This window comes from Pituophis catenifer, unplaced genomic scaffold (assembly GCF_029215685.1).
Source record: "Pituophis catenifer annectens isolate HBS135680 unplaced genomic scaffold, rPitCat1.0.hap2 SCAF_5, whole genome shotgun sequence".
Lineage (NCBI taxonomy): Eukaryota > Metazoa > Chordata > Lepidosauria > Squamata > Colubridae > Pituophis > Pituophis catenifer.
The window spans coordinates 72,036,998-72,109,086 of record NW_027256885.1 but is presented as its reverse complement, the minus strand read 5'-3'; the positions used below and the strand labels follow the sequence as shown (position 1 = coordinate 72,109,086).

The 72,089-nt window shown below is 45.1% G+C and overlaps 1 protein-coding gene across 1 annotated transcript; it reads left to right on the top strand.

The window, feature by feature from the left end:
• Positions 1 to 12,834: 12,834 nt before the first annotated feature.
• LOC139317710 (synaptotagmin-1-like) lies at positions 12,835 to 69,547 on the top strand. The gene is made up of 11 exons (XM_070944786.1): positions 12,835 to 13,018; positions 17,113 to 17,271; positions 51,228 to 51,412; positions 53,535 to 53,629; positions 55,698 to 55,722; positions 58,602 to 58,769; positions 58,987 to 59,154; positions 62,838 to 62,843; positions 66,549 to 66,660; positions 67,772 to 67,905; positions 69,338 to 69,547. Exons 1-11 carry the CDS (start codon positions 12,835 to 12,837, stop codon positions 69,545 to 69,547), a joined length of 1,446 nt encoding a protein of 481 aa, XP_070800887.1.
• The last annotated feature ends 2,542 nt before the right edge of the window (positions 69,548 to 72,089 follow it).

Genomic DNA, 72,089 nt, shown 5'->3' with positions numbered 1-72,089 from the left:
CTCTTCTCTCATCCTTGTGTGCTGCTGTGTTCCCTTCGTTGGTTAGGTTTGCATTTATACATTGTTGGTCGCCCTTGTTTGATATAAAATATGACAGGCCACCGCTCACTAAGACTTCTCCGATGCTTTCCCCATTATTGGACATGAACACTTTTCCACAATCTCAACTTTGGTGTCCCAGCTTAGCTTTATGGTGGCCAGTACATTGTAGGGTATTTCAGGTATGAACAGTACCCTCTCTATTTCACCTATCCCTGGTATGAATACTTTCCCTTTGCCTACTACCCTGGCGTTGTTCTGGTTTGCTACCTTTATCATGAAATCCACTTCAGTAAAGGAAGTGAATAGTTTGGCATTGTATGCAGTATGATTGGTGGCTCCTGAATCTATGAGCCAGATGTTTTCTTTCTCCTCCTGGTTGAAAGTAGACTCCCTGTTCCTAAAGCCGTATAAAAAACCCATGTTACTATCTCGGGAGTTGTCCCTGCGTTCTCTTCCCCGTCTGGGGCTAGGGGACCCTCTACGTCCTTGTCTGCCTGTGGGTCTACGGTCTGGTGAATGTCTCCCTTGATACTTTTGTCTGGAATCAGATCTTTCCTTGTGTTGGTTGTACCCTCTATCTCTGATGTTTCTAGGGCAGTCCCTTCTGAAGTGGTTTCTAGAGCCACATAGGAAGCATTCGGGTATGCTGTTTACTCTATCCTGAAATTCCACTCTCTTGGCTGGCCTGTGGTCTTTACGGGACAGGCTGTGGTCCCTACTTAGGTTGTCCTCAGCGATCAACCGATTGGTGAGGCTATCTAGTGAGATATTCTCTAAGCTCAGGCTATCTAGTTGGGTGATAAAATTGTCCCAGCTGGGGTCTAGTGAGTTGATGATGATGCTCATCATACTCTCTTCTGTAATGGCCTCACCCCTCTGTAGCAGTTCAGCTCTAGTGGCATTTAGTTTTAGCAGATGTTCACTCATGGATATCCCAGGCCTAAGCCTGGCAGAGTGAAAATCCCTTGAGATCCTGGTGGTGGTGGCCCTGCTCTTACTGTAAAACAAACCATAAGTTTTTGCATTATCTCAAATACAGTCATGTGATTACCAATACTAGGATATATGGCAGGTGTGATACTTGCCAATAACAGACAGTAGGCTTTGTGATGTATGCAGTCAGTTTCAAAAGACCATGGTTTCTTTGGAGGTCTTGAGATCAGGAACAGTACATTCTCCCTCATGAATATGATCTGAAGTTGTTGGTTCCACTCTAGAAGGTTCCTCCCATCCAGTTGTAGCTTGGGAAAACCATTTGGTAAAGTCCCAGAATTATGAGAGCTGCTACTCACAAATGGCAGCTGTCCGTGGTCCTGAATGTGAGGAAATTCACAGTAAGGGACTGGTATGCTAGCAGTCAGGTTAAAAAAACCGGCTGCTATTTTTTTTTCTTCACTCTCCATAGGAAGGTACTGCGCATGCGCGGAGCTCATTTTTCGTTGGAAGCCGTCGAGTGAGGAGCTCGCAGCCGCGGCTCCTGAATTTAGGCCCAGCCCTGCTAGGGGAAGGTTGGACTCACCCCTGGGGTCTCAGAACTGCGCGGTGGAGGTCTGGATTTGGGCCTGAGTCGCTGGATCATTGTTGTGCATTGGCAGGAGGCCCGGGAAGCTCGCAGTCGCCGGATGAGGCTGCCAGAAGGCCGGCTGGGCATTCAACATGATGGTTGGCTCTGAATCGGAGGCATCGGTCGTGGAGCGAGTCGTGAAGCTTGATGGAGGCTGCGGCGCCGGTAAGTAGCCTGCTTGGCTTCTGGGTCTCGGGGCTTGCAGCGGTAGTGAGGTAGGCGGGAGGTTTGATGAGCGTTGCGGGATTGGTGTCGGGGCTGCAGTCGGCGCTTCGGTGGTGGTAGGTGCTTGGATGTTTCCTCTGTCCTCGGATGTCTTTTGCACGTTCGGAAGGGGTGCTGGTGGCTTGAAATCAGGGCCGAACGCTGCTGTGAGAGTCTCTATGGCTCTCTTGATTTCGAGCTCGGTAGGCGAGCTCTTGGTGTCTTGGTTTTGTTTTTTGTTATTATTTTCGGGGAATCCCTCGTCTGTTTTTAGGTTAGGGCTAGTTCGCACCGAGGAATTTGAATCCAGGTCTCTCATTGGCTGTTGGTCGGCCATCTTTTGTGGCTGGTCATTTAAAGATGGCTGCCGGGAAAAAGGCGCGAAATTGGGTTCTGCTGCCTCTGGTGTGTTAGGGTAAGATGGCATCTCCCTTACCGGTCTGGTGTTCAAGTGGGTTGGTTCTTGCCCTTCTGTCACTGTTCCATGGCTTATGAGTAGGCTCTGGAGGTCTGCAATGAGGTCCTTGCTAGTGGCAGGCAATTCTAGTATTTTTAATACGGCTAGCCTGAGGTCATCGTTTTCTTGTGTTGTGGTTTTGGAGTTGTCCTTTTCTTCTTCCTGTTGTTCCTCATCTTTGGGTGGGGTGTATGGATCGGGTGTCCGCTTGCTTCCAGATGGAGTGGTTTTTGGAATGGCTCCGGTGGGTGATAGCTGCGCTGCCATCTGTCTTGTAAATGCTCTAGTATTCATTCTGGTTTTTTCTGCTGAGTGCTCAGTTGACTCAGACATGATTTGGAGTTATGGGCAACCGACCTCTGCTACCAATTTGTTAAATCGAAGGATCTAGCCCAATAACTCTCATTACAACAAATTGCTAATAAAACTTATTTATTGATAAGTGATGGCATGGTATAGGCCCAAGCATATATGTATCTGACCTTACATCTTTGCTTTACAGTTATTCAACTGGATCTGAGGGAGGTTCCCTTGGTGGATGGACTTTTATACCTGGAGGGAGGAGTCAAAGGTAAGGTGGGATTGTGGGGATGATGGGTGTAAGTGAGTTAACCCATGCTGAACCATAGTGTGGGGATCTGTACAAGAGTTAGACATTTTATTTGACAAAACCCCCTCTAAATGTCTAACTGATGGTAGACCTTGAGCATCTATATATATACACATATATATGTTTCACATGTACACACATAATTTTGACATTAGGTAGGTATGTTGTTTGTGTTGCAGTGGTTTGGTGAGAATGTCTGCTGTTTGTTCCTCGGTTTCACAGTGGATGGTCTTGATGAAACCAATTTCTGAAAGTTGCCTGACGTGTTTGTATTTAATGTCTATATGGCGTGACCTTTGGCCAACAGCGTCGGCCTTGGATATTTCGATGGCAGCTTTGTTATCTTTGTGGATGACAATGGGGTATGACGGTTCTGCCCAGATGTCATAGAGTAGGTCGTTGAACCAGGTTAGGTTGTTAGCGGCTTTGGACATGCTGATGGACATGGATGATGGGATGACATGCCAACAAGCTAAAACAAGAAATGATCCTAGCTTTGACTTCACATTGTCATGTGCTGCTCCTTCAGAACATAATCCTCATAAGCCTCCAGTAGCAGTCCACAAAACTAATGTGACTCCTCCAGATTCCCTTCACAGGTCTGCCAGCTCCTCTCACATAGAAACTGAGATCAGAGGCGACTTCCGGTTGGCGCCGCGGGGATCCAGACGGGGAAATAGCGGGCTCTTTGGAGCCCCGCGAAAACCCCGTCTGCTAAGCCCCCGCCAGCAGGTCTTTGGACCTCCCCTGTCCTGTAGGGACAGGGGGCATGGAGAGGGACCCCTTGGTTGACCGAGAGGAATGGGCAGGTTCCTCGGGGCCGGAGGCTTGCTCTCTGCGCTGGCGGCGGCAAAGCGGCAGCCATGGCGGCTGCCCTGAAACCGCAGCAACTGGGACACAAGAATGCGCAGAAGGAGAGGAGGAGAAGCGGAGAACAGAGCCAGGAGTTTATTCACCAGGTGAGTGACCATCAGCCCAGGTGGGAACTGCCCATGGACTCTGGATTAAGATGAGTCTTTGCCCCAGCCTTAACAGCAGCTGTGAACTATTGGGGCATAAAGGCAAAAGACCTGTTGGAGAACAACGTGAAATAATGATTTTTTGGAAATGGCTGCATTACAGTGTTGGATATGATTTTTTTTTCTTTGTATGGAAAAATGAGATTGGACTATGTTAGAGAGAGAGGAAGGAGAAGAGGAAATAACTATGCTTTTAAAAATAAAGAAAAAAAGAAGACAAATGGAAGCAGAGAAAATGGCTGCTAATTGGCAAGTGAAAGTGTGAACTTCAGACTGACTGCTTGTTACTGATTTACAGACTGCCTACTTGTTACATAAAGGGAGAAACTTTGTTACTTATTTCTTTAAACTTGACTAATTTGGGGAAAAACCATCATTTTAATAATAAGCCTCACCTCTAAGACTACCTATTAATGACTGTATCAGAAAAAAGACTAAGGGAGGGACCGGAAGTTGGCGCCGCAGCGAGACGCACAGGGTTTCTAGGGCTCTTGAAACTCCGCCGAGAAACTCCTCTGCTGGACGGTCCAAACTGGACCACACAGTCTTGCTTTGACTGTGGCAGTGGAGGGCATGTCCTGAGGCTCCCAGGGATATCGCTAAGTCCCTGGTTGAGCCGGGAAAGCCCTTTTTCCAGCAGCGGAGCAGCAGCCATTAGGCTGCGGAGGCTGTGGCAACTTCAGGAAGGAAGATCGGAACGACAGTAATTAGATCAGTGAGAAACTTTTACTTTCTTTTCTACTAAGAACACCCTTATTAATGCATGGGACTATGATGGGCAGTAAATGAAGAGGAGGGGCAAACCTATTTTGGATTGATTTTATTTTTCCCAAGTACATATTTTAAAAGACTTGAAATTACTTAATTGTCTTATTTCCGTTTTGGATAACTGGACTGGATTGAAAGCAGGAAAGCAGAATTGGGACACTCTTGAAATTTTTGGAACTTGTGGATCTTGGTTTATAATATCTCTTGAGTTGATGCATTTGGACTGTGACCATTTCTTTTATTTTTGGGCTATTTAAAAGAAAGTTTTTCTTTTCTCTTTTTCCTTTTTTTTCCTTCCCTTATAAGGATAGGAGAATTAGGGGAGTGTGTAGTGCTGCCACCCACTGGAAGAGAAATTTTGTTGCAGAAGAAAGGATATATTGTAGTCAAAACAAATACAGAGACTGAAGAGTTACTGAACGCTGTTTACACAGGTGCTCTTCTATTTAAGTTGTTAAAGCCTGGGAATATACTGGAAGGCCCTGAATTTGTTTTCTATTTTCTTTTTACTTCTTTGTTGAGTAACTATCTTAACTCCAGTGAGATGTGTGGCTTGGAAAGAGGCAAAAGGAAAAATCACTCCCTGTAGATTCTCTAGACATAAAGGATTTGAAGAACTATTTTTTTTTCCTCTTTGTTGCTATTGGTTTTTTTTCTTTTTTCCCTTTTTCTTGATTTATATACAAATATTGGATTAAGGCACTCAAGAGCCTGAAGAATTATTGTTAATTTTTAATTTTAATTTTGATTTTAATTTTTTTTTTGACTTTTTATTTGGAGGAGCATTTCAATTTTTTGTCTCTTCCTATACATGTGTGTATATATATATATATATACATATACATACATATATATATATATATATATATATATATATATATATATATATACACACACACACACACACACACATATGTGTGTGTGTGTGTGTGTGTGTGTGTGTTTTCTGAGGTTTTTGCGAGTGTTTGTATGTAGGGCTTTGGTTATTCGGGTTTTCTCCCACGTAAAATTGGAAGTGTCTTGGCGACGTTTTGACGAAGTTTCATTCGTCATCTTCAGGCTGGTGTTTTCGGCTTCGTGCTTCTGATCCGTTGCTGCTGCTGCTGCTGCTGCTGCCGCCACCACAGAGCCCAAGGACCCTCCATCCCTCCAGGGTCCCTTCTCCGCCCGGACTCTCTTCTCTTCCTCCTCTTCCTCCTCCTCCTCCACCGCCACACACCCGCTGCCCGCCAGACACTATGGTGGAGAAGGGACCCTGGAGGGACGGAGGGTCCTTGGGCTCCGCGGCGGAGAGAAATGGGAAAAATAGACAATACACTTTCTACTTGGACAGACATTTATCTTGGTCCAGACTGGACATGATATGGGCAACAATGGAATTGACTTTAAATATTGAACAAGTGAATATAGATACTAATACATGGGCGGATCACAATCCAGTGACTGCTATTTGGAAAGGATGAAAAGGCAGATCTAGATGGACATTGAACAATACAATATTAAAAGAGAAAGACTTTATACAGAAAATGAAACGAGAATTGGACTTTTTTTTCAAGGAGAATAAGAAAGAAACATCGATACAAAACCATTGGGATACAATGAAAGCCTTTGCCAGAGGATTAATTATTGATTATACAAGGAAAAGAAATGTGAAGAAAAGACAAACCCTTAAAGCTTTGAGAGATGATCATAAAAGACTTGAAAAAGAACTCCAGAAAGATCCATATAAGAAAGATGTAAAAATTAAAATGAATACTATAAAGCACAGAAGGGATCTACTGGAGAAGGAAGAATTAGCGCAAAAAATAAGAATTGCTAAACAGAACTATTTTGAAAATGCAAATAAACCTGGCAGATGGTTAGCTTATAAATTGAAAAAAGAAAGAGAATCAAGGAAAATAACGCAATTAATTGATCATCAAGGACAAAGTAGATTTGGAAACAAAGAGATGGGGGAAATAATACAGGAATACTATACACAGATATACAGATATACAGAGCCTGTAGTACAGTGGACTAAAGCACTGTGATTAACAACTGCTGCTTGCAATTACTGCAAGTTCAAATCTCACCAGGCTCAAGGTTGACTCAGCCTTCCATCCTTTCAAAGGTAGGTGAAATGAGGACCTAGATTGTGGGGGCAATAAGCTGACCTTGTATAAATATACAAAAGTATGAAGGCTATTGCTTAACGCATTGTAAGCCATCCTGAGTCTCCGGAGAAGGGCGGCATATAAATTAAAGCAAAAAAAAAAAAATACACAACTATACAAGAAAGATGTGATAGAAGAGGATAAAGTGGCAAGGTATTTACAAAAAGCTAAATTCCCAAAAATTCCCAAAGAGGTTGAGGAGTTATTGGATGGAAATATAACGATGATGGAGCTAACAGAGGCAATTAAGAAACAAAAGAATGGAAAAGCACCAGGCCCAGATGGACTGCCAGCCAAATATTATAGAACTCTACAAGATTCACTATTGATCCCAATGCTGGAGGTTATGAATAAAGTAATGATAAAAAAAGAAATACCCAAGATATGGACTGAGGCATACATTACTTTGATTCATAAGGAAGAGACAGACCCACAGCAAATCAAAAACTATAGGCCGATATCCCTGCTAAACGCAGATTATAAAATCCTTGCTATGATATTGGCAGAAAGACTTAAGAGATATTTGAATAATTTTATACACTCCGATCAAAATGGATTCTTACCTAAAAGACAAATCCGAGACAATATAAGAATAATCTTGGACACTTTAGAATACTACGAAGCGCACCCTGAAAAGCAGATGGCCTTGATATTCTTAGATGCACAAAAAGCCTTCGACAATGTCAATTGGCGGTTTATGATGTTACAGATGGAGGAGATGGGCTTTGGGAAAAAATTTATTCCGGTCTGGAACCGCGGCGCCACAGTCGGGGAATTAGCGGGCTCTAACGAGCCCGCAGAAATCCCAACTGACAAACCGCTGTCCGACCGGTCTTCGGACCGACCCCCATCTTGTAGGGATGGGGGGTGAAGAGGAGCACCTCGGAGGGCCAATGTCGAGCCCCAGCTGGGTCTCGCCACTCACGGGACTGGAGGGGAGGAGGTTACCAGCTGTTTGAAAGGTCCACATGAAAGGCGGCTTGTCACACGGTCTCGGGGCGTCGCAGCACAGCACAGAGGACAGCGTGGAGCAGAGACCGAGGACGCGGCGCTCTCCTATGACATCAGGGAAGCGCTGGCTTTTTCACCGCCGAACTGCTGTTGGGAGAGGTTTTGCCTTTAACTGCCGGATGGTGGTTAGAGTGGGGAAATATGTATAAATAGCGCCACACAGTGGCTGCATGTAGCGCTGACTTTACACTTATGATCCAGCTTGTTCTTTTCTGCTGGCTGTGTTGCTGAAACGACCAAAAGTAAAAAGCATTGCAAATCGCTCTTTCGTCTGGTTCTTTTGTTGCAATCCAGGCTGGCTGGGTGACGAGCCGAGAGAAAGTCAGCGCTACCCTCTTCTTTCTAACTTTTTGACTAACGGTTGGAGCATGGCTGAAGGGACGGTGCCAGGAGGGTTAGAGTCGGAGCTGGCGTTTGAGGCTACCGCAGAGGAGGTGCTTGCAGAGGCGGAGGCACCGCAGGAGACCATAGAGCAACCAGCTGTTAGACCCAAACTACGCATACCATGTGGGGATGACGGTCGTGGGACGGATGGCATGCAGGGTCAGGACCCTGGCCGCCTTGGACAGTCAACTGGTGGAGACTGGTGGCCTAGCTCTACCCTCGTAGGTCCCAAGATTCCGACCCCTCCCCCCAACATCAGCGGTGGAGAGGTTTCCTGTGGTGTCGGGAGACAGTGACGACGAGGAGCCAGAGGACCCAATGGTGAGTGACCCTGTTTATCCCTTTGTTATTCTGGTGGTATTGAGAAACCCACGTTGTCCTACTGGTCTCCAGTATGGGGCTTTGATCGATACTGGGTGTACCCGGTGCCTTATCCGTAAGGCTGTAGTGGATGCTCTAGGTCTGAGAGTGAGAAGACTAAGAGTCCCGGTCAGGTTCGAACAAATGGACGGCACATTGTTGGGAGGGGCGCCCGCCACCCATGTGACAGAGATGACATCATTGGAGATAGGAGGTCACCAAGAAACCATTCGTTTTATTGTGATTGAGACGATGATCGAACCGCTCATATTGGGGCTGACATGGTTAGACAAATGGCGGCCTAACATTTGGTGGGAGGGGGGTTTTCGGAAGCTCAGAATACCACTCGATTCAGAATCGACCACCCCGAGCCCTATCCCATCTACGCCCCTGGTAGCAGGGAACAAGAACAGTAGCAGTGTCTCAACAGAGTCTTCAAACACTAAAGGATTTCCTAGTGTGTACGAGGACCTGGCAGCCGTGTTTAGCGAGGAGGAGTGCGAGGTATTGCCTCCCCATCGGTCCACTGACTGTGCGATCGAGCTTGTACCTGGAGCCAAATTGCCAAAACCGCGAATGTATGCCATGACACAACCAGAATTAGCTGAGTTGAGATGGTACATAGATAAGAACTTGGCCAGAGGTTTCATCACCCCCAGTAGGTCCCGTATGGCAGCCCCTGTTCTCTTCTGGGAGAAGAAGGACGGCGGGTTGCATCTCTGCGTTGAGTTCCGGGGTTTGAACGGAGTGTGTGTGGAACATTTATATCCTTTCCCTTTGATGAAAGATCTTCTAGCCACATTATCAACTGGTCGCGTCTTTACAAAGCTCGATTTACGAGAAGCTTATTATCGTGTTCGCATTAAACTGGGGGATGAATGGAAGACCACTTTCAACTGTCCTCTGGGTAGTTATCAGTTCCGGGTTATGCCGTTCGGCCTCCAGGGCGCGCCGGCTGTGTTCATGCAGCTGATTAATGAGGTGCTGCATGACCATTTATACAGAGGGGTTTTGGTGTACTTGGATGATATCCTAATCTATACCCGCGACATGGAAGAACATACCGCTTTGATACGCGAGGTCTTGAAAAAACTACTGGCTGCTAAATTGTTCGTAAAACTCTCTAAGTGTGAGTTTCACAAAACAAAAATCGACTACTTAGGATATAGGATATCAGGCGACGGTGTAGAAATGGATCCGCGAAAAATACAAGTGATAGTGGATTGGCAAAGCCCTAAGACGAGAAAACAACTCCAAAGCTTCCTCGGGTTTGCAAATTTTTATCGTCAGTTTATCCCTGCCTTTGCCAGTATTGCTCTACCATTGACAGACCTTTTACGGACTAAACCAGCAACAGCAAAACCAAGGCCGAGTCAAGTGTTGAACTGGACCACGGAGTGTCAAGTCGCTTTCGACCAATTGAAACACCTGTTTACAAGGGAACCGATTTTTAAGCATCCCGACCCTGCGCGGGAGTACATCGTTCAGGTGGACGCTAGCGATGTCGCTGTGGGGTCGGTGCTACTGCAAAAGGATGAACAGGGCTGTGTACAACCATGTGCCTATACCTCCCACAAATTGAGTCCCACGGAGAGGAGGTGGGAAATTTGGGAGAAAGAGGCATTCGCTGTCCGATGGGCGCTGATGACGTGGCGTCATTTCCTCGAAGGGACAACTCTCCCATTCGAGGTGTGGACGGATCATAAAAATCTAGAAGCCTTGCAAACATCAAGACGATTATCCCCAAAACAGCTAAGATGGGCGCTATACTTCCGTCGGTTTTCGTTCCGACTGAAATACGTCCTGGCAGGAAGGAACTTCCTGGCGGATGCTCTGTCCCGTATGCCACAATACAATAGCAGGCGAGAAGATGTAGTAGAGGCTCTTATACCGCCCGGTCGCTTTGTTCAGACTCTATCAGCAGCAATTCGATCAGAACCATCTTTTCTAACTGAGCTGAAAACAGCCGTCCAACAAGATTCATGGTTAGCACAGAATCAGGCCTTGATAACCATGCGGGACGGCTTAGGGTGGAATGGAGACCGGTTATATGTTCCGGAAAGTCTTCGGGCGACTGTTCTTCGTCGATGTCACGATTCCAAACAAGCAGGACATTTCAGGTTTTTAAAAACGCTTCACTTAATCAGACGGCAATTTTGGTGGCCACGGATGCGAGGTGACATCGACCAATATGTAAAAGGATGTCCCATATGTGCAGCAGCCAAACCATGGTCTGGAAAACCGATTGGGTTATTACAACCAGTGGCTGACCCCAGCCGACCATGGGAGGAGGTCACTATGGATTTCATAGTAGACCTCCCTACCAGCAACGGTTACACTGTCATATGGATGGTAGTGGACTTATTTTCAAAGCAAGCCCATTTTGTACCTTGTCGTGGTTTGATCACGTGACCATGGGGATGCTGCAACAGTATAAGTGTGAAAAATGGTCATAATTCACTTTTTTCAGTGCCGCTGTAACTTTTTTCCCCAAGTTTTTTATTTTTTTATTTTTTTACAAACATATCAAATCAATGCGTGAACAGTGTGGCACCTAGGTGTCATACATTCTAATACAAATAAAACTAGTAGAGTTAATCATAGTTATTACATTCAATCAACTTATATATTTCTAATAATGATACATATTTATATTAATTTGCAATCTGTCATTATTCAGTTATTCCATGTTTTCTCTTGTTATTACTTTTATTTTATTATATAGAAGTATATACACTAATATTCCCCCTTCTCTTATTTTTATTACTTATTCTAACTTTTAATCATGTCACCCTTTATTAAAAGACTTTTTCTTTCTATCCTACCTAACTTCTAGTCATGTCACCTACCTACAAAAAAGAAAAGAAAGAGAGAACAAAGGAAAAGCAAATCAGTACAACAAAAAAAGAAATCATCTATCCATCGTCTCTTGCCCGCTTCAATACTTTAATTGCTATGCTTTTTTTGACTTGCCTCCCAAATTCTCTTGAATCTTTATCTCTGTCTGCATATGTTTATTGGTTTTTCAGTCTAGGTATTTCCCCCACCTCTACTCTCTTCCACTGCCTAGTTTCCAAAATTTCTGCCCAGGCCCCTGTCACCCTTTCAAACATATCTTCCAACTCTCTTAACATATTTTCCCCCTGGTTTGATTCATCAATCACTGTTATTTTCATTGTTGTCTCCTCTTTGTCTTCTTCCTTCATTTCTTCTGTTGACTCCTCCCTTTCCTGGGCGCCTTGGTCTTTACTCATCATCCCTTGTATGGTATTTTCCATTTTTTCTGTGATCTCCTTAAATCCTTTCTCCATGATGTCTTTTGTGTTATGAAAAAGTAACACCATCTCCTTCAAAATTCCACTCATTTCTTCCTTGTACAGCATCTTATTTTGTTTTTAAAAATTCAACTTTTGTCCAGCAATCCAAGAATTACTTATTCAGTCCTTAAGTTGCCCTTTAAGGAGTGTACTAGTCCCAGTTCTTTATATCCCATAGGTAAACAATCAGTTCCATTTAGATAATCCCAGAGGTTATCAAAAGCCTCTTTACATCCCCTTTACAGGTTCAATCTTCTAGCATAACATTCAGGTGTCTCTTTAATTAAATAGTTTCCTTATTTTCATATTTGGGTCTCCAGTAGTCATAGGGTAGCTAAAAATAATCCAATAGATATTTTCACAGTCCTTCAGATAGGTATTCCCAGAATTGTAATTTTTCCTTTTGTCAGCAGGTGGCACTCTCCACTTAAATTTCAGTATTGCCACTAGTCAATTGTCATTTTAGTTATAAAACAATTGTAAAAGCAGAATAGGTTTTGTAAGTAAATGATTCCAGCATTTTAAAATGCCTTCCCAGTACCATGTCTTCCCAGTTTAAGAATCCAATTTTCTGTATATTTCAAAATTTATTATTTTTCTCTCTTGCGCCTTTTATTTCCGGTCTAGTATTTTCTCAGAATGCTTAAACGTCGCTTTAACACCTATCTCAGGCGTCCATATGCCAGGTAATCAAACTCAGAAACAAGGTTATTTGCTGTAGGTTTTAATGCGGCAGCAGTCCGGCATGACTGAGTTGTAACAGATACAAAGTCAGCGCTGGGAGCTATTGCCTACCAGCACTGTAAATAGCTCTGAATTAACATAGGCACCCCCATGGCCCAGCCCACCCCCATAGCCAGCATCCGGCTGTGTTCATTCCTCCTTCCGGGTCTCCTGGGCTACCCCAGTGCAGCCGCAGCTGTTAGGAACTGCAGCAGCTAGGAAATGGCGGTTCACAGTCCTCTGCCCATCAGCTGTGCCACCATCAGCGCTGGTCAGCTGATGGAAATGGGCACGCTGGCCGAAGGAGCAGGAAGCCGTCGGGAGCACCTGGGACGCCAGCTGCTGAAGCCACGCCGCTCCCGCAGCCATCATGCCGTCCCCACAGCAGTTCCCCCCATCCCCCCTGGTATGGCAAGCTGGGACTTGACAACCTAGTTCTGAGCAAATAGTTCTAAATTGTTCCTTGGGGTTAAATTTAAAGCAAAAGGAAATCCTCTACCCCACTTCCAGCACAGTTCACCTAATTCTCTGCAGCACCAGTCTTAGTTGTTCTTCGGTTGTCCCAGCTTTGTGGCAGCCATCGTTAGGCTGCCTGTTCTTCCTGCCGTGACTGAGAGGGAAAAAGAACCCCGGGTCAGACAGGAGAGCTGCAACTCTCCTCAACCTCACAGGGTGCCCCTGTTTGCTTCACCGCCCCTACAGGGCGGCTTTGGCTCCTCTCGGAGCCCACAAACAGGGAGAAGTCAGCACAGGGAATGGAGCCCAGTTTCCTGTGTCTGATATTGCTGCAACATCAACCGGAAGAGTGCCGCTGTAACTTTGAACGGTTACTAAATGAACTGTTGTAAGTCGAGGACTGCCTGTATCTAAAGTCTGTTTCAGTACTTTAAAAACCATCTAGATTTTTTTTTTTTTAATTTTACAAGAAATAAAGCAGCCAGTTTAAATATAATGCCAGGAGATATTTCAGTGTTTGGGGTTTCAAACATACCTTGGTTTACTGGACCATTGATAGGAAATCATGAGAAGAGGACTTCCTGTCTGGCTTCCGGCGCCGCCAGACGGTCCTCCGTGACCGCCGCCCCATTGCCTGTAAAGAGCCGCCTTTACACCTGAAAGGCGGCTCGAAAAACTCCATTTCCTGACGGAAATGTGAGTCTGAGCAGGCGAGGGCAGGTAGAGCCCTCTGCGAAGTCCCCAGAGGTTTTTTTTTAACTCTTGGGGACGAGCAGGTTGAGGCTCCCTATTTCCCCTTGCCGTTGCTCCGGGCATCGGGCGCACTCTGCCTTTTTGCAGAGCTAGGCGCTGGAACTGGATTAATCAACGAATCTAACAGATGGATTTATTAAAAAAGATGAGACTTGGACTTGGGACCCTAAATTGCAAGTATCCTTAATGAATTTATAAGCATTTCAGAGTGAAAGAGAAAAAAAAAAAAATTAAATGGCGACCGCTGAGGCTTGGGAAGTAGAAGAAAGCCGAAAGTGAGAGTCCTTCCATAACAGATACAAAGTAGCGGAATATATAGTGCTGGCTACAATTTAGAAGAAAATTAGTTATTTTAAGTTCCTCTCTTCTTGGAGATTTGTACTTGATCTTGTTTGGGGGGAAAAAAAAAAGTTTGCTGGTAGGATGGCGTTACTAATAAAGCCTGATAGACAAGAAGGGGGGGGTGCTCCCCCACTCACAACTGGTTGAACAAGCTCTGAGCTTACAGACTCTGCAGAATGGTTTTAATTTAAAAGAATTTATTCAGGAGGAAATGGCAAAATATCATGAGACTGTGAACCAGAAATTTGAAAAATTAAGGCAGGAAATTAAAGAAATGATACAACTAAAGTATGATAACTTGCAACAAAAGATTGTAACAGTGACTAATGGTTTTTCAGAAATTGTTATAAAGTTGGATACAAATATTAAATTGCTAGAGTCTAAAATGGAGAAAATTGATGATAAGATTTATAATTTGGACAATAAAATATTAAGAATTGAAAAGGATTTAATAAATATTCAAGACAATAGTTTAGAAGTAAAGTCTAAAGAGGAAGCTGGTCATGAGACTTATAATGCAGAAGATATAAAGCAAGGAATTGAAAGAGAAGTTGTAATGATGCAATACAGGCTGACAGAATTTGCGATCAGAATCAGAGGTTTACAGGAAAATAACAGTGATGATCTAAGAAAAACATCTGCTCAAGTTCTGGCTGGGATCTTAAAGGTTCATCCTGAGGAGGTATTCTGTAAAATTGATAAGGCCTATAGAGTAAATTCTTGGATTGCAAAGCAAAGGCAACTGCCTAGAGATGTGGTGATTTATTTTATAGATAAAGAAATAAGAAATGATATTGTGCAAAAATCCTTTAATTCTATTCTACAATTGTATGGGAGAAAAATTTGGATATATAAAGAATTGCCGCCTAAGATGTTAAGAGATAGAAAGAAATTTGGACTTTTGGTGACTGAGCTAAGAAAACAAAATATTTCATTCAGGTGGGATGTCCCAGTGGGTATAATATTGAGATATCAAGGAGTAAGATATCAGTTAAATACTGTTGAAAAAGCGGAATAATTTTACTACAAGGTCCTTAAAAAGCAAAATCAACAAGAGACAGAAACTCAAGAAAAGCAGAAGGAGATGGAAGTAATGAAGAAACAACAAGTTATAGAGGTCTCCACAGATGAGCCGCTTTTGGATTCTCTCTCAGAGGTCTCAGCTGAATTATTTAATATAAGAGAGGTGGTTCCGGATCCTAACGCAATGATTTATCAAGCCACAAACCAGCATGGAAGTCAATCAGTTGATATACAATTTACAGAACCAGAAAGATTTCAGCCACAAAAACAAAACCAACAAGATCAAGTTATAGATCAGCATGAAAATCAAACAGTCGATACACAATCTACAGAAAGGAATTTAGGATGGAGATCCAACCCACAAAAAGTTAAGAAAAGAAGAAGTAGGTCTCACAAAAAGAAAAACTTCTAAAATAAACAACAGTGTAATGCCAATTACTTATGAGAGGACTGAATATACAAAAAGATAATGGGCAAAGTATTGGTTTATTTTATCCTGAGGAGAGTGACAGATCTCTGCAGTGCTGAATTTTTTTGGGATGTGAAAAAGGCCTTAAATCGAATGGTTGGAAATATCTTGTTTGTTTTTTGGATTTCTTGATAAATACAATACGTGTATGCTGAGTTACATGGCAAGAGATCTACTGGATTGGGGCACGCAGAAGATCTGGTTGTTACCCTATTATGGTGGTTGGAATTAATAATCTGGATAAAAGACACCTCTATAGACATTATATGGAATATAAATATAAAGTCACTCGGGTGGTTGTTGTGTTTGTTTTTTTTTCTTTTTGCAATATGAAGATATTTGTTACTGATGGGGGCAGATGGTAATTGAAGATACTGAAAATACTGTTGGAATTAGGATGCGATGTTACCCTAACATGGGCGATGGAGTTTATCATCCAGTTGAAAGACATTACAGAAGATATCATATGGATTACAAGCCTAAAGTTTTTTTCTTTTAGGATTTTATTTACATAAGGGAATTTTTTTCTAGTGGAGTGGGCAGAAGAATAAAGATATTAAGAACAATCATGGTAGTTAGTTTTGTAGGAAAGTGGGTGGAGATAGGTTAGGTTATTGATTGTTTAGTTTATAAAAAAAAGGGATATTATGTTTAGATGTGAATATATGTAAAAGATTTGAGCTAAGAGACATAATGATGGGGGGGAAGGAAATGGGTAGCTGAACTGAATAAATGTTAAATTAGGATTTATTGTATAGTCTTATAGTGGAAGTATGTTCTGAAATGTTATATCGTATGGGGGGTAGTAAAAGGGTAGATCATGAGTGGAAATCGTTAAATTGGGAGATATAATATTATTATGTTAAATTAGGAGTTATTAGACAATGTTATAATAGAATGTCACTTTGAAATGTATATTATAGTATAGTATAAGGGGGATATGATAATTTTATTAGAAAGAAAGGGTCAGCATATGGAGATGGAGTAAGTGGATGGTAAAGTATGATATAATCTGTTATGAATTTGGGTTTTACTATGAAGAAGTCAAAGGGGAAGGGGAGGGGGAGGGGGGTTAGGGAGGAGGGGGGGAAAAACGGGGGAAAAATTTGTATTTGAAAAACTTTTTCAATAAAAAAAAAAAAAGGAAATCATGAGAAGAAAATAGGGAACAGAACAACCTCCAGACCTCTTAGTCATGTAAAAAGATCCTGATAAACACTACCTCTTCTTGTTCTTTGTTTCCTCCTTCTATAGAAACAGGGGGAAATTAAAAACTTCATTTCAAGGAAAAAAAGGTTATGAGGAACAGGAAGAAGATGCCATTGTAAAGACACGTCCCTCTTAAGATTGCATTATTTAATTTTAAAAGAAGAAAAAATTCAAAGATTTAGATTAAACCTGTAGCAATTGTCTAAGAGAGTACATAAATTACCTGCCTTTTCATTCTCACTTTCCAGATTCCACAATGAATGCAGCTCGGAGGTCAGCCAGGATAGATTCAGAAGTGACAGAATCCCAGATGGAGCCCTCCATCAATGCCACTGAGATGCCCACCAAAGAAAACATTTTTTCAGACATGAAAGATAAATTCATGAACAAATTGGGGAAACTGCCAAGTAGGTGGAATTAGACTGTTTCTAATCTCAGATTTCAAACTGAAGGGTGGATCCAATTGAAACTACCAAGGCTGATTTATTTGAATCAAATGACCTGGAATTCTCAATACTTTATTATACATAGCCTTATTTTTAATACTGATTATTTGTAAGGCTATCTTTTGTAATTCCACAAAAGTTATTTCCTAGGCCACAAAAGCTAAGTAAACTACAGGCTGTGCAGTTGTTGCAATACCAGGTTTTTTTTCTTCCTTTCCTTTCCTTCTTTCCTTCCTTCTTCTCTGACCATCTGAGTCAATGATTCTGGGCAGCTTCCAATTCAAACACTGCACATTTTTCATGAAGCACGGCTAGAAAATGCACAGGTTATGACCAATTAAATGTTAAAGGTCAATAAACCAAGTGGTTTGCGTGCTGTGTTCAGACCCTTATGTGATACTTCTTAAATACTCCATTTCCACTGCACATAACATATGTTTATGTTTGTTTTAATATACCCCTCTTTTCCTTATAACAAATAAGGCAGAACTTCTTTTGTCAAAAGTTCATTCTTTGTGGGAGACCAACTACTATCCATTGACCTTCAGCCAACATTTTTACATCTTTTTACCATTTAATTATAACTTGCAATGGTTCACTCCATTTCCCTGTCAAGCAGAACGACCTTGGTCTTCTATACTTCTAGCTGCAGCATATAGCTAATATTTGCTATAGATTCATTTAATTTCTCAATCAACAAGAAGATATTACTGCATAAAATGTGGGATTCCACAAATGTCCCAAAGGTGCTTTTTTCAAGAGGCAACTGGACTTTCTGGTTTTTCTTTGAAGAAATTTCGCATTTCATCCAAGAAGCTTCTTCAGCTTTGACTGGATGGTGGGGAATGGAAGGATTTACATTCCTAATGTCAACTCGCAAACCATTCCTGACCTGCTCTCGAGTTGCCATAGGCAGGGGGATGGGAAAACTGAGCCTCGCAGCTGCATCAAGGAACTTGCATTTCAGTCAAAATAAAGCACATTCCAGTGGCAACGTCAAGGTCATCTCCAGGGGGACCCACAGTGGCTGGAGGGACTTCTACAATCCGTGAAATTGCTTCGTTGGGGAAAGTGACAGATGGCACACCTTGGGGGGAGGGGGAAACAGGTTCAAGGCGTGAATTAAGTGAGGTCAGAGTTGGCTTCACTTGGATTGTGCCGACATGAAGCTCCTAATAAATAACTGGATTTCTTTTGAAGTGCTATGGACATCTTTACCAGAGCCATGGTGAATACCATCGCCGGGGGGCTAGAGGGAGAAGCAAAGGAATGGCTAGCAGCCCTCCATAAGAGGAGAGCCCCCCAGCTGCAAGACGTTGACGACTTCCTACAAGAGCTAGAAGCCAGATTTGAGGAGGTGGAGGAGGATCAGTATCCGGAGGATGAGCTTCGAAACCTAAAGCAAACAGGGTGACCCATTAAGGAACACATCCGTGAATTCAGGAGATCTGTGGGGAAGCTACCCCCTTTGCTGGAGCGGCTATTAGTTCACTTTTTCAGAACGAGCCTAGACAAGCAAATTGCCCAAGTAACTACCTATCGGGACATCCCAAACCGACTCTCTGAGTGGTTCTTTTTTTTTTTTTTAATCAAGTTTTATTGATTTTTTTTCCTCCCCCCCCCCCCATTCACCCGCATATTTTATGAACAGAGTATTGGCCATATCATATCTTATACAACTTATCATATCCAAATACATTTTACTTAGTTACAATTTCTGCCAAAATCATCTTTTTCCATGTTTTTTAATCATATCTTAATATTTCTATGTTTATTTATATGAACAACATCTTCATTCGCCCTCAAATTCTAATTTCTCTATTTTTACTCATATTTATTCTTTTTTACTTTTTAATAATTCATTCTTTATCCTAATACATTTACACATGTTCAGGGTTACCTTTCTTCCATTTCATCTTTTTTATTGTACAGCAATCTTTCTTCTCATTCTCTTCCGTCTCCCTCGTTTTATCCTTCCTACTTTCTTCTTTCCTCCTCTCCTACTCCTTCCCTACTTCCCCTTCCTTTCTCCCCCTCCTCCTCTCTTTCTCCCTATCTAAACTTCTCTCCTACTCTTATTTCCCCTCCCTCCCTCCCTCCCCTCTTCCCTTTCTTCCATTCCTCTCTCTCCTTCTCCCTTCCTTCCATCCCTCTACTCCTTCTTTCGTCTCTCTCTATTGCTGTATTCATTTTTAATTTACTATTTTCCACTATGGTGTCCAGACAAACCTGACTTTTCCTCCATTTATTAAATATATTTCTCAAAATTCCCCTCCTTTTTTAATTATTAACAATATATTTCAACTTATTCCATTTTTACCTTAAAACCTTTGCTGAGTTGGCCTTCCAATCCTTAATCTATTTTACCTTTAACAATATCTTTCTTTTATTTTACTTCTTACTTATATTTCATTTCATTCTTACTTACATCATTTACTAACATTTCAATTTTGTTCAATTTTACATTTCAATTTTTCATCTTGATTTCAATTAATTCCTTTGTTCGTCTCCATCTTTAACACACTCTTCTTTACCATCCACTATTTTTTCTCTCCAATCTATACATCTTCAAACAACAAAACATATAACCCATTCTGTCTTTCATATTACATCTACTGTTCTATTTTACATTAAACAGCATCTTTCTTCTTTTTTACTTCTTGCCCACATTTCATTTCATCCTTACTTATATCCCTTTTACAATAATCTATATTTTTCTTCTAAATTACTTTTTACATACAGTTTCTACTACTAATATCCTTCTCTTAAATCAACATACTGATATTTTAATTTCCTTTCTGCTATCCCTTTTTTAACCATTTTCTTTTAATCTCTCCACAATTCCATTTCTTGATCATTTCCACCCTTTCTCCCATTCTCTTATCTTCTTCTTTTTCTTATATCTCCCTTTCTGCCTCCTTTCTCTAATTTTTACTCTTTTAATTTTCCCTCTCAATATTTCCCCATTTTCTTGTCTTCTCTTCTTTTTTGAGAGATATTCCCCTTATCCATTTTCATACGTTCACTGTCAATCCCAGTGTAATCATCTGTATCTTTATTTTCAATCGTTTCCTTTTCAATATTGTCTTCTTGGTTCTCTTGCTTCCCATTCATATTTTCTCTTTCATTTTTTTTACATTCTAACCAGTCCTCCACTTCTTTGCTTCCCTTAAACGCTTCTCTTATCTTTTGAAACATCTTCCTTAGTTTCTCATATTCATCCTCCCAATTCTCCATGTTATCAATTTAAAGGGCAAATATTTTTAAATTCATTATTTTCGTTTACATATAATTCAAATTCAAGTCCATATAGTGTCTCTTTCTTCTTTTTTCTTTCCAAATAGTATCCAATTCAAATATAGTCTTTGTTCTTTCCACTTCTTTTGAAATCGTGCTCCAGCTGTTTAAACAAACACTCCTCCAAAATCTTCTCACGATGGTCCAAATAAACTTAGTGCGATACTTTCTTTTCACCAGTAGATGTCTCTCTCCAATTCACAAATCCCCCGACAACAAAGTATCAATTGTAAATCCACAAAAATAATTACTTCCTCTTCTCCAAATTAAGTCCTTTTGTTGTTTAAAGAATACTTCTCTATTTTCTTTTTCTTATCTTATTTTTAATTTCTTCCAAGTCCAATTTTAAATCCAAGTGGAAGGTTCCTTTAGGGTTTTAGTTTTAAAGTTCCTTTTTTCCCCCCAACTGAGTTCCAATTAGCTTCTAATTATGCGTTAGGACTTCTTTCAAGCTTTAATTTTTTTTTTCTTCTTACCTGTGAGTTGGCCAATCACTCACCCGGTAACAATACTCTGTTCAATCTCCACTCCTGCTCTTCCTCTTCTTGTTTGTGGCCGCTCCTGATTTTGACAGCTCCATGGCTGCCTTCCCTCACCGCTGGGTCGGAGACTAATGCCAGCACTTCAGGGAACTTGCTCTTTCCCTATCTGTACCAGCCTGTGCCTCCTTTCTTCACTGTCGCTACAGGACAGCTATGATCCCTAGGGATCCCCAAAATCGGCTGGGATATCGGTGTTCTCCCAGAGGTCCAGAATCCACACCGTACCGCCCGACGCTGGCCACGCCCTCTCTGAGTGGTTCTGAGTAGCCATAAAAGTTAACTGTGGGACTTCCGGCTGATGTCGCTGCAAAATCAGAAGCAGGGAACGGGTCTCCGCGTTCCCTGTGCTGAGTTCTCCCTGTTTATGGGCTCCAAGAAGAGCCAAAGCCACCTTGTAGAGGCGGCAAAGCTAAGGAGGGGCACCCTGAGAGGTCGCAGGAGAGATCGCAACTCTCCTGCTGAACCCTGGGCTTTTTTCCCTCTATGCCAAGGTGAGGAGAAGAGGCAGCCTAAAGATGGCTGCCATGAAGCTGGGACAGCTGAGAAACATCTAAGAACTGTACTGGAGCTGAGTTGGTGAACAGTGTCTGGAACTGTGTGACAAGAATCCTTTTTATTTAAAACTCAACCCCAAAAGAATATCCAGGAAAAGAGAGGCTCACTGCTATTTTTAAAAACAGCATTTTAACATTTTGAGAAGAATTTCAAAATTGAAGAAAGGCAAAAACCTTTAAAAATACAAAAAATTGGATTTTTAAATTGGACAGGCATTGTTTTGGATAGGCATTTTAAAATGCTGGAAAAACTAATACTTAAAAAACTAATATCATCTTTATATTTTGGATTGTTACCATTAAAATTGGATAAAACTGGTTAATATTGAAATATGACCTAAGAGTGCCACCTGCTGGCAAAAGGAAGGCATAACACATTCCCAAAATCTTGGAAATACTTGGCTATTATTTATTGGTTAATCTTTAGTGAGATTCACAGCCTTTGAGGCTGGTTAATAGCTCAGCAGCTCGAGTCCTAACCAAGGACCTGATCTGTCCCCGTCCCCACACACACACACACAGCCAGTCGAGGGTTAAGGAAACACTTTGGAACGCACCCAGTTCTTATCTCCGACTTGGCAGCGATAGACACACCGTCTGCCAAGGGTCTTTATTTTCACAAACAGACAGATAAGATACGAACGTTCAAGAAAGTCCAAACAGAAATAATATTCCTCCCAGCAGTTCCGGACGAGGCTTTAGTGACTGTCCAAGGTTTTGCTTTGTTCGTCACAAAAGATCCTTGACCACCACTCTCTATTATATAGTCTCTGGGGTGTGGTCTCTGGGGTGTGGTCCAGTGACTCAGTTCTAATCCCTAGCACGCCTCCCAAGCTGCTGCAAACGTTTATCACGCCTTCGGAGGCGTGCGTCCAGGAATGATGTGTCATTATCACTCTGATCCGAAGCAGCTGTTTCCTCTCCCTCGGCCGGCACTTGAAACAATGCCAGAGGGGAGGGGCCTGGAGAGGGAGGCCTGGCTGACTCCTCTTCCTCATGCTCGGAGCTTTCTTCCTCCGATGGGACAGGCTCAGAGGGCGGGGCCACAACAGGACCTAGGAACTGTTAAGGTATCGTCGGAGGATGTAAGCTGTTCCGAGTAAGGTGGTTTTTTGTAGAGTCAAAATGTTCAAGTCCGGCAAATTTAGAATTTCTAAATAGCGGGGTAGCCCTTTGGGTATTGCTCCGAGGGCTCCAATTACAATCGGGACAACACACAATTTCTTTTTCCACAGTCGCTCAACTTCAATTTGTAAGTCCCGGTACTTTGTGATTTTTTCTTGCTGCTTATCTTCAATTCGTGCATCACCAGGTATTGCAATGTCAATGAACCATACTTTTTTCTTTTCAACTATTGTTATGTCAGGTGTGTTGTGGATCAAGTGCCTGTCAGTCTGAATCCTAAAGTCCCACAAGATCTTGAGTTTCTCATTCTCTAAAACTTTCTCAACCTGATGTTCCCAGTGGTTTTTGCTGTATTCAAATCCAAACTTCTGGCACAATTTCCAGTGAATGATTTTAGCAACACGGTCATGACGTTGTAGGTAGTCAGTTTGTGAAATTTTGCTGCACCCACTGATCAGGTGGTCAACTGTCTCTTCTTTTTCATTGCAGAGGCGGCATTTGCTGTTGGTGGTAACATGTTGAATTTTTGCCTTCATACAGTTTGTGGCTAGGGCTTGTTCTTGAGCTGCCAAAATAAAGCTTTCTGTTTCTTTTTTCAGTACTCCTGATCTTAACCAGTTCCAAGTTAGTTTCTGGTCAGCTTTGCCTTCAATACTTTTCAAGTATTGGCCATGCAGAGCTTTGTGTTTCCAATTTTCAGCTCGCTGCTCAATTACTTCTTTCTTATATTCTGCTTTTGTTTTAGTTGTCTTTAAAAGGCCTCCTTTATTTACTTCCTTAATCATTGGTTCTTCACTTTTCTGGATGTAACCATTCAAGCTGCATTTTTCTTCTTCCACAGTCTGCTTTACTTGTAGGAGTCCTCGACCACCCTCTGCTCTTGGTAAATATAATCGGTCAACATCACTTTTAGGGTGCAAGGCATGATTCATTGTCATAAGCTTCCTTGTTTTTCTGTCCAAATTGTCTAACTCCATCTGGGTCCAGTCAATTATTCCTGCAGAGTATCTAATGACAGGTATAGCCCAGGTATTTATGGCTTTTATGATGTTTCCTCCACTCAATTTGGACATTAATATCTTACGAATTCGTCAAATGTACTTGGCTGAAGTTAATTCCTTGACTTTATTATGCATTAAGTCAGAGGCTTCTAAAATCCCCATTAAGTTACCATTAAAATTGGATAAAACTGGTTAATATTGAAATATGACCTAAGAGTGCCACCTGCTGGCAAAAGGAAGGCATAACACATTCCCAAAATCTTGGAAATACTTGGTTATTATTATTATTATTATTATTATTATTATTATTATTATTATTATTATTATTATTATTATTATTATTATTATTATTATTATTATTATTATTCCAGCCTGCTGGAATAGGAATGTTTTGAGGGCACGGCGGAAAGTGCGCAGATCCAGGATCCTCCATATCTCCGGGAGGAGCTCGTTCCAGACGGCAGGTGCCCCCACAGAGAAGGCTCTCCCCCTGGGGGCCACCAGTCGACACTGTTTGACCGACGGCAACCTGAGAAGCCCCTCTCTATGGGAGCGTACTGGTCGGTGAGAGGCTACTGGTGGCAGAAGGCGGTCTCGTAGATACCCCGGTCCTAAGCCATGGAGCGCTCTAAAGGTGGTAACCAAAACCTGGAAGCACACCCGGAAGACCACCGGGAGCCAGTGCAGCTCGCGCAGGAGGGGAGTCACATGGGAGTGCCACGTCGCTCCCATAACCACCCACGCGGCCGCATTCTGGACCAGCTGGACCCTCCGGGTGCTCCTCAAGGGGAGCCCCATGTAGACAGCATTACAGTAGTCCAGGCGGGAAGTGATGAGGGCATGAGTGACTGTACTTAACGAGTCCTGATCCAGAAAGGGACGCAACTGGTGGATCAGGCGGACCTGATAAAAAGTCCTCCTGGCCACAGCCGTCAAATGCTCTTCTAAAGACAGCCGTGAGTCCAGGAGGACACTCAAGTTGCGAGCCCTCTCTGTGGGGGCCAACGACTTGCCCCCAATAGTCAGAGATGGCACCAACTGACTATATCGGGATGCCGGAAACCACAGCCACTCGGTCTTGGATGGGTTGAGCCTGAGTCTGTTTCTCCCCATCCAGATCTGTACAGCCTCCAGGCACGGGACATCACTTCAAGGGCATCATTGGGGTGATCCAGTGTGGAGATGTACAGCTCAATGTCATCAGCGTACTGATGACTTCACCCCAAAACCACGGATGATCTCACCCAGCGGCTTCACATAAATGTTGAACAGAAGGGGCGAGAAGACCGACCCCTGTGTCACCCCACATACAAGGGGCCTCCAAGGTCGACCTCTGCCCCCCTGCCAACACAGACTGCAACTGGTCAGAGAGAAAGGAGGAGAACCACCGCAGCACGGTGCCCCCCACCCCTAACTCTTCCAACCGGTGCAGCATGATACCATGGTCGATGGTATCAAAAGCTGCTGAGAGGTCTAATAGGACCAGGACAGAGGAGCAACCCCTGTCCCGAGCCCTCCAGAGATCATCAACCAATGCCGTTTCTGTGCTGTACCCAGGCCTGAAGCCTGACTGGAACAGATCTAGATAAGCCGATTCATCCAGGTACTGAGGAAGCTGTCGCACTACCACACTCTCAACAACCTTTGCAACAAAGCGAAGGTTGGAGACTGGACGATAATTAGCCAACACTGCCGGGTCCAGGGAAGGCTTCTTGAGGAGAGGCCTCACCACCGCCTCTTTCAAGTCGGCAGGGAAGACACCCTCACTCAAGGAAGCATTTATAATCCCCTCGTGTAACCTCCCGAGAGGCCAGCACCAACCAGGAGGGACACGGGTCCAATAAACATGTGGCCGTGCTCAGTCTGCCCAGTATCCTGTCCACGTCTTCGGGAGTCACAGGATCAAACTCTTCCCAGATAATATTCTCAAGACCTGCCTCCATCATCCCCCCTGAATCTACCCAGTCAGAGTCCAGGTGTTCCCGAATCTGAGCAATTTTGTCATACAGATACTGTGCAAAATCCTCGGCCCTACCCTCCAAGGGGTCCTCCCGCGCTCCCTGGTGGAGCAGGGAGCGGGTCACCCTAAACAGGGCAGCCGGGCAATTATCTGATGATGCAATAAGAGCGGAAAAATAATTACATTTTGCCATTTTTATCGCCACCAGGTAGGTCTTAATATGAGACCTTACCAGTGTTCGGTCGGATTCAGAACGGCTAGCCCTCCAACTGCTCTCCAGGCGTCTTTTCTGGCACTTCATCTCCCTCAGCTCCTCGGTAAACCAAGGAGCCAGGCGAGACCGGCGCCAGGTCAGAGGCCATAAAGGCACGACCCGGTCCAAAGCTCCAGCGGCCGCCCTATCCCAGGCGGCCACTAGGTCTTCAGTTGACCCATGAGCCAGAGCATCAGGGAATGGCCCAAGCTCCATCTGGAACCTATCCGGATCCATCAGGCGCCTGGGGCGGAACCACCTCATCGGTTCCGCCTCCCTGCGGCGGGGTGCGGTGGTTCGAAGGTCAAGGCGAAGGAGGGAGTGATCCGACCATGACAAGGGCTTGATCGCTATATCCCCTATCTCAAGATCACTCAACCACTGACCAGAGACAAAAACCAAGTCCAGCGTGTTTCCCCCCGTGTGAGTAGGGCCATGAACTAACTGGGTCAGGTCCATGGCCGTCATGGAAGCCATGAACTCCCGGGCCACCTCAGATGCCTCACCGATGGATGGCAGGTTAAAATCCCCATGACCATAAGCGTGGGGGTATCAACCGCCAGCGCGGCTATAACGTTGAGCAGCTCGGGCAGGGCCGCTGACACGTGGCAGGGAGCCAGGTACGTAACCAGCAAGCCCATCTGCACCCCATGACCCCACTTCACAAGGAGGGACTCACATCCAGCCGTCTGAGGAACAGTGGCCTCCCTCGGGCCAAGACCTTCTTTAATGACAACCGCCACCCCCCGCCCCTCCCCTGTGACCTCGGCTGATGAAATGCGCGAAAACTGGGTGGGCACATTTCAACGAGGGGGACCCCCCTCCTGGCCCAACCAGGTCTCTGTAATATCCACCAGGTCCGCTCCCCCCTCCTGAACAAGATCGCAAATGAGGGGGGCTTTATTTACCACGGACCTGGCGTTGCATAGCATCAGCCGAAGGCCCAGGGCCTGAGGGTCTGTGCAACCTGGGGAATGAGAGGAGCATTGGAGGCCGGAGCGCGCCACCACTTGGAGACAGCGAGCGCACACTCCCACAACATGATATGGCCCCCTGCTCCGGCCATATCTGCCCCTCCCACCCACAGTACTGATATAATGTCCATCAACAACACAAGCTCTAACCCCCTCCTTGACCCCGAGTCCCACACCTCCCGTGCTGCGCTCCTCAGCCGGACCAGGCCCCCTCCCCCGCGGGTTCTCCCCCAAACCCACACAACCCACCCCCCTCCCAGAACCCTTGGCAATTTAAATGTGAGAATAAGAAAGACACTATTATTAAAGTGGACCCCTGAAGGCTACAACACAAGACTGAATTTATAGAAGGACTTATGAAGGTTCTGGAAAACGTCTTGGGACTATCCAGAGGAACAGGTCAATCAGCTTTGGGATATAAAGATTCATGAATATTAAACTTTTTGAGAAGTGACTTTAGGTTTGAATATATGGTTTTTGGACTATTGGTCAAAAGAGGGACAAAATAAAACTAAACAAGATGCTCCACCAGCAAGAAAGGAGTGGAATTTGGGGAGAAACGGCATCGTTAATTCAAAGTATTAAGGATACTTTGACAAGAAGCTACAAGGAGATTATGAATAAAATGCAGAGTATAGATTGAGAGCTGGAAAACATGATACAAAGGACAAGGAGTGACCATGACGCCCAGGAAGAGGAGGAGCCAATTGAAAGAGTAGATGAAAAAACAGAACAGATAAACCAACAAATAAAATGACATGACAAGAAGGAGATAACTACAAAAACAATAATGACTGATGAAATAAGATGAGGGGAGAGTATTTTAAGGGAATTAAAAAAAGAACTGGAGTTGCAGGAATATTTTTTTTGGAAGAGACATAGGGGCAAGAGTAGATATTTTGAAAATTAGAGAATGGAATAGGGCAGAGAAGGGAGAAATGTTTAAAATGATTGGTCAAGATAGAGACAAAGATTCAAGAGAGGAAAATGGGAGGCAAGCTAAGAAAAAAACAATTAAAGCTTTAAAGCGGGCAAGAGACAATGGATAGAAAGGGAAAATTTTTAAATATAATAGTGGCATAATTAAAAGTTAGAATAGGGATGCAAACTAGAGACAGGGGGATTAATGGAATAGACCCGTGATGGCAAACCTATGGCACGCGTGCCACAGGTGGCACGCGGAGCCACATTAGTGGGCAAGCCAGCTCAGTTCTGGGGCGCATGCGCACGCCGGCCAGCTGATTTTCGGGCGTTCTGGGCCCACCAGAAGTAGGGAAACAGTCTGTTTCCTGCCTCTGGAGGGCCTGGGGGGGGTGGAGAAGGCCCGTTTTTCTTTCTTACCTGGCTCCAGATCCTCTCTATGCATCTGGGAAGGGCGAAAACAGCCTTTCCCACTCCCTTGGAGGCCATACGGAGGCTGAAAGGGCCCATTTCCCGACTCCTGGTGGGACAGGAAGTGATGTTTTTTCCTGTCCCCAGCCTCCAGAGACTCCTAGAGAGGCTCCTAGAGACTCCTAGAGAGGTTCTGGAGGCTGGGGACAGCAAAAAAGTCGCTTCCTGTCCCACCGAGAGTTGGGAAATGGGCCCTTTCAGCCTCCATAGGGCCTCCAAGGGAGTGGGAAAGGCTGTTTTCGCCCTTCCCAGATGCATAGAGAGGATCTGGAGCCAGGTAAGAAAGAAAAACGGGCCTACCAGGCCATCATGTGCCAGGAGCAGGGGTGGGTGGGGTTGCGTATGCATGCGCGTGGGCACATGCGCGCGTGACCCTCCCCTGCCCCCCCCTCCTAGGACGCGATGGCAAAAAGGTTAGCCATCACTGGAATAGACATTTTGTCACGAGTGTTTCCAGGATTGCTGTGGCTATCTGCCTACTCACAAACAGTATGGTTTTAATCAAGCCATCTGCTGTTGGCAATTACCTGCAAGCCTTCCCCGCCCTAGTTAATTGCAGGTTAACTCCCTATATAAGCAAGGACCTTTTGCTTGCTACTCGGGCCTAGTCTTCTAGGCCTAAAAGCACAGCTCCTGCAGGAAGCTTGGTGCCATGCCGCAGATGGGAGAAGAATGCAGATAAGGACTCCAGATGTTACAGAGAGACTCCCACAGATGCTTGCCTTTTGCTGTTTTATAGCACGCAAGCTATCATCGGGACTGCTGTTGCTGGATCTTCTTCCTCCCACAAGCTTCAAGCAATGTTTGCTGTTTTGAACTGATTTTATTTCAGGTGACTTTCAGCTGTGAAGCTCGTGCTGCTCCCACCATGATGGCCTTGATGATGTATCGACGCTGAAGCTGCTTACCTTCATGCTAGCTTTATTCTTTTGTGAACTGTTTCGGTATTGTGGAGAGGGATCTAGGGAGATAGCCTTGCTTCACATACCCAGATAAGACTTTGTTTTTAATGTGTTTTCTTAAAGACATAGTGCTTTTTAAATGTTTTAAAGTAAATTATATTTTTTACACAAGACGCCTCTGTTAGAATCATTTCAGTCTCAGTGTGTTTACTCATGAGCTGGTTCACGGTCCGGGGTACCCCTCAACCCCATTTCGTCACAGTTGGTAGCAGAGGATGGTTTAACGAACTTACGCTCATGTGGTAACACGCTAGACTGGAATGTCTGCAGTTGAATAGATGTTGACTAGGGCAGCAGCAGCAGCAAAAAGTATGAAGTCACAAACTGGACTGTCTGGGGCTCAGGCCAAAAATGTTTTGGCTGAAAAACCCCAAACTCTAATTGACTTAGAGAATAGTGGAGCTATAAGTTTTGGAGCAGAGGCCTCAAATTCTGAAGGGCCTAAGATAGTGAATGAACCATCATCACCTAAAGAAGTAGAGACTGGAAGAACGCCACTTCAGGTCTTGAAAACAAATACAGAGGTGGATGATGAGTTTAGGAAGGCAATCCTTCAGTTTTTAGGTTTGCCCACAGTAAGTCAAAACCCGACTACTGATTCTAGCGGATTATTAAAGAATCCAGCCGTGAAAGAAAAGAAGATCGAAGTCCTAGAAAACACCAGATTGGTAAGAGACTTTCAATCTTTTCCTAAAACCCCCACCTCAGACCATAAGTGGAGAATGGGGGATAACAGACTGCCTGATTCAAATGTTCCTGCTTCTTTGTTAAACCAGCATGGCCAAGTTGATATTGCGCCACCTGCTGTTGAAGCCATCATAGATCAGGCTATAAAGACTTTAGCTCCCTTGATGACATCAGTGACTTCTGCTAAAAATTTAACAGACTCTCATGTTGAGCGTAAGGTTGCAAGTGTGATAGAAACTTTGGCAACCATTTTAGGCGATGGTTTGCAGGCACCATTGGCTCAGCAAACAGTAGCTGCACATACCAAAGTACCCCTGATGTCTGCGACTAATTCAGAGCACGCCATGAGTGGGATATATCCATCCGTGACGACATCGACATCCAGGATGGTTCCGGAGGCTACCTCAACAGAAGATAGGAATTTGGGAGCGCGTCCAAAAATTCCCAGAGATGTGCACCAGAGAGGACCCTCGAGTTTTTGTGATCAAGCCAGGATGAGTTTTGCATCCGCACAACCTGAAGTTTTAATCCCTCCCATTGGGGAGGAACGATCGTCAGAATGCCTGATGGAAGACACTGTGCTGTGTGCTTCCATTCCAATGCCTTATTGCCCATTCCAGGACGGACCACATTTTGAACATCAATTAATGTCTATTTCCATGTTTAATAATGTACAGGTCCTTCCTCCTAATTTTAAAAGTTTAAGTGTGGGTGGAGGAAATTTTAAGGAATGGGTTAAAAGTATTCAAGTAATTTTAATGAAAGAAAATGTTTTATCATTGCTGTTAAAACCCCCACCTAGACCATGGTCCTTAGAGGTTGATATTTTACACCATAAGGCCTTTTGTATTTTATTGATGTCCATTGACCCTGCACTATATCCCAGTTTACCTAGTAACCTGACTGTAACAGAAGTTTGGGTGAAACTCCATAAGCTATTTTGTTCAAAAAGCTCCCATGTTACAAACAGAGTTTATAGGGAGTTCTATTCCGCAAGGTTGAAGGCGGGAGTAGATATTAATGAACACTTATGTGAGTTAAACAGGTTAAGGCAGGAATTGATGTTGAGGGGGGAAACAGTGTCTGAACAAACCCTCATTACTGTTATACTCAATTCCCTTGATCCTAGCTGGGATAATTTTATATCGCAATTGGATAATGTTAGCTGTAATAACTTATCCTTAGAAGTGTTATCTGGCAGATTGATTGCAGAAGATAACTTGCGAAAATGCAGGGCGGCTTTTCATAAAAAGGAAAAACCTTTAAGAAGGCCCGATAGTTCAGATAGAGCATATACTATCGGAGAATGCTTCAATTGTGGTTCAAGAGAACATTATAGAAGGGATTGCCCACAAAATGTGAATGCTAGGGCATGTTCAAAGGCACCTTCTGATAATAAATGTAAAAGGAGGCCATTGCCTCCTGGTAGAAAGCCAAGTATAGATGTTCCTAACCACAGAAGGGGTAAAAAGCCAAATAGAGGCAACAAAGGGAACAATCCCAGGTTTAATGATAGCTCTGTAGGTATAGTGGAAACTACTGAGTCAGAGCTTACAAGGGAACAGCGAGAGCAACTATGGTTAATGGACAGTGGAGCCAGCAACCATGTTGTCAGTGACCGAAGGTTGTTTGTTAATATGAGAAGGCATCAATCCATGGTCAAAGTTGCAAACGGTAAAAAGGTGAATGTTGTTGGCATTGGAGATGTTTATATTCCTGGAATAGGAGAGATTCATGGAGCATTGTATGTACCAGAGATAGATCATAATTTGCTAAGCCTAATGAGGATATGTGAGAACCCTAGAATGGAGATTCTGTTCTCAGGAGGAACAGCTGTGATCAAAAACAACAAATGTGTGATTGGGGAGGTTTTGAAGATAGGTGGCTTGCCTTATTATTCCCCCAATACGAATGCTGAGTCCTGCAGTGATAGCAATTATGCTATCTCATTTGGTAGTAACAATGAATCACAGTTAGAACTAGGTGATGAGGATCAAGACTTTCACCAGAGGAAGCCTTGTAAAGACAAATGTAAAGTTAATAAAAAGTTTTTAAATTTTAACTTAGAGTTAGATAGTAGGAAACCTGAAAATGCTAATGCAATTGCTACAGGTGAGCCGTTGCACAATGAATGTGCTCACTTGATGCATCGTAGATTAGGTCATGTGAGTTTTCCTATAGTGAAGAAGGTAACCGAACACTCAAGGGGAACCAAGATCAATGACTGTAACACATTCCTAGACTGTTCAATTTGTAGGAGTGCAAAGTTGAAGGTGAAATCTGCGCCCAAGAAGTCTCAGAGGTACTCTGAACACCCATTTCAGCTCGTCCACATGGATTTGGTGGGTCCATTCGCACCTTCCGTGGGTAAGAGACGGTACTTTCTTACCATAGTAGACGACCATAGCAGATTTGGATTCGTTTTTCCCCTAATGTCCAAGAGTGAAACGTTGACTAAGTTTAAGGAATTTTGTAACTTAGTCCAGAACCAGCACAAGATCAGAGTTAAGAAGATCTTGACTGACAGAGGAACTGAATTTAATTTGAATCAGTTCTCCAGCTGGTTAAGGAGTAAGGGTATAGTCCACTTACGCACCGCGCCTTACTCTGCGTTTCAAAATGGCATCGCAGAACGACGCAATGGCGTGTTACAAACTATGATGCGGTGCGCCCTAGAAGATTCCGGATTAAACTTCGTGTATTGGGTATAAGCAGTTAGATACGCGAATTACACCCTGAACCGTGTGTGGTCTAGTGTGGTGCAGAAGACCCCATACGAGGTGCTATACGGCCATAAGCCTAGCTTGGCACACCTCCACGTTTTTGGAGCAATGGCCGATGTTCATGTCCCGAAGGAGCTCAGGAGAAAGGGAGACCCAATCTCTGTTAAACTGAGATTTGTTGGTTATGAGCAGGGCTCCAAGGCATTTAGGTTTGCCTACCCTAACGGGAAACTAATGATATCAAGGTCTGCCACCTTTCACGAAGGGGCCAATTGGAGTAAGATCCATGCCAATGAGATTCTTACTCAGAACCCTTCCCGTAGTTGTCATAGGCGAGCGGAGGATGTATCGGAAAACCTATCTGAGGATAGGGATACATCTGGTTCTGGGAAGCGTGCATCCCAGGCACCCTTGAAAGGGGTGTTGAAGCGTAAGATGGGGGTAGCCAGGAAGGATAGGCACCCAGCTTCTGAGACGCATAGTGATAGTCACGAGGTAGATGACTCATCGGACGACTCTGATGTGAGTGACTCTCCTAAAGGCAGACCAGTTAGGGTTACTAGGGGCAATAAGCCTAAGAGGTACAACGACTTTGTTACCTCAGTCGACCAGGTTTTGGCCACCCCTCAGAGATATGACGATGTGTTGGCCTTACCTGACCATGAACGGCAGAAGTGGCTGGCCGCTATGGATACAGAATTAGATAGCCTGAGAAGGCTCGATGTATTCATGCCAACAAGATTGCCCAAGGACAAGAGGGTGATCGGCACCAGGTGGCTTTTCAAGCAAAAGCCCATTGAAGGTGGGGGCTTTATCTATAAGGCGAGACTAGTGGCGCAGGGATTTTCGCAGAGATTCCCTGACGATTATGAGGACACCTTCTCGCCCACGGTGCGCCCTGAGAGCGTGAGAACAGCTCTCTCTATCGCTACCATGCGAGGCGAACATGTATATCAGTTCGATATTCAGACCGCGTACCTGCACGCCCAGTTAGACAAAGAGCTGTACGTGGGGATTCCTCAGGGAGTAAGCCATCGGGAAGACGATGTGTGGTTGTTGAACAAGAGCCTATATGGCTTAAAACCATCTGGTAAGCGATGGTACGAGTGTCTCACTAAAAGCCTGAGAGAGATGGGCTTTTTACCATCATCGGCTGACGAGTGTGTTTTTGTCAAGGAAGATCAGGGCATTAGGGAAACAGTACTGTTGTACGTCGATGACATACTATATATTTGCAGATCAGAGAACAGGCATAAGAAGTTCTCTGAGGACCTAAGTAAGAGTTTCGCCTTAAAACCATTAGGTCACATTAGCAAATTTTTAGGGGTGCAATTCGTAAAAACCGAGAAGGGGTTTCGGCTCTCTCAGGAAGATAAGATTCAGGAATTGCTTAAAAAGTGTAGCATGGTAGAGGCGAAGCCATGCGATACCCCTATGGCAACAGACTTCCTTAAGAATATGTACACTGAGAGCACGGAGTTTGAGGATAAGACCCTTTACAAGTCCGTGATTGGGTCGTTGTTGTACATTGCAAATTGGACTAGACCGGACATCAGTCTAAGTGTAAATGTGTTATCTAGACATTCTGAACATCCCACACAGTACCATTGGAGCGGAATTAAACGACTCCTGAGATACTTAAAGGGTACTGTGAACTATTCATTGTTATTGGAACCAGAAGCAACTAGAGAATTAAGATTGAGTTGTTTTTCGGATGCCGATTGGGCAGGGGATGTTAGATCTAGAAAAAGTACCTCGGGGTACATTGTATACCTAAATAATAGCCCCGTGTATTGGTACTCTGGGAAGCAGAAGTTAATTGCAACTTCCACAGCGGAAGCTGAGTATGTCAGTTTGTCCAAAGCTTCCAATAACCTAGTTTGGTTTGACGATCTTCTGGTAAGCTTATGGAGGCAGCCCATGCAACCTATAAAAGTTTATGAGGATAACATGGCTGCCATTAACATATCGGAAGCCGATGCTGTAGGCCAGAGATCGCGCCATATTGATATTAAAATCAAACATGTGAGGCAATTGGTGAAAACAGGTTTCATTAAGACTGTGTATTGTGAAACCAAGGAACAGGTAGCGGACGTGTTTACCAAACCGCTGCCCCGTGACCAACACCTCTATCTTCTGGGTAAAATGTCTATGGCTATGTGAACGTACTTACCATTGATGTATATATGTACCCAATGTAGAATGTATGTTTGTTAACCAGTCAAATAGCCGCAGAGAAGGGGATTGTCACGAGTGTTTCCAGGATTGCTGTGGCTATCTGCCTACTCACAAACAGTATGGTTTTAATCAAGCCATCTGCTGTTGGCAATTACCTGCAAGCCTTCCCCGCCCTAGTTAATTGCAGGTTAACTCCCTATATAAGCAAGGACCTTTTGCTTGCTACTCGGGCCTAGTCTTCTAGGCCTAAAAGCACAGCTCCTGCAGGAAGCTTGGTGCCATGCCGCAGATGGGAGAAGAATGCAGATAAGGACTCCAGATGTTACAGAGAGACTCCCACGGATGCTTGCCTTTTGCTGTTTTATAGCACGCAAGCTATCATCGGGACTGCTGTTGCTGGATCTTCTTCCTCCCACAAGCTTCAAGCAATGTTTGCTGTTTTGAACTGATTTTATTTCAGGTGACTTTCAGCTGTGAAGCTCGTGCTGCTCCCACCATGATGGCCTTGATGATGTATCGACGCCGAAGCTGCTTACCTTCATGCTAGCTTTATTCTTTTGTGAACTGTTTCGGTATTGTGGAGAGGGATCTAGGGAGATAGCCTTGCTTCACATACCCAGATAAGACTTTGTTTTTAATGTGTTTTCTTAAAGACATAGTGCTTTTTAAATGTTTTAAAGTAAATTATATTTTTTACACAAGACGCCTCTGTTAGAATCATTTCAGTCTCAGTGTGTTTACTCATGAGCTGGTTCACGGTCCGGGGTACCCCTCAACCCCATTTTGTCACACATTTTTATATAATAAGGTGAAGTAATAACAAGAGGGGAAATCAGAATTTGAATGGTGGTATTATCAAGTATGCTTGAATAATATGGTGATTGGCATAAAAATAACATATTGAAATAGAATAGAATTCTTTATTGGCCAAGTGTGATTGGACACACAAGGAATTTGTCCTGGTGCATACGCTCTCGGTGTACATAAAAGAAAAGATACATTCATCAAGAATCATAAGGTACAACACTTAATGATAGTCATAGGGAAACAGTCAATATAAATCTTAAGGATACCAGCAACAAGGTTACAGTCATACAGTCATAAGTGGGAGGAGATGGGTGATAGGAACGATGAGAAGATTAATAGTAATGCAGACTTAGTAACTAGTTTGACAGTGTTGAGGGAATTATTTGTTTAGCAGAGTGATGGCGTTCAGGGAAAAACTGTTCTTTTGTCTAGTTGTTCTGGTGTGCAGTGCTCTATAGCATCGTTTTGAGGGTAGGAGTTGAAACAATTTATGTCCAGGATGCGAGGGGTCTGTAAATATTTTCACAGCCCTCTTTTTGACTCGTGCAGTATACAGGTCATCAATGGAAGGCAGGTTGGTAGTAATTGTTTTTTCTGCAGTTCTAATTATCCTCGGAAGTCTGTGTCTGTCTTGTTGGGTTGCAGAACCAAACCAGACAGTTATAGAGGCGCAGATGACAGACTCAGTAATTCCTCTGTAGAACTGTATCAGCAGCTCCTTGGGCAGTTTGAGCTTTCTGAGTTGGCGCAGAAAGAACATTCTTTGTTGTGCTTTTTTGATGACGTTTTTGATGTTGGGTGTCCATTTTAGGTTGTGAGATGGTAGAACCTAGAAATTTGAAGGTCTCTACTGTTGATACTGTGTTGTCTAGTATTTTAAGAGGTGGTAGTATGGGAGGGTTTCTCCTAAAGTCCACCACCATTTCTACAGTTTTGAGTGTGTTCAGTTCCAGATTGTTCTGGTCGCACCACGAGGCTAGTTGTTCAACCTCCCGTCTGTATACAGATTCATCATTGTCTCGAATTAGACCAATCACTGTTGTGTCATCTGCGAACTTCAGTAGTTTAACAGATGGATCGTTTGAGATGCAGTCATCGGTATATAGAGAGAAGTGGAGAGAGCACACAGCCTTGTGGGGCCCCTGTGCTAATTGTACAGGTATCAGATGTGATTCTGCTTAGCTTCACCTGCTGCTTCCTGTCTGTTAGGAAGCCTATGATCCATTTACAAGTGTGTTCAGGTACCGCTAGCTGGTTTAGCTTAGTTAGAAGAATGTCTGGAATGATGGTGTTGAATGCTGAACTAAAGTCTACAAACAGGACCCTTGTGTAGGTCTTTGGAGATTCAAGATGTTGTAGGATGTAGTGCAGAGCCATATTAACAGCATCATCTGTTGATCTATTTGCCTGGTATGCAAATTGCAGGGGGTCTAACAGCGGATCTGTGATGGTTTTCAAGTGACACAGCACTAGCCTTTCAAAGGTTTTCATAACTACAGATGTTAGAGCAACTGGTCTGTAGTTGTTCATGTCCTTGATGGTGGGCTTCTTCGGCACTGGGATGATAGTAGAGCGTTTGATTTATTGAAGATATGGGTGAAGATGGGGGCCAATTGGTCAGCACAGACTTTTAAGCAAAAAGGAGTTATCTTGTCTGGGCCTGGAGCTTTTCCTGGCTTTTGTCTGTGAAATAGGTCTTGCACTTCCTTTTCTGTGATCACTAGGGGTTGTGAAGCCAATGGGATGGGGTCAGTTGTAGGATGTTTGGCTGTTGTTGGTGTGTCTGAGATGGGGTCAGTTGTAGGAGGCTTGGGTGTTGTTAGTGTGCCTGAGATGGGGGTTGTGGAGGTAGGTGGCTGTAGTTTCCTTTCTGTTATGTCCTTATAAGGACATCCGCCCGGATTGGCTGCCAGCCATCGGGCGGGAAAGTTTGAATCACTGTCAGGGGCGGTGCGACTGCCGGAGCGAATATAAGGAGAGCTCCGGCAGCGCCCGGCCAGTCTTGCTACTGTTTCTTGTTCTAAATAAAGCTACAAATGTAACGAGCTGGTCGCGTCTTCCATTCCTGCGCCGATCTAACACTGGCAACGAAGGACTAGAGAAAGAGACGAACCTCGTGGCGCCAAGCCAACAAGACCAAGACTCTGGCACCTGGAACCACAGTAGGCATTTCCGAAGGCATGGCATCCGCTGAAGTCACTTTGCCAGCCCTTGCTCCATTCCGCCCAGGGAAGGACAAGTGGAAATCCTACGTGGTCAAATTTCGGCAATACCTGAGAGGCAACAACATCAGGGATGCCGATGATGACCGAAAAAAGGGCATCTTCTTGGCCAACTGCGGCTCCGAAGTCCTTGATATGGCAATCGATCTCGTAGCACCACGAGACATCGAAGAAGTGCCATGGGCAGACCTGCTGCAAATCCTGGAAGACCACTATGCCCCAACTGGAACACCAGTGGCGAACCGTTTCACCTTCCATCAGAGGGACCAAAAGGAAGGTGAGACCATCAAAGAATTTGTGGCCGCCCTGCGCCAGATCGCAGCCAGCTGTGAGTTCGACCACGTGGACAACGCCATCGCTGACCGCGTGGTTTTCGGCATGAGGGACAGAGGCCTGCAAAAGAAATTCCTGAGCAGGAAGAAACTCGTGCTCAAGGATGTGGTGGAGGAAGCCACCGCATCCGAAATCTCGGAGAAAGCAGCTGCAGCAGTAAGCAGAGCGAAGGGAATCCACAAGATTCGCTCAACGGCGCAATCATCAACCGAGGACTCCACAGCTGGATCAGAGTCGGAGGAGGAGTCCACTGTCCACAAAGTATCCAGACCCCCAAGGCGGGAAACCGCACAAAGAAGCTACAAGGGGGAGCGCTGTGCCAGCTGCAGAGGGGACCATGCCAGGGCAACCTGCAAGTGGAGAGATGCGACCTGCAGACGCTGCAACAGAAGGGGTCACATCACCGAAGCTTGCAGAGCCGAGGAGCCAGCCCCAGAGCCTTCCAGCCACCGTCCCCGCGAGAATCGGAAGGATTACCAGAGATCATCCAAACGGTCCTCTGGCCCATCCAGACGCAGAGACGATGATTTTCCCCGGAGCGGAGCGGTCCACCAGACGACCATCGCACACACGAACTCAGACAATGCCACCAAGTTCCACGTGACCATCCACGTGGAGGAAGCACCCTGCGAAATGGAGGTAGACTCGGGCTCGGTCTACTCCATCATGGACTGGCAACAATTGAAGCGCCTGCAACCCAGCATCACTAAGCGAGACCTGAAGCCATTACACTCCAAGCTCGTCGACTTCGGGGGAAACCCCATCAGAGTGTTAGGAAGAGCCAACATCCGAGTCGCCTACAACGAGTTCAAAGGCAAGCTTCCCATCACCATCGTGAAGGACAGCCGACCGAACCTGCTAGGAGTGGAGTGGTTTAAGCCGCTGGGGCTTTCAATCGAAGGCATCAACCAAATTCGCAGGGATGAACTTGACAACCTCATCGAAGAGTTCAAGGAAGTCTTCGATGGTAAGCTGGGGAAATTTGTGGGGAGGCCAATCTCGTTTAATCTGGTCAAGGGAATCACCCCAATTAGGCTGAAGTCCCGCCGGGTTCCATTTGCCCTGCGGCCTAAAGTAGACGAGCAGCTGGATAAGCTGATCGCCCAGGGCATCCTGGAACCGATCAATCATGCCTCATGGGAGACCCCCATTGTGACCCCACTGAAGCATGATGGGTCTGCACGCATCTGCGCCGACTATCGTTGTACCATCAACAAGGCGTTGGCACAGAGCGCATACCCAGTCCCAGTAGTGCAGCACCTGTTGCATTCCCTGGGAACTGGCACAATTTTTGCAAAACTGGACCTGGCCCAGGCTTACCAGCAACTGCCAGTGGATGAAAAAACGGCGGAGGCCCAAACTATAGTCACACACAGGGGGGCATTCAAATGCAACCGTCTCCAGTTTGGAGTCAGCGCTGCCCCCGGCATCTTCCAATCAATGATGGAACGCCTTCTTCAAGGCGTTCCAGGGGTGGTGCCATACTTTGATGATGTGCTGATCTCCGGAGATTCACAGGCACAACTCCTTGATAGGCCCAGGCTTGTCCTGCAGCGCTTCAAGGCCAAGGGCTTGAGAGTCAGGAGAGATAAGTGCATCCTAGGAGTACAGGAAGTCGAGTTCCTGGGCTACCTCATTGATAGCACTGGCATCCACCCCACCAAATCTAAAGTGAAGGCAATCCATGAAGCTCCGAGCCCCAAAAACAAAACGGAACTTCAGGCATTCCTTGGGTTGCTCAACTTCTATGCAATGTTTCTTAAACAGAAAGCCACAGTTGCTGAGCCACTCCACCGCCTGCTGGGGAAAGCGGCTTCCTGGAAGTGGGGCCAAGAAGAGGAAGCAGCATTCCGAGCCGTAAAAGGACTTTTAACTTCAAAAAGCGTCCTCATCCAGTACAATGAGACGCTCCCCATCAAGCTAACCTGCGATGCGTCGCCCTACGGGGTGGGGGCAGTCCTCAGCCACGAACTGCCCAACGGCTCGGAAGCCCCCATAGCATACTTCTCGAAGACCATGTCCGGCACAGAACGCAACTACAGCCAGCTGGACAAAGAAGCACTGGCCATCGTGGCAGGAGTGAAACGCTTCCACGAATACCTCTATGGGAGACGTTTCACCATAGTAACCGACCACAAGCCACTCCTGGGGCTCCTCGCAGGCGACCAACCCACCCCGACCTTCATGTCCCCACGGATGACGAGATGGGCCATCTTCTTAGCCGGCTACTCCTACAGGCTCGTGCACCAGCCAGGCACAGCCATAGGAAACGCCGACGCGCTGAGCAGATGCCCATTGAAGGATCCAGTAGAAGACCCAGCCCCCACGCTCCACCTCTTCCACATAGATGACGACGCCAGCTGTCCAGTATCGTCTGCAGATGTGGCCGTCCACACCCAGAAGGACCCCACACTCCGCCAAGTGAAGTCCTGGATCCTCAGGGGGTGGCCAGCGCAGAAGACGGAGGAGAAGTTCAGCCCGTTCGCCAGAAAGCAGAAGGAGCTGTCCACCATGAAGGGCTGTTTACTATGGGGAGACAGGGTGCTGATCCCAAGCACTCTGCAACGGCGGACTCTAGAGACCTTACATAAAGGGCACCCAGGCATCGTCCGCATGAAGGCCCTGGCACGGAGTTACGTCTGGTGGCCCTCACTGGACAGAGACATTGAAGAATGGGTCTCCAGATGTGACCTGTGCCAAGAAGTTCGCCCAGCGCCGCCACAAGCCGAAACAGCGAAGTGGGAGACCCCCAGCAACCCCTGGTCGAGGATACATATCGACTTCGCGGGTCCGATGCAGGGGCGCCACCTCCTCATCGTGGTAGATGCCTTCTCCAAGTGGCTCGAGGTGGTACCCATGGCATCTACCACAACGGAAGCGACAATCTGGGCCCTGCGCCGCTTTTTCGCCACCCACGGACTACCGGATGTGCTGGTCTCCGACAACGGCCCCCAACTCACATCCCTGGCAATGGAGGCGTTCCTGGCAGGACTGGGCATCCGCCATGCCCTGTCCGCCCCGTACAGGCTGGCTGGGAACGGACAAGCGGAACGGATGGTGAGGCTCACCAAGGAGGCACTCACCAAGATGGGCACGGGCGACTGGCAGGAAAGAATAGACAACTTCCTCCTCACCCAGCACATCACGCCGCATGCCACCACCCACAAGAGCCCGGCCGAACTGTTGATGGGCAGAAGGTTGAGGTCACCATTGGACCGGCTGCACCCACAATACAGCCCAGAAGTGACCGCAACGGCCAGCCGCCCGCTTCGCGCCTTCAGCAAAGGAGATTCAATTTTCGCGCTGAATTTCCACGGCTCTCCTAAGTGGCTGAAGGGAAAAATAGACAGCACAACCGGCCAGAGATCCTACACTGTGGAGCTGGAAGATGGACAGGTCTGTAGACGTCACATCGACCAGCTCCGGAAAAGGTGGGGGGGAGCGCAAGAAAACCAGCCTGACGAGGGAGGCCTACAACACCCTGACGAGGTAGGCCTGCAACACCCTGGCGAGGTAGGCCTACAACACCCCTACGAGGTAGGCCTACCACACCCCGGCGAGGCAGACCACCGCCACCCCCGACGAGGCTGGCCAAGCACACTACCAGGCGCTGACACATCGACAGTCCAGAGCGGTAGACCGGGGCCAGCCGAATGGGGGATGGCAACACCAACCCAGCGAGGTGGGCACCCGGCTCAACAGGGCGAGAGACCACCAACACGGCACACGAGTAGACCAGGACCTGCCCAGAGGGGAAGCACCACACCACGCCAATGAAGGCAACCCACATCAGCCCTGCCAGGGAGACCTCCACTCCAGGCGAGTAGACCGGGGACCATCAGAGATGGGCACACCGCAGCCCAGGGGCGAGGGTGGCACACGACTCCCCGGCGAGAGGGACCCCCGCCCAGCACGGAAAACAACCCGGCAACAACAACCCAGCCCAGATGACCCCAGCCACCAAACTGCAGTAGACCAGGGATTAGGGCGAAGGGAAAGCCGACAACAACCCGGCCAGAGAGGCCTGCGCCACCCTAGCAGGGGAGACCTCCACCAACCCGGGGAGGTAGCCCCGCAATGACATCCCAACCAGGTCGACCACCACCGACCCGACGGGGGAGGCCAACACCAGCCCGGCCAAGGAGACCTGCGCCACCCCTGCGAGGTCGGACACCACGACCCGAGCCAACACCATCCACAGCTGGCAGACCGGACCCGAGGGCACCGATCCGAACCACCCACCAGACAACAACGAGCCGAACCGAAGCCGAATCACAGCGCCCGGGAGACCGGGGAAGAGCAAGTGACAGCCGGTGACTTACCAAGACTCAGACGCTCTTCCCGGGTCGGAACCGAGCAGCACCGACGAGGCGAGAGATCCCCAGGCCAGGAGGAAGACCACCAGAACCAGCAATCCAAGGTCTGCGGTCCGGCCGGAGGCGCTGAGGGTGACCCCGCACACTCGCCAGCCGAACTGAGCCCGGTTCCGGGGAGGGAACCAGGAGACACAGGAGCCCTGTCCGTCCAGGTCGGGGACGAGGAAGAAGTGAGACTACGCAGGTCAGCTAGGGTGCCGAGGCGTCCTACGTACCTGCGGGACTACGTAACATTCATAAATGAACGTTGAATTTTTTTCGGACTAAGGGGGGAGGAGTGTTATGTCCTTATAAGGACATCCGCCCGGATTGGCTGCCAGCCATCGGGCGGGAAAGTTTGAATCACTGTCAGGGGTGGTGCGACTGCCGGAGCGAATATAAGGAGAGCTCCGGCAGCGCCCGGCCAGTTTTGCTACTGTTTCTTGTTCTAAATAAAGCTACAAATGTAACGAGCTGGTCGCGTCTTCCATTCCTGCGCCGATCTAACACTTTCAAACCTGCAGTAAAACATGTTCAGGTCATCTGCCAGTTGTTGATTTCTTTCAGCCTGGGAAGGAGGTTTGACATAACCGGTTATATTTTTAACAGTTTTCCACATGTTTGCTGGTTCATTTGTTGAGAACTGATTCTTTAGCTTTTCAGAGTAGCTTCTTTTTGCTGCTCTGATCTCCCTTGTTAATACATTTCTGGCCTGATTGTACAGCATTTTATCACCTTTTCTGTAGGCTTCCTCTTTGGAACGATGTAGCTGCTTAAGTTTAGCTGTGAACCAAGGTTTTTTGTTACTGTATATTCGCAAGTTCCTGATCAGTACACATACTGAATATTGAATATTGAAATATTGAATAATTAAATAATGGAAGATTATAACTTAACATAAATATGTGTACTATTACCAGAATTATATAAGCTTGTCAAATGTAGTAAATATGATTAATATTATTTTATTTGTACTAAAATGAAAGACACTCAGGTGCCACACTGTTCACGCATTGATATGTTTGTAAAAAAATAAAAAACTTTGGGGGAAAAAGGTTGACTGTGGATTGCGTGCCAATGACATGCAGAAGCAACTGGATACCAAGGAGAGAGGACAGCCAGACCGGAGGCCATTTGGCCGACGGGAGGCCACGGCAGCACAGCCAGCCCCAAGGCCAACCCTCCCACGAAGCCAGTTTAAATGCTACAGATGGGGAAGGATGGGCCACATTGCATCGGCATGCGTGACCCCAGCTCTGAAACCCAAGCCAGAGCCACCACCCAGGGCATGACCAGAACGAGGCCCCAGGCATGCCGCTGACATGTCCCAAAAAGCCCTCCAGGCTGTAGAGGTCTCTCCCCACCCAGCTGAAAGCGGGGAGGGACCCCATTCAACGACAACCAACCGCTGGATCCCTATGACAGTGAGGATGAAGGTGAAAATGACCCAATGGTGGTTGAACCGATCCACCCCTTTGTCCTCCCAATATGCTTCACAGCCCCAAAAACAGGGACCCAGGGTACTTTTCAAGCCCTAATACACTCAGGCTGCACTAGATGCTTGATTAACCTAACCATGGTCCTGAAACTGGGGATTAGAGCGAAGAGACTGGCCCACCTGATCAGATTCGAACAGGTCGATGGGTCCCTATTGGGGGGAGCCTACACCACCCATCTAACTGAACCAGTGAAACTCGAGCTAGTGGACCACTGGGAAGCAATTCAGTTCATAATAGCCCCTAAAATGACAGACACAGTCATACTGGGGCTCTCTTGGCTAGACAAGTGGGGCCCGACGAACTGGTGGGAAGGAGGCCCCACCAGAACAATTGGCAGCCACCTTCGACAAAACGCCAGAGGTTGAGCAGATCCCCAAAGAATATCAGGACCTTGCGGAAGTGTTCAGTGAGGCTGAGTGCGATGTCCTACCCGCCTCCCCCCCCCCAAGACGGACTGTGCCATTGAAATCATCCCCGAGGCAAAACTACCCAAACCCAAACTGTACACAATGACGCCCTGGGAAATGCAGGAAATGCACAAATACATAGACAAAAACCTAGCAAGGGGTTCATCAAGCCAGCCAAGCCACGGGTTGCAGCCCCAGTCCTATTTAAAGAAAAAAAAAAGATGGAACTATGAGATTATGCATGGATTTTAGAGGTAGACACTGTCTGTGTGTACACAACCTATATCCCCTCCCACTCATGAAGGACATGCTGTCCCACCTAGCCAAGGGAAAAGTCTTTACTAAATTAGACCTCAGAGAAGCATACTACTGAGTCCGCATCAGGGAGGGAGATGAATGGAAAACAGCATTCAACTGCCCCATAGGGAGCTTCCAATTCAAGGTAATGCCTTTCGGACTGCAGGGGCCCCTGACGATGTTTATGCAGTTAATAAATAAGGTGCTGTACGAGCACCTCTATAAGGGGGTCCTTGTCTACCTGATGACATCCTCATCTACACTGAGACCATGGAGGACCACATACCCCTAGTCCGCCAGGTAGTGGAAAAATTTCTGGCGGCAAATCTGTACGTCAAGCTGTTAAAATGCAAATTTCACCACGCACGGATAGACTACCTGTCAAATGAGGGCATAGAGATGGACCCAGCCAAAGTACAAGCTGTCCTAGGCTGGCAACCCACTCGCACTCGCAGACAGCTACAAAGCTTCCTAGGATTCGCAAACTTTTACAGGCAATTCATCCCCTCCTTCGTGAAGTTTGCCAAACCCATGATGGACCTCCTAAAAACAGGGGGCCCAGGGATGAAGCCCCACCCGGGACAGCTCCTACAGTGGGACCTAACCTGCCAAAAAACAATCGAAACACTAAAAAAACTTTTTGCAAAGGAACCGATGCTGAAGCATCCTGACCCTGAACAACTCTTCGTCATCCAAGCAGATGCCAGTGATGTGGCAGTGGGAGCACTGCTACTCAAAAGAAATAGCCAAGGAAAATTACAGCCCTGTGCCTACACCTCCCACAAACTCAAGGACACAGAGAGGCAATGGCCACATGGGAAAAAGAGGCTTTTGCAGTAAGATGGTCACTGCTAACCTGGCACCACCTGCTGGAAGGGGGGGGGGAACCGTTTGAAGTCTGGGCTGACCACAAAAATCTGGAGGCCCTTAGGACCCTTCAGAAACTATCGCCCAAACAAGTCCTCTGGGCTCAACACTTCAACTGATTCAATTTCGTGCTAAAGCACATCCCAGGGGGGAGGAATTTCCTAGCTGACACCCTCTCCCGCATGCCCCAATACAAATGCGAACAGAAGGAGGTAGTAGATGCCATCATCCCCCCTACCCAAACAGCAGCCCAAGTAACCACCAGACGACAATGCTGTGACCGGCAAGACCGACCCGCAAGCGATCTAACCACAAAACTCAAACTGAACTGCTAGCAGACCCCTGGTTCCGTGACAACCAACATATCTTGACAAAAAGGGAGGACCTAGCGTGGAAGTGGACGAAACTATACATCCCGGAGTCCCTACACACCTTAATCCTCCAGAGGAGCCACGAGGTCAAATCAGTGGGCCACTTTGGGTTCCTAAAGACTTTACGCTTAGCGCAGAGGCTATTCTGGTGGCCCGGCATGAAGAAAGATGTGGACAGTTATGTGAAATGTTGCACCATCTGCGCCACTATGAAAAAGTGACCAGGAAAACCCCCCAGACTGCTGCAACCAGTGGCAGAGCCAACGAGGCCATGGGTGGAAATCACAATGGACTTTATAGTGGAGTTGCCAAAGAGCGGGGGGAACACTGTGATCTGGACTGTGACTGACCTATTCTCCAAGCAGGCACACTTCATACCCTGCAGCAGACTACCCTCGGCCCACCAGAAGTTCTCATTTCTTTCTATAATACACCTGATACTAATCGATACCCTATCTCTCAACTATGTAAAGCCTATGCATGTTTACTTGGCAGTAAGGCTACTCTCTTTCAGTGGGATTTACTCCTAATAGATACACATGATTGCAGGCAGACAGCTAGCTCCGTTGTTAAATAGGCTGTAAGTAAAATTTCTACATTAACAAAATTTATACCTAAACAACAGAATATAGGAGCAAAAAATCATAGCAATAGTCTGAGCTATGCTTTTTTTCTTTAAATGGAAGTACTACTCATTTTAACCAGACATTAAGACTCATTAGTTTGGAATACTAGTATGGCTTGCACTGAACCTTGACAGTACTTGTTTTCCTTCCAATCTAGCTCAACTTTGTTTCCTTTAAATCTTGCTTTCATTACACACCGCCCGCTTCGGACCAAGAGCTCTGTTTTTAGGGAAAGAGAGTGGACTGGAGGGGGGGGGCCTTTGGAAATAAAAGCACAGCAAGAGAAAAGGGGAAAGGCGCGCTCTGGATTCCGGAATCCGAGCCTTCCCTGAGCCGAGAAGCCTTCCTCGTTCTCATTCTTCCCAATCCCGGATCCTTCTCCCCCTCCCCCCTCACTTCCTTTTGCTTGAAACTCCTTTCAGGGTGGGAGGGAAAACCAAATAAGAATGGGAAGGAGGCAAGGACAGAAAATGGTGCATGGAGGAGGGCATTTTTCAGCCGCTTTCTGGGACTGAAAAGTTGAGGGGACCCAAGGAAGCAGCAACCAGCAGGGACTAAGACGCCCCCCCGCTCCCACCCACCACCATCCCGCACTGCCTTCTTTTTCTCTCCCTGCCCCCGCTCTTCTCTCTCCCGGGAAGAAGGGGACTAACCTTAAAAAAAAAAAAGATCTGCTGCTGAGCAGAGAAAGCAGTAGCTGGGAAAGATGTTGCTACAGAGTTAAAACAACGAAAAAAGTGCCCTTCCCCTATTCCTACCCTCCCTCTTTTTCTCCCCACCAGTTTCTTTTAGCTTTGGCTCCGATGCCAAAAGAGAAAAATCTCTTTTGTTTGTGAAGTCCCCCTCCTTTTTTCCCCGCCCAGCTGGAGACAGACAGGAGAGGGCTGCTGCTGCCCCTATCAGTCCCAGCACAGCGGCTGCATGCAACGCCGGCAGCTTCGGGAGGCGCTGGCCGGCAGGGAGAAGGGAGCCGGCACAGCAACCTTTATAGCCACACAGTTGCAAATCTTGCCGAGCTCGCCCCCATCCCCAGCCCCTGCCCCACCTGCCACCCCAAATTGCGCCCCACTGCGAGACGCGCATTTTACCGGAGAGTGGCAGCTCCAGGTCATCTCTCAGCCGTTGTGTGCAGGGAGTGCGAGGCAACTAACTTCTCACACTCAGAAATTTTTCTTTAGTTTGCAAGGTTTTTCCCTGCACACAACGGCTGAGAGACGACCTGGAGCTGCCAGTCTGCGCTCTGCCAGGCGAGCAGCAGAGCGAGTAAACCAATGATCTGCTAACTTCCTGTAATCTGCAGTTTACTCGTGAACACCATGCTCATGAGTAAACTGCAGATTAGAGGCAGGCAGCAGATTGCAGGCAGCGAAAGAAACCACAGCCTCCTGCCTCCGTGCATCGAGGAGGCCAAGCAGCAGCAGGAAGAGCATGGGATGGGAGGCACAGGAAGTGGCTGCCAGCGATGCCCTCAAGTGAAGATGTTGTGGGCGGGGAGACTCGACCCCCCCCTTAGGAGCCTCAGTTTACTTGTGAGCACCATTGGCCTTTCTCTCTGCCTCTCCCGGCCAATGGTGCTCACGAGTAAACTGCAGCTAGGATCTCCTGCGTGCTTCCCTCACAGGCCAGGCCAGCTGGGGGAAATGCACGGGAAGAGCTCCGGTGCCACGATCTCCCGTGCACTCCCCTCCCTCCCCGCGCGCATCGGTCTACCACCCACTGCTGGTATCACCCCTCCACCAGCTCTCCCTCCCCCGCCCACCCGGGCCCTTCAGCCTTACCTTTGCCAGCAGTGGTGAGCAGAAGTACGGGGCTAGATTCTGCAAGTAGTGGCTGGGCGGGGCGGGCAAGCATCGGGCGAGCGGGATGAATGAGTGGGGACCGGTTCGGGGGTGTGGCCAGCCAAAGGTCACTAATGGTTCGGGGAACCACATCAAATTTCCACTAATGGTTCTCCTGAACCGGTCCGATCCGGTAGCAACCCACCTCTGGTTGTAGGTGTGAAAAACAGTCAAAAGTCACTTTTTTCAGTGCCATTGTAACTTTGAATGGTCACTAAATGAACTGTTGTAAATCAAGGATTACCTGTACAAAAATACAACAAGCTTCTTTGCTTGCAAATAGCTGCCCTAAATACCAATCGTTAGATTAGAAATGGGAGAATACACACTGAAGATCAATGACAGTCACAGCCATCATGGAAACCTAAACCATTCTGTCTGAATACCTTCCTTTTCATCAGCAATACCTGCAACCTGGAGTTACAAATCAGGCAGGGTGCCAGAGCACCTTGAGGAATTAAAATAGTTAACATGCAACAATAACTATCAGCAGCCAACTCTTGTTCATAAAGTGAAACCCTTTAGCAGAGAGGTCATTTAAACTCTCCAGAAAGTGGGTGGGCACACTTTGGCTACAAAATGCCCAGCTAAAGAGACAAATTAACAAAGTATATAGGGGACCCAGGTTCAAGTCTGCCCTCCCAAGCTTGTCAGGATCACAATAAAATTAGTACATGCCACAGATATCTAAATAAACTTCAAGCCTGGTGCCATGTTAATAAGCCTTATTATCATGAGAGAAAACTAAAATGAATTGGAGGAAGGATCCACATCCCTACCTCCTATTTTTTTTAATCTTACTATCAGTAAGCAATCATGTGCCTTGGCCACTCTGAAGCAATGCAAGAGACTCTTGTCCCAAATATGTTTTTTCAAGAGGCAACTGGACTTTCTGGAAACCAAGAAAGTCCAGTTGCCTCTTGAAAAAAGCACCTTTGGGACAACCATGACCTGGATGACTGAAGAATCCTCATAGACAAGAGACTCCTGTGCTCAGTGAACTGACAAAGCACCCTTTCCCACCCAGGAGAAGCAATCCTTAGATCCATTTGCACCACTTAAAGATACCAGCTGGTCTCACTCACCTCACAAGATATCCTAAGGAAATCATCCAGATTTAAGGAAAGATCACATGCCCCCAGAAAGGCAGTAAAAAAATCAGACATAGTGCCAAGCTTGCATCTTGCCTCTCAGCCATTGCTTAACTCGATCAGGCAGTGGTGGTCTGAAAAGCTTTCCCATGGTGGGGGGGAAGACCTCCCAAAACCCTTTTTTTTGGTAAGAAACAAACAAAAAAGCCAAAGACTAACCAGATTGCTCCATTTAGAGAAGATTACAGATCTAGGGAAGGAAGAGGCCTGTGATCACCCCCTCCCACCCCTAATTGGGATGGAGGAGGCAAGGAGTGGCTGGGAGGGGATTCAGCCATGTTGGAAGTACACCCCAAAAGGACAGTGCCTGGAACCACTAAAGCAGTGTAAAAAGCTTAAAACAACCCTTCCCCTTTAGGAAAGTCAAGCCCCGGAATAAAAGTACCAGCAAAGGAAGAAAAGAAACTCCAGAAAAGCGGCTCAGGCTATAGAAAGTCTGGGCGTACTGCCAAGAACCATTAACGGCTGTTACAATGTAACAAGGCTTAACCGCAGAGGCAGTTTTGGAAAATACTTAAACAGGGCAATAAAGATAAGCAGGATTAGACTAGAAACAACACACAGAGGCACCCCAGAATGCCTCCTTCCTGCCTTCCTTACAGGATTAACTCCGTAAAGTGGGAAAAACAAAAGGCTGTTGATGGAGATTTCTTCCAACAGCCAGTTCGCCGAACTGCTCAGAAAGTTAGCTACTGGTTCTCCTGAACCTGTGTGAACCAGCTGAATCCCACCACTGGTTGTAGGCCATCTATATCAGAATTGAAGAGCCCTCTCTCAACAGAGGGGGAGAGATACGACATCATCTATCTCCAGTCTACAACACAGTCCTTTCAACAGTTCCAAGAAGGCTCTACACCAATTCGCGCCACTCAGGTGACTCTGATAATACAGATAAACCTCCAGGTGGCCTTAACTTGCTAAAAGAACGCAAATGACCAGCTTCTCTGCTAGGAGTATAAATCCTTCCATTCCCCACCATCCAGTCAGAGCTGAAGAAGCTTCTTGGATGAGAAGCGAAATGTCTTCAAAGAAAAAAACAGAAAGTTCAGTTGCCTCTTGAAAAAAGCACCTTTGGGACAACCATGACCTGGATGACTGAGAATCTCCATAGACAGATTCCACAAATGTTAAAAAATTTCTCCCTTCTGCCACATTAAGAACTATACTTTCATAATACATTTATTATTTATTATAATAGTCATGCAGTCAGCTAGATGTTTAGACTGACATTTCAAATAAATTAATAGATTATCATTATTATATATACAACTTGGTGAAGTCACAGCTGCCAATTCTTGACCTTGTGTTGGCCACAATACCCATCCTTATATTAACCAGTTCTGACCCTATTAAGATCAGCCAAAGTCCATTAGATATTCCTAGTGATAATTAGGAAAAGTCATATTTAAGTAGTATGTCATATAACATGAGGCAACCTCTTTGCTCCAGAATCTGTGGAATCTCCTTTCACTGCTCTCCTTTTCTGTCCACTCTAGTACCACCATGGGCTTTGGCCACCATTCTCATTGTTGCCGGCCTCTTGCTTCTCTGCTGCTGCTTCTGCGTTTTTAAAAAATGTTGTGGCAAGAGGAAGAAAGGGAAAGACAAAGTCAAGGCACAGATCAATATGAAGGTAGTGAAGGAGTTGGGCAAAAGCTACACTGATAAGATGAGCAGTGATGTTTTTTTCCTACAGCTCCCCAACCTGAGGATCTATGTATCTTGCATAAATGAACCTCCCTGACTTAAAAACCATTTATTAATGATTAGAGGTTGCATGTTTGGGGCTGATCTTCGTAAAAGGTCAGAGTTTGTCCTTCAAATGAGCCTGTTCCCACCATACAGAGGCAGGTTCTTGTTTGACTTCAAACTGTGCTGTAAAACCAATACCTTGAGAAGCGGGTAGCAGGTCAAATACAGAGTCTTAAATTTGCACAAAAAAGTGGAAACATGTTTGCTGTTTTCCAAATATCTTCCAGACTTAAGTATAGCACATTTGAGGACTTTTGCTTGCAACATAGAGAAAACACCATGGTCTAGGGGAATATCACAAGGTCACACATTTCATTGCTAGTATTTCAAGTTACTGTGGGTAACAGGGGGAAAGAATGTTAGCTGTGATTGTCCTACCAGAAAAGCCATAGTGGAGCAGATGCATCTTGGAGCTGTGGTATAAAATAGGGTAAGTAGGTATCAAATGCTGGTATAATTACAGTATGCAACTGTTGAAACAAATGACAGACAATAACCTGGTTTGGGGGCAAGATGAAGAACTATAATTCCAGGGAGAAGGGGGAGGAGAAGAAGAGGCTGTCCAAAGCCCTTTCCCTCTGGAAACAGCACTAATTCTTGACTCAAGCAGAATAGTTTCAATTAAATGAGTTCCGTAAGATGTTACACAAGGAGGCGGTCTTGAGATAAAGCAAATTGGATTCAGAATTGTGAAGGAAGGAAACTGGGCCTTACTGGAAATAAAAACTAGGCAGATGCAAGGTGGAAGAATGCTCACCATTTTTCTTGGAAGTCTGGCCTTTCCCCCATCTCAAATCTGAAATCATAACATTGTAGAGGAGGCTGCCATTAACAGGTAGAATCACCTGATTCATGGGTTTTACTTAGTGCAGATCCATTTGTAAAAACAAAAGGATAAACTCGGAACATGAATTGTAGAGGTTTTTGCAGGGTCAAACCACTGAAAAGAAGGAGCTGTTTAAGCCTTCTCCATAATATTTTCTCAGTCTCACACCATTAGTTACTATATTTACAAGGGGAGAATTACAGGCCTAATATTACAGAAGTGTTTCTCAACCAGCAGCTTTGAGATAGGTGGACTTCCATCTCCCAGAATTCTTCACACATCTTAAGTCGCTGAGGTTGAGAGACACTCATATAGAGGATAGGAAATACAGCTCAATTTTGAGGATTCTTTTGCCCAGAAGGCAGCTAACTGGTGATTGTAAGTTGTTAAACTTGTGAATGCTAGACAGTACAGAAAAGCCTCTTCTGCCATAGAAGAAAAGCATAGAGTAAAAGACTAGAATGCTAGCATCTTGAAAGTTCTATTTATGTTAAGCCAAGCTGACTCTGAGGGGATCAGGGAAGCAAAATGTTTATTCGAGCATCCCCTCCACCATTTTATTTGCATTGCTACCAGTGACAAAGTAATTCTTCCTCCATCTTTTATTTGTTCTGATTCCTTCAATGAATTGCACTAATTCATCCGATCAGTGTTAGTATGAATATTAGGTTGCTCCCTCCATGTGTGAGGTCCCAGAGTATATTTTCTCATTGCTCCCAAGACTCTCATACCAAGTCTCTTTTTTCATCAGAATTTAGAGGAAACTTGCTGTCCATGCAGGAGAACGGGCACTAAAATATTGAAGGGTTTGGCATCTAAATAACATCCATTTGTTAAGATCAGCATTGTCTGATAGATTTATGTATGATGGAAGGGAAAATTCACAATGAGTGGAGTTTATGAGGATGTAGGAGCCTATACAAGTTGATGTCAACCTAACACTGGCTGAACACTTGTATCAGTGCCCACATAACATCTGATCAAGCTAAACCAGCTTTTCCACATCCTTGATGCCTTTCAAGGACTATAGCCATCAGAACTGATAGGCAGGATGGCACTCAGATTCTGGGATGTGTCATCTCATCATATATGGAGGATTAAAAGTTGGATAAAGAATGAGAAAGGGCGAACAGATCATGTGGCCTTGCAGAAGTTTTTCATCTACCTTATTCCTAATGCTTCTCTGTTGATTACTTTGACCATTTCCTTCTTTCCTTCCTTCCAGGTACAGCCAGAGGTCGAGGATTTAGATCCATCATTGTTACAGGAATCCAAAGTGGAGAAGCCAGAGGAGAAGCTGGGGAAACTCCAGTACTCTCTTGATTATTTATTTATTTATTTATTTATTTATTTATTTATTTATTTATGTATGTAATTTATTTATTTATTTATTTATGTAATTTATATGCCACCCTTCTCCCGAAGGACTCAGGGCGGCTTACAAAGAAAACATTCAACAATTTGAAAATTACATAAAAATTAAAATCCAATTAAAATTTATTAAAATTATTTCAATGTAAAAATCCCCCAACGGATCAGCCCATTTGATAAAAGAACCACATCTTCAGTGGCTTCAGTTCGCGGCAGAAGGAGAGGAGGTCGGGGGCTGTCCTAAGCCCAGTGGGCAAACCGTTCCAGAGGGTCGGCGCTCCCACAGAGTATGCTCTCCCCCTGGGGGCCGCCAGCCGACATTGTCTGGCTGACGGCACCCTGAGGAGGCCCGCTCTGTGGGAGCGCACGGGACGATGGGAGGATGGCAGGAGATGATCCTGCAAGTACCCTGGGCCTAGGCCATGTAGGTGAGCACCAGCACCTTGAAACGGACCCGAAGGACAACCGGCAGCCAGTGCAGCTCGCGCAGGAGAGGTGTTACACGGGAGTAACGAGAAGCCCCCGTAACAACCCGCGCGGCCGCATTCTGGACTAGCTGTAGCCTCCGGGTGCATCCCAAGGGCAGCCCCATGTAGAGGGCATTACAGTAGTCCAACCAAGAAGTAACAAGGGCGTGAGTGACCGTGGTGAGGGCATCCCGGTCTAGGAAAGGGTGCAACTGATGCACCAGGCATACTTGTGCGAAGGCCCTCCTGGTCACGGCTGTCAGATGATCTTCTAAAGATAGCTGTGAATCCAGGAGGACACCCAGATTGTGAACCCTTTCTGAGGGAGTGAGTACCTCCCCTCCTATCACAAGTGACGGGACCACTAGATCATGAGATGCCGGCATCCACAGCCACTCAGTCTTGGATGGGTTGAGTCTGAGTCTGTTTCTTCCCATCCAGGCCCGCACCACTTCCAGGCAGCGGGACATCACAGAAAGGGCATCCCCAGGGTGGTCCGGGGTGGAGATATAAAGCTGAGTATCATCAGCATATTGATGGTACTTCACCCCAAAACCACGAATGATCTCACCCAGTGGCTTCATATAGATGTTAAAGAGCAGGGGGGAGAGAACCGACCCCTGAGGCACCCCACATGTGAGGGGCCTCGGGGAGGATCTCTGTCTCCCCCGTTCATACAAACTGCGAGCAGCCCGAGAGGTAGGAGGAGAACCACCGTAAAACGGTGCCTCCTACCCCAACCCCCCGAGTCGCTGCAGTAGGATACCATGGTCGATGGTATCAAAAACCGCTGAGAGGTCAAGAAGGACCAGGATGGAGGAGCAACCCCCATCCCGGGCCCGCCAGAGATCATTCACTAGGGTGACCAATGCTGTTTCCATGCTGTAACCGCGTCTGAAACCCGATTGGCACGGGTCCAGGTAGTCCGTTTCCTCCAGGAACTGAGGGAGCTGCTGTGCCACCACGGACTCAACAACCTTCGCTATAAAGCAAAGGTTGGAGACTGGACAATAGTTGTTTAGGGAGTCTGGATCCAGGGTGGGCTTCTTAAGGAGGGGTCAAACCACCGCCTCTTTAAGTGTGACGGGGAAGACCCCTTCCTTTAAAGAAGCATTGACAACTGCTTGGATCCAGCCTCCAGTCACCTCTCTGGCTGCAGAAACAAGCCAGGAGGGACATGGGTCCAATAAACACGTGGAGGCACCCAGCCGACCCACGATCCTGTCCACTTCATCCACCGAAACAGGCTCAAACTCAACCCAGGTGTCACCTTCAAGACAAACCCTTGTCTCCTCGATGGACTCTGCCCAGTCAGAGTCCAACCCAGTCCGGATCTGAGCGATTTTATCTTGCAGAAACTATACAAAATCCTCAGCTCTGCCCTGCAAGGGGTCCTCCCTCGCTCCATGATTGAGAAGAGAGCGGGTCACTCTAAACAGGGCTGCTGGGCGGTTTTCTGCAGATGCAATGAGAGTGGCGAAATAATGACATTTTGCCGCTTCCATCGCCACAAGGTAAGACCTAATATCGGTTCTTAACTGTGTTCGATCAGATTATGACTTCCAGAGCACACAGGTGGGCAAGACAAACACGTGCCTCAGCTTCAAACAGTTGCAGACTGATCTTCGTGTTCCTGTCAGTTTAGGAAGGCTGCTCAAACATCATCCAGAAAATAAGAAATGCACTGTTAAGAAAAGACAAGTTCTGCAAAGTTATTTGCATATTATGATTTATGAATATTGATACATGTGGAGAAATAATTACTATAATGTAAATGGAAATACAGTTGATCTTTCTATAATGGGAAAGATGGTGACCAGGTCTTTGTCCCCTTTCCGCTGCCAACTCTGGATGAGCATTTTCAGTGTCTCTGATCCTTCTTTTAAAACTTGAACTAAACAGATTTCCAAAAGGATTCTATCAAATGAAGGATTATTTCACCATAAAACAGGACAGCTAACCAATTTACTTTCATTAACTCTATTACTTATCTACAGTAATTACAGTCCTTTGGTCCTATCCTATTGGCAATATTTGAAATTAAGGGTGCCAAGTAAAGATAAGGAAATGTCATACAGGAGTTCAGCAAAATAATATACATTTTATGTACTGAAAGTCCCAGGTTCCAAACCCCAGCTCATAACTTTTCCAAAACTAATTGGAAAAGATCAGTTTCTTCCTATCACCTTAGCTGCTTTTAGTGGTCAACTTCTATTACAAAATACATTCTCTTTACCTCCTTAATGGGTGGGAGAAAAAAGACAAGAGAAGTTATAGTTAGCATAGAAAGATTAGAACTAGAAGATAACTTCATCTACAGGTGAAACTCGAAAAATTAGAATATCGTGCAAAAGTTCATTTTTTCAGTAATGCAACTTAAAAGGTGAAACTAATATATGAGATAGACTCATTACATGCAAAGCGAGATAGTTCAAGCCTTGATTTGTCATACTTTTGATGATTATGGCTTACAGCTCATGAAAACCCCACATTCACAATCTCAGAAAATTAGAATATTGTGAAAAGGTTCCATATTCTAGGCTCAAAGTGTCCCACTCTAATCAGCTAATTAAGCCATAACACCTGCAAAGGGTTCCTGAGCCTTTAAATGGTCTCTCAGTCTGGTTCAGTAGGAATCACAATCATGGGAAAGACTGCTGACCTGACAGTTGTGCAGAAAACCATCATTGACACCCTCCATAAGGAGGGAAAGCCTCAAAAGGTAATTGCAAAAGAAGTTGGATATTCCCAAAGTGCTGTATCAAAGCACATTAATAGAAAGTTATGTGGAAGGGAAAAGTGTGGAAGAAAAAGGTGCACAAGCAGCAGGGATGACCGCAGCCTGGAGAGGATTGTCAGGAAAAGGCCATTCAAAAGTGTTGGGGACTTTCACAAAAAGTGAACAGAGACTGGAGTCAGTGCATCAAGAGCCACCACACACAGACGGATCCTGGACATGGGCTTCAAATGTCGTATTCTTCGTCAAGCCGCTCCTGAACAACAAACAACGTCAGAAACGTCTTACCTGGGCTAAAGAAAAAAAGAACTGGTCTGTTGCTCAGTGGTCCAAAGTCCTCTTTTCTGATGAGAGCAGCTTTTGCATCTCATTTGGAAACCAAGGACCCAGAGTCTGGAGGAAGAATGGAGAGGCACACACTGCAAGATGCTTGAAGTCCAGTGTGAAGTTTCCACAGTCTGTGTTGATTTGGGGAGCCATGTCATCTGCTGGTGTTGGTCCATTGTGCTTCATTAAGTCCAGGGTCAACGCAGCCATCTACCAGGAGATTTTGGAGCACTCCATGCTTCCTTCCGCAGACGAGCTTTATGGGGATGCTGACTTCATTTTCCAGCAGGACTTGGCACCTGCCCACACTGCCAAAAGTACCAAAACCTGGTTCAATGACCATGGGATTACTGTGCTTGATTGGCCAGCAAACTCGCCTGACCTGAACCCCATAGAGAATCTATGGGACATTGCCAAGAGAAAGATGAGAGACATGAGACCGAACAATGCAGAAGAGCTGAAGGCTGCTATTGAAGCATCCTGGTCTTCCATAACACCTCAGCAGTGCCACAGGCTGATAGCATCCATGCCACGCCGCATTGAGGCAGTAATTGATGCAAAAGGGGCCCAAACCAAGTACTGAGTACATATTCATGCTTATACTTTTCAGAGGTCCGATATTGTTCTATGTACAATCCTTGTTTTATTGATTTCATGTAATATTCTAATTTTCTGAGATTGTGAATTTGGGGTTTTCATGAGCTGTAAGCCATAATCATCAAAAGTATGACAAATCAAGGCTTGAACTATCTCACTTTGCATGTAATGAGTCTATCTCATATATTAGTTTCACCTTTTAAGTTGCATTACTGAAATAAATGAACTTTTGCACGATATTCTAATTTTTCGAGTTTCACCTGTAGATTCTTTTTAAATATTGTGGATAGAGTAAGGTGATGACATGTTTAAAGGTGCTTGAGGAAATTCCTGCTTGTCAAAATATATTCGGAGGAACCGAGAAATCCTGTCAGAGTTTCTTGCAAAAATCAAATCCAGAAGCACACACAGATAAACTGATGCAGCAGGATTCATTAACTTCTTTATATTCACAATAATACATGAAATAAATTTACAATACCAACATCAGATTCACAGTTTCATTTCAGCTGAACAGATCAGCAGAGCAGGTTCACACACACACTGCTTAGTTTCAGTTTCAAATTCTCTGCACAGACTCAGTTCTGCAGACTAAGACACGCCCTGGCTCCAGTCTGTCTCAGTTCCCAATTGGCTGACTTAGTTGCTATGCCTATTCATTGACTGACCTTGTTACCATGTCTTCCCAGTCATGAATATTCTGACAAATCCTGAGTTGGACAGACCAATGATTTGACTCAATGGAAGGCATTTTCCTAAGTTTGAATGTTTTCATTTTAAACTTTTCCCCCAGCTGGTTGTGGGAATTATAGAAGCTGCTGACCTCCCAGCGCTGGACATTGGGGGTACCTCCGATCCTTACGTCAAAGTCTTCCTGATTCCAGAGAAGAAGAAAAAGTTTGAAACCAAAGTCCATCACAAAACTCTCAACCCTACATTTAATGAATCTTTCACCTTTAAAGTAAGTTCATGTTTCTTTTCTCTTGGCCAAAGTTCCAAAAATACACAAATACATTTCTTCTACATGCACCCTGTCATCTTCCTTTTTAGCTCTGGTCTCCCCTCATCTATTGCGGAATTTACCTTCATTTCACACCTCTAATCCCCACCTACCAACAAATGCTCAACCGAAAGTGCTCACAATTTAACCCTGCATCACCATTATATTTAATGCTTAGGTCCCTTATTCAGAACTTGGTGGTAAGTTTCTCGTCATGGCTGTCTATGACTTTGACCGTTTCTCCAAGCATGATGTCATTGGTGAGATCTGTATCCCCATGAACACTGTGGACCTGGCGCATGTGACCAAGGAGTGGCGAGATCTGCAGTCAGCAGAGAAGGAAGAGGTAAGAACTTGTGCAGAACCTTTAGATAAAAAGCTCTAACTGAAAGGTAGTTTGAAAATTGCATTGATGGCAAGAATGGAAAAAATAGAACTTGAGGGTGAAAGAAGATACTGTTTATAGAAATAAGAATAGAAAAATTAAGATTGGATTCAAATATGGAAAAAGAACACTTTGGCAGAAACTGTAATTAAGTAAAATATACTTGGATATGATAAATTGTATATGATATGATATGATATGATATGATATGATATGATACTCTGTTTCAAAAAATATGTGGGTGTGTATTGGGGGGAAACCAATAAAACTTGTCAAAAAAAAAAGTTGTTATGGTTCCGAGTAATGCTCCCAATCAAGTCAAGACTCTGAGGCTTTGGCTTCCTCAAAAATTCTGTTTATTGGGTACATCATATTGGCACAGTCAGATGTGAAACCAACACTGAATAATTCCTGCATTTTTGATATAATTAAAGAATAGATACTGTCTGTTAAGGATATTGTTGTGTTACCAACCAGCAGAGTGTAGAACACAGAGAAACGTTGCTGAGAGCAATGAATAAGAGATGTGCAAAATGGTTTATCAAAAGTTTACTTTATAGTGAAAAAAAAAACAATCTCATAGTCTTTAAACAATCCAAGTCTTTGCCAGTTAAATCAGTCCAGTGATACAAAAATCTTCTTACCATACAAACAGTAGTTGGTTAGAATAACAAGTTCACTCTGGTAACAAACCACGATGGTAGCAGATCCATCCACCGATGATAGCACAGTGGTAGCAACTCCACACACAATGGTAGCATATCATCAACTGAATACATTACAGTACCTTTCTTAAATATGTTTACAACTAGTGATTATCTAATTACAGCATGACTCAGCATTACAATGAATCAGCAGTAAAACTTTAAAGTCACACAATACATATTCATGTTAAAGTCACAGAACACATATATTGCCTGGACAACCTGTTAGGCTCAAACCATATCCTAACACTGTCCACCCCCCTCATGTCACAGGTCACGTTAGTCAACCAAGCAGGTGATGAACTTCTCAGCACCCCCTTCTGCTGTTGCTACGACACATTGATCTGGCCTTGGTTCTCAGGAGCCTTATCGTTGTTATGTCTGGCACATTGGAGGAAAACATCCTACATTCTATAAGTCCCCCTCGTCCCCCATAAGTATGGCAACTAAGAAACGAAGCAAGAAAAATATGGCTTCAGCTACAGTTGTTTCGAGAGTTGACAGTCAGTTCCCCTTACGTGGAAAAGAGCATCTATAAGATATGGATCACAAACAGCAATTAAAACCCTTTCAGTCATCCCACCCTTCCATCTATTGATGCTTTGGGTTTTTGAGGGTTCTTATCATGGAATTTCTTTACTAGCCTGTCTGCTCTCACATTGGTGCTCTTAACCCAGGTGGCCTCTGATAAAGGATATCCTTTCCATTGCACTAAATAGTGTAACTTCCCCTTATAAAGCCTAGAATCTAAAATCCGCTTTACTTCATAATGGGTCTCCCCTTTCACCACTATGGGCTTTGGTGCCACTGACGTTATCGGTCTCAATGTAGAGCCAACTACCAATTTTAACAAGCTACTGTGGAACACCGGGTGCACCTTTCCCAAAAGGGGGGGGGAGTTTTAGTTCCACAGTAACTGGATTGATTACCTTTATGATGGGGAATGGCCCCCAAAACTTAGGACCTAGTTATTTTGCACGGCAACGTTAGCCTTAAGTACTTTGTGGAGAGATAAACCTTCTCCCCCACCTGGAAGGGTCTCTGCGGGGCCCATTTCTTATCAGCCTGCTCCTTGTGGGCTTCTGTTGCTTTTGTCAGTGCTCGCCTTACATTCCCCCATGCATTCTGCAGTGAGTCAACCCACTCCGTTAGACTAATAGAAGAGGGAGGCTCCTGGGGGTATTCTGGCATGGGGACGAAGTCTACACCATTGGCCACCTTGAAGGGGGTAAGCCCCGTGTTACTGTGCACTGCATTATTGTATGCCACTTCAGCAAAAGGCAGTAGTTCTGCCCAATTAGTCTGCTGGTAGTTGACATAGCACCTTAGGTACTGCTCTACCATGGTGTTAGTTCTCTCTACCGCCCCATTGGTACTTGGATGAAAAGCCAAACTAAGCCTCTGGCAGGACCCAATGGACTTTAAGAACTCCCTCCTGAACTTAGCCGTGAATTGGACCCCCTGATCTGAAATAATTCTGCGTGGGACCCCATGCAATCGGTAGATACTGTATGCCTCAGGAACAACTTTGCCAGTTTGTGGGCAGATGGTCATCTGGGGCAGGCAATGAAATGAGCCTGCTTGGAAAATAGGTTGATCACTGTCCAAATCACGGTATTCCCTCCACTTTGCGGCAGCTTGACTATGTAGTCCATCACTATCTCTTCCCAGGGCCGGGTGGGCTTGGTTACTTGCTGCAGCAACCCAGGGAGCTTTCCCGGTCTTTTCTTCATTGTTTCACAGGTTGCACAACTCTTTACATAGCTCTCAATGTCCTTTTTCATCCTTGGCCACCAAAACTGTCTCCTAACCAGGTGCAGGGTTTTCAGGAACCAGAAGTGCCCCACCTGCCTGGTGTCATGGCTCCTTCATAGGACCTGCATCCGCAGACTATTAGGGATGTATAATTTAGTCCTCTTCCAGGCCATATTCATCCCTAATGGTCAAGAGCTGCAGGTGCTCCTTGAACCAGGGGTCACTTTGCAACTTGGTTTTGAGTTTCTGGGTCAGTTCCTCCCCTGGTGTGGTCAGTTGTCACATGGCTCGTCGTCGCATGGCCACTTGGGCCGCTTTCTGGGGTAGGAGAATAATAGCATTAACCACCTCCTCCTGACTGCTCTTCTACTGGGGCATTCTCGAGAGGGCATCAGCCAGGAAGTTTTTTCCTCCCAGGAGGTATTTTAGGGTGAAGTTAAATTGGTTGAAGTACTGCGCCCACCGAACCTGCTTTGGTGAGAGTTTGCGAGTTCTAAGTGCCTCCAAATTTTTATGGTCAGTGCACACTTTGAACAGTACATTGCTCCCCTCCAGGAGGTGGTGCCAGGTCAACAGTGCCCACCTGACCGCAAAAGCCTCCTTTTCCCATATGGCCCAGCAACTCTCCATGTCAGTGAGTTTTTGGGAGGTGTAAGCACACGTTTGCAGGTTCACCTCCGCATTTCTCTGGAGGAGGATGGCCCCTATGGCCATGTCGCTGGCATCAGCTTGGATCATGAAGGGTTTCTCGGGATCGGGGTCCTTCAGAAATGGTTCCTCTGCAAATAGAATTTTCAGAGTTTTGAATGCCTGTTGGCATTCCATCGTCCATTGGAGCGGCTGGCTCGGCTGGGGTTTGGCCCAAGTTTTCCCTCTTTTCAGCAGCTCTATGATCAGCAAGGCTATTCTCACAAAGGATGGGATGGATTTCCTATAGAAGTTAGTGAACCCCAAAAAGCTTTGTATTTGTTTACAGGTTCGAGGTGCTTGCCATTCTAAAATGGCTTTCACCTTCCCTGGGTCCATTTCCACCCCTTCACTCAATACTCGATAACCCAGGTAGTCTAGCTGGGTCTGGTGGAACTCGCATTTGGACAGCTAAGCATATAGGTTCGCTGCCAGAAGCTTCTTAAGGACTTGGCAGACTAGTTTGACATGCTCTTCCATCGTCTTGGTGAAGATGAGAATGAAGTACAGGCAGTGGTGGGATTCAGCCGGTTTGCACAGGTTCAGGCGAACCAGTAGCTAACTTTCTGAGCAGTTCGGCAAACCGGCTGTTGGAAGAAATCTCCATCCAACAGCCTTTTGTTTTTCCCACTTTACGGGGTTAATCCTGTAAGTATGGCAGGAAGGAGGCATTCTGGGGTGCCTCTGTGTGTTGTTTCTAGTCTAATCCTGCTTATCTTTATTGCCCTGCTTAAGTGTTTTCCGAAACTGCCTCTGCGGTTAAGCCTTGTTACATTGTAACAGCCGTTAAAGGTTAGGGTTAAAAAAATGGGAGGTAGGGGTGTGGATCCTCCCTCCAATTCATTTTAATTTTCTCTCATGAGACCACCTGGTATCTTTAAGTGGTACAAATGGATCTAAGGATTGCTTCTCCTGGGTGGGAAAGGGTGTTTTGTCAGTTCACTGAGCACAGGAGTCTCTTGTCTATGGGGATTCTTCAGTCATCCAGGTCATGGTTGTCCCAAAGGTGCTTTTTTCAAGAGGCAACTGGACTTTCTTGGTTTCCAGAAAGTCCAGTTGCCTCTTGAAAAAAAACATTTTTGGCACCAGGCTTGAAGTTTATTTAGATATCTGTGGCATGTACTAATTTTATTGTGATCCTGACAAGCTTGGGAGGCAGACTTGAACCTGGGTCCCCTATATACTTTGTTAATTTGTCTCTTTAGCTGGGCATTTTGTAGCCCAAGTGTGCCCACCCACTTTCTGGAGAGCTTAAATGACCTCTCTGCTAAAGGGTTTCACTTTATGAACAAGAGTTGGCTGCTGATAGTTATTGTTGCATGTTAACTATTTTAATTCCTCAAGGTGCTCTGGCACCCTGCCTGATTTGTAACTCCAGGTTGCAGGTATTGCTGATGAAAAGGAAGGTATTCAGACAGAATGGTTTAGGTTTCCATGATGGCTGTGACTGTCATTGATCTTCAGTGTGTATTCTCCCATTTCTAATCTAACGATTGGTATTTAGGGCAGCTATTTGCAAGCAAAGAAGCTTGTTGTATTTTTGTACAGGTAATCCTTGATTTACAACAGTTCATTTAGTGACCATTCAAAGTTACAATGGCACTGAAAAAAGTGACTTATGACTGTTTTTCACACTTACGACCGTTACAGCAACCCCATGGTCACGTGATCAAAATTCAGATGGTTGACAACTGTCTCACATTTATGACGGTTGTAGTCTCCCAGGGTCATGTGATCCCCTTTTGCAAACTTCTGACAAGCAAAGTCAATGGGGAGGCCAGATTCACTTAACAGCCCTGTTACTAACTTAACAACTGCAGTGATTCACTTAACAAATGTGGCAAGAAAAGTCATGAAATGGGGCAAAATTCACTTAATAAATTTCTCACTTAGAAACATAAATTTTGGGCTCGATTTTGTTTGTAAGTCGAGGAGAGGCCAGGCCAGGCCAGGCCAGGCGAGACTGGGCATGACAAGGAGTATCTGGGAGGGGAGGGGATGGGTGAGGTGGGGCCAGGCATGGCGAGGATAGGCCAGGCGAGGTGAGACACCCCTCAACGTGAGTGACATCGAGTTGGCCATGCCCACCCAGCCACGCCCACCCAGCCGGTTATTAGAGCAGAGAACCGGCTGTTAAATTATTTGAATCCCACCACTGCGTACAGGTAAACTAGGACCCCTTTATACAAATGGTCATGCAGCACCTTGTTGATCAGCTGCATGTACAATGATGGGGCTCCTTGTAGTCCAAACGGCATCACTTTGAACTGCAAACTTCCCAGAGGGCAATTAAACACCGTCTTCCATTCATCTCCCTCTCTGATTCTGATGCGATAATACGCTTTCCACAAATCTAACTTGGTAAAAAAAAAACAATCTAACTTGGTAAATATTTTCCCCTTGACTAGGTGAGCCAACATGTCCTTCATAAGGGGGAGTGGGTACATGTTCTCCACACACACCCCATTGATCCCCCTTTAATCTCATTGTCCCAGACTTCTTTTCAGTGGTGAAATCTGAACCGGTTTGCTACCAGTTCGCTGGCCGCGCATGCGCACTGCATGCGCAGTGTGCACCAAAAGGAGGCTTGGGAAGGTAAGTAGAAGCGAGAGGGGAATCAGCTGTGGCGTGCGATTTAACTTAGTTAGAAAGTAGGATTTCTGCCTCCACCTCGAGCTTGGCATGTAATTCACTCACCATCGACCTCTGGGTCGGGTAGGCCAGGAGGTACCAATCTAGGTGAGCCAGGATGTTGTCAAGGAAGATTGTCAGCTGGTTGGGGTTCCCGTCGAATGTGACGGCTGGGAGGAGGCTCCATGTAGTGGGGTGGTTGTGGCCAATATCCTGGGTGCCACCCAGGCCCCAGGGAGTTTGTGTGGTAGAGTGGCTGCGGTGGCCGCCTGGCTGGGCTGATCACTCCTGGTGGCTGCTGTGGCCGCTGACCGAGGCCGGGAGTTACCCTCGTCACTGCTGCTGGTGAGGATTGGGGGCTTCTCCTGGGGCTTGTCCCTGCCACTGTGGCTCCCTGCTGTGCTGGAATGGCTCGCTCCAGGCTCCTCCCCCTCGCCATCAGTTAAAACTTCGGGCTGGCGAGGCAGAATCTGACAGGAGGACTCGGGCTCCATCATCCCAGAAGCGGCTGGGTAGCTTGGTGGATCAACTCCTCCGTTAACTCCAGCCAGTACAGAGGTTCTATACCCCAGATGGCCATGCGGTCGAACTGCTGTCTCAGCTGCTCTACCGAAGAGCTCTCAAGCGCGGTCAAGTATTTCTACTCCCTCAGCTCATTCCAGTCTACCACTCTCCTTTCCCTCCACTGCGAGGGTTGGGCCCCCGTATACATGGGCGCTGCCATGGGGAGCTTGACTTACACTGCTCCGGGGGCCCTCCTCCACCAAAATTTATCTGCTGCGAGGAAGGGGCTTCCCCCAATTACCGCTTCCTCATGCGCCTCTGTCCGGTTGGGCTTTCTTGACCACACATTTGGCCATGCGATCACTAGTGGGGTGGCCTCGCTCTCTTGGACTCCCACTAGCATTGTCACTGGCTCCTCCACTGGCTTGCCGGCAACCTCTTTCCCATTCTTCTCAGCCATCTCTTCCTGAGGATTTCCCTTCCCCCCGAATTGACTGGGATGGAGGGCTCAGGAGTCCTGGAGGTTTGATGGGTTTTTAGAATGTTGGTTTAATGTCATGGTTCCAAGTAATGCTCCCAACCAAGTCAAGACTCTGAGACTTTGGCTTCCTCAAAAATCCTGTTTATTGGGTACATCATATCAGCACGGTCAAAGGTGAAACCAACACTGAATAATTCCCATGTTTTTGGTATAATAAAAGAATAGATACTGTCCACCCCCCTCATGTTACAGGTCACGTTAGTGAACCAAGCAGGTGATGAACTTCTCAGCACCCGCTCCTGCCATTGCTAGGACACGTTGATCTGGCCTTGGTTCTCAGAAGCCTTATTGTTGTTATGTCTGGCACATTGAAGGAAAACATCCTACATTCTATAAGTCCCCCTCCCCCCCGCATAAGTATGGCAACTAAGAAACGAAGCAAGAAAAATATGGCTTCAGCTAGAGTCATTTCGAGAGTTGACACAAGTATCTTCTTGGAAGATAATCAAGAATTCGACAATGGCATCAATATCTTATGAAAAATATCCATCCTAGCTTTGAAATAATTGTTCATATCTTTCTATAGGAACAAGAAGTTGGGAGACATTTGTTTTTCACTCCGATATGTCCCTACAGCTGGAAAACTGACAGTGATTGCGCTAGAAGCCAAAAATCTCAAAAAGATGGATGTGGGAGGGCTTTCAGGTAAGAATTAAGCCATTAGATTTAACTTAAATTGCTGAACATTTTAATGTACCATTTGGATTATCACTTTGTGGGCACTCTGAATCCCCTGCTATTCTCTCTTAATTTCTGGCTTCAACTTTTCCTGGCTATAAAAGCAAACCATCCACATGGGGAAAGAGGTGAGGAGGAGAAGTAATTTTCATTTCATTCATTTCATTTTATTTGATTTATATACCGCCCTACTCCCGAAGGACTCAGGGCGGTGAACAGCCACAAGATAAAACACATAAATACAAAATTTAAAAGCAAAGTAAAACCGAATTAAAAAATTTGGCCCAAAACAGATTTAAAACACCCCAATAATTTAAAACAGATTAAAATTTACATTTTAAAACAGGGAAAAAGGGAAAAGATTAGGCCAGGCCAGCCTGATGGAATAAAAAGGTCTTAAGAGCGCGGCAGAAGATGCGCAGATCCGGGATCCTCCATATCTCCAGGGGAGCTCATTCCAGATAGTAGGTGCCCCCACAGAGAAGGCTCTCCCCCTGGGGGCCGCCAGTCGACATTGTTTGGCCGACGGCACCCGGAGGAGCCCCTCTCTATGAGAGCGTACCGGCCAGTGGGAGGCTATTGGTGGCAGCAGGCAGTCCCGTAGGTAACCAGGTCCTAAGCATAATGAAGTATGCAATTCTCAAGAGCTTGTGAATATGTGTAATATTCATATGAAGAATAGGAATTAGACTTCAGATTGTCCCTGGGTGGGAGGCCAGAAAAGACCACTTACCTATTCAATACTGCATAGTTCAACTGGGTCTCCCATAGTTGTGGGTTTTTTAAAAAAAGGAGAGAAATAAGCCAGCTGCTTTCATTTGGATCAACAGTTGTTCAACATATGGGATTGAATGTATGCAGCATTCTTTCTTGGTTTGGCTGTTCAGTGAATGCTTAAAAACTTGCCATGATTTGTTTTGCTCAATAATAAAAATACATACATAAACACAACTATTTTGCCCTTTGTTACTTTCCCAGAAATGGCTTTAAAATTAAATTATCTCATTAGGGTATTGGGAGTATGAAGAGAATCATAAAGCATTTTCATACCTTTTTTTCCTTTGTCATTCTACCCCAGATCCATATGTGAAGATCCATCTCATGCAGGGAGGGAAACGTATCAAGAAGAAGAAAACAACTATCAAGAAAAATACACTGAATCCCTATTATAATGAATCATTCAGCTTTGAGGTGCCTTTTGAACAAATCCAGGTAAATCTTCCTTCCCTGCAATTCCATTTCACTTGAAAATATGCTCCAATTATTTCAGTCACTTTCATCTGTCCAAAATTGGCACTACTTGTTTCTACCAGTTACTGGACTATTGTATGCATTTTATTTGAAGACCTTGAGCTAGTTTGTTTTGCAAGCTAGTTTGCTATTGTGCATACTGCAAGACCAAGCTCTTTGTAACTCATCCCAGAATCTATGTTCTTGAGGAATCAACAACGCATTTTCATGCCAAAGTTCAGGTTGATATACCCAATGTCTAATATACTGGGAAAGTATGGCATGGAGTTTGCTACGGTTATTATAATTTGCTTTTCTTAAGAGAATGAAAACCCTCAGAATTGTAACCATTTTCAAAGCTCCAGGATAATGCTGTAATGCCAAGAGTCACTGTTGACTAATTTGTCACGGTTAGCTTTCGCTTGACGTGAAGCTGAAGGATCAAACTACCATATTTTTCGGAGTATAAGACGCACCGGACTATAAGATGCACCTACCTTTTTTGGTGAGGAAAAGAAGAAAAAGAAATCTCCCTCTGCCTCTCAGCAATTTTGCCTTGTTGCCAGCAGGCCTGGGGCCGTTGATCTCGCTCTTGCGATCCGGTGAGATCCGGCCATGAATGGTATGAATGAGTTTTAATGTTTTTAATGTTTTTAATTTTTAAATGTTTTTATAATGATTTTAAATGCATTGTGAGCCGCCCTGAGTCTTCGGAGAGGGGCGGCATACAAATTGAATTAATAAATAATAAATAAATAATAAACAGCAAACAGCCTGCTTTACTTTCATTTTCGTTTTCAGCATAGCTTGATTAACACAAGGGGAAAAAAAAATCTGCTCCAGCAATTTTCTTCCTTGCAAGCAAGCAGCAGAGCCCTGTGCAAAACAGCTGAGAGCAAATCAGCTGAGAGTCAGGAGGCTGATCCAATCAACTTGTGCTAATTAGGCTGTGCTGAAGCTGAAAGGAGCTGTTTTTTCTTGCTGTTTGCTTGCAAGGAGGTAACTGCTGCGAGGCAGAGGGCAAAGGGTGGGGGCCAGTGGGTGGGCAGGGCTAAATTCGGTGTATAAGACACACCTAAATTTTCACCCCCTTTTAGGGGAGAAAAAGGTGCGTCTTATACTCTGAAAAATACGGTATTTGGAAACCAAAGGTCTTGGAAATTCAGATAATTGTGAAGCTGAAAGAGGCTGTTTTAGAGGAGAAATGATGGATATCAATCTTTTTTTCCTCTCTGCCACTATTCCTGTAAGCTGGCCTCTCTAGGCTGCACACCTCTATTTGGAACTCAAGATGGAGAAACAGAAGTTAAAAACAGAAATGGCCAGTGGGCAACAGTGGTAGGAAAGGCAGTTGAATTCATACATCCTTCCAATTACTTTTCATGCTGATGACCAACCTTTTCTTTTTCTATAGAAAGTCCAAGTTGTCCTGATGGTCCTGGATTACGACAAACTAGGCAAGAACAAGGCCATTGGAAAGATCTTTGTAGGCTGTAATGCCACAGGTACTGAGCTGCGCCATTGGTCTGATATGCTGGCCAATCCCCGGAGACCTATTGCTCAGTGGCACACTCTGCAATCTGAAGATGAGGTGGATGCAGAAATTGGGATAAAAACCTCTTGATATCCGACACTTCCTGGCCGACTTCTCCGGCAACCATTCCATCTCCCATCCAAAGCAAATGGTGTGTGAATGAGGCTCCCCTGAATATGCCTGTTTGCGGGGGGAGGTAACCTGTGAGCTTGTCTCTTTTCTCAAAGCCATTTCTTGTTTGAAGAAAAAAAAATCTCAGAGAGAAAAAAAACTTTTTAATCCACTGTGTGAAAAAAGAAAGAATGCTTACTTAGTAATTGGAGACAAGTGACAGATTTACTATAATTCAACCATGAGGCTTACAAAGCGATTTAGGGAGATTTACATACATATTTCAGATTTGACTTATGCATTTGAAAATCGAACCTTATGTAAAAACAGCCTCCCCCCACCCCCCACACAAAAGCATTACTAAATAGTAATACTTTATCTGTCAAATTTGGCAACCAGACTCCAAATAAATCTACTGTTAATCCTTTTTATTTGATTACACTATAGGTTCAAAACTAAATTTCTTTAAGGGATATCATTTCATACACATTTTGAATGCTGCTGTGTTACCATGTTTGAAAACTAGACCTTGTATGGAAATCTATAGTCAACAATGTCTATAAATATATGTTCAATAATAGCTTTTCTAAAAGTTGCAATGAGCTCCAATTACAATAACTGAAAAAAATTGGAGACTGTATTATAAAACAACTTTATAAAGCTAGATCTTAAATAGAAATATAACAGAACACTTGAAAACTTAGTTTAAAAATTTCATACTGGCTTTATGTTATGACTAAGGCTAGAATTTATATCCATTTATCTGGAAGTAAATCCTATTTAATTCAAAGACATTCTGAGGAGATGTTATAGGTTTGCAGGATAAGAGTGAGATTAGAATTTCTGGATTCTGAAGTACTTCAAATATATTCCTCCTTAAGTTATTGACACTCTGTCCAAAATAGGACTAGGTAGGTTGAAATTGTAAAATGTAATATGTGTAGATTCCATATGTAACATTTTAGTAGACTTCCGGCGGTGATGTCATCGTGAAAGGGCAAAGAAACGGACGTGCCGTTTCTGAAACCCAAAATTCTTCATTAGTTGCTCTTTAAGGGCATTCCCGAACTTGGAGGGATCCGGAAACAAAAGAGGAATTCGCGAAGCCCCCTGGCGTTGCGCTATCGTCAGAGAGGATGAGCGATCAACCTCTTAAATTGGTGGAGAAGAAGTCGGCCTTTTCGGCGGACAGGAGTGATGGTGCCCGCCTAGATTGAAGCAAAGAGTGGAAAGCAATTTCAAGTGATGGGCAGAAAGCTCCCTTACAACAAAGGCGGTAAGCAGGAGATGCGTGACTGAAGTGGAGGAGGAAAATTGGAATTATAACAGCGGCGGTATAAAGGAGAAAGGAAAGTGGATGAAATAATACAGCGCGGAAGAGAAGGAACCCATAGAATGACTAAGCAAATATAAGAGACGGAGAAGGAGCGCTTGAAGAAGACGAAGGTAGTTGAACTTGAGCGGAAGGAACAGGTTGCGGAATTCGTGAGCATAGAAGTTTTGTTTGGACTCTGGATTTATATGGAAAATGATTATTATGAAACATAATGAGAATTAATTTTGATGAATATGCTGAGACATAGAGATTAAATAGATAATTATGATGTAAGGGAAAACTAAAATAATGAGGTGAAGGATACTAACTAGATAAGAGTTAGAGACTCAGAGGAAGTAAGTGGGAAAATAATTAAAATGCTGGAAATCAGCCAAACAATGGCAGGAGAGTTGGAGGAGACTATGCTGGAAATCAGCCAAACATAAAATGCTGGAAATCAGCCAATAAAATGCTGGAAATCAGCCAAGCAATAGGAGGAGAGTTGGAGAAAAATATGCTGGAAATCAGCCAAACAATGGAAGGAGTTCTGGAGGAGATTATGCTAGAAATTAGCCAAATAAAATATGCTGGAAATCAGCCAAACAATGGAGGGAGTTCTGGAGGAGATTATGCTAGAAATTAGCCAAATGAAATATGCTGGAAGTCAGCCAAACAATGGAGGGAGTCTGGGAGAAGCTTATGCTAGAAACTAGTCAAATACGATATGCTGGAAATCAGCCAATAATGTTGGGAGATCGGGAGGAGATAATATTGGGAATAATCTCAAAAGAGTTGATAACTTGGAGAAGAATAAGTAATATGTTCTTGTGATAAAACTGTGTAATATGTGGGATATTAAATTGGAAAATTCAAGATATTTTGATTTGATAAAAAGGGTCAAATAATTAAGATGTCAATAAAATTGTGTTTTATAAATTTTAACAAAATGGAGTTGCATTGAAATTTAACTTGACAATTTTGGTGATAAAATTGTAAGGTATATAATTAGAATAAGAGACTAGAATATTGTTAATAACTATTTGGATATTGATGAGATATAGATACAGAGATAATGAGTTAAAATTTAATTCGAAGTTAAAACTGTATTGATATATTAGATTTGTTTAGATGAAAGTGTTAGAATTTTATGTTTAAATTTGGTTTTTTTTTTTTCTCAGTCTTAAATTTTTAAAAGATGTAATGGAA

Coding starts and splice junctions, on each gene's coding strand:
- LOC139317710 (XM_070944786.1), top strand. CDS start 12,835: ATGGCGGTTCACAGTCCTCTGCCCATCAGCTGTGCCACCATCAGCGCT. Junction 53,630..55,697: donor GGGAAACTCCAGTACTCTCT/TGATTATTTATT, acceptor CTGTGTTCGATC/AGATTATGACTTCCAGAGCA. Junction 67,906..69,337: donor TGCCTTTTGAACAAATCCAG/GTAAATCTTCCT, acceptor CTTTTTCTATAG/AAAGTCCAAGTTGTCCTGAT.